The sequence below is a fragment of the Zeugodacus cucurbitae genome, chromosome 2, assembly GCF_028554725.1.
Source record: "Zeugodacus cucurbitae isolate PBARC_wt_2022May chromosome 2, idZeuCucr1.2, whole genome shotgun sequence".
Lineage (NCBI taxonomy): Eukaryota > Metazoa > Arthropoda > Insecta > Diptera > Tephritidae > Zeugodacus > Zeugodacus cucurbitae.
The window spans coordinates 9,830,867-9,902,955 of NC_071667.1; the positions used below are offsets into that span (position 1 = coordinate 9,830,867).

General features: G+C 35.1%; 2 long non-coding RNA genes across 2 annotated transcripts; both read left to right on the forward strand.

Moving 5' to 3' along the window:
• The first annotated feature begins 6,530 nt into the window (after positions 1-6,530).
• On the forward strand, positions 6,531-43,678 carry LOC128919859 (uncharacterized). Its single transcript, XR_008469996.1, has 3 exons — positions 6,531-8,733; positions 42,139-42,416; positions 42,976-43,678. It is a non-coding gene; the product is annotated as an uncharacterized LOC128919859 (long non-coding RNA).
• Positions 43,679-43,708: 30 nt separating this feature from the next.
• Positions 43,709-44,853, forward strand: LOC128919857 (uncharacterized). The gene is made up of 2 exons (XR_008469994.1): positions 43,709-44,460; positions 44,654-44,853. It is a non-coding gene; the product is annotated as an uncharacterized LOC128919857 (long non-coding RNA).
• The last annotated feature ends 27,236 nt before the right edge of the window (positions 44,854-72,089 follow it).

The following is a 72,089-nucleotide window of genomic DNA, read 5'->3' on the forward strand; positions in this document are numbered from 1 at the left end:
TAGTCTCATTAGCATAATGGAGTGCGGGAACTTTTAGCCTTCACATTTACGCTTGTAATTGAATGTTTTTTTGTTGGTTTTACTTTCGCTTGTTTGCGTTTGAATTTCGTTTTCACTTCGAAGGCGACGCCGGAAAACATTGATTTGCATTTGTGCGGTTTAAAACCTTAAGTTGCGAGTTTGTAATTATTGAATTAAGTTTGACAGCAGTTTCTTGTATCATTTTTTTTTTTCAGAAGCCGAAGTCGTCGAGTTTTTTGAATTCATTACAATTTTTTTTTGCTTAATAATTTGCTTAAGAAAAAATTAATTGATACATTTAGTGTTGTCTATGATATGTCGGCGGGTTTCGTTGAGGCACGTGTGTGTACTCGTAAATCATTAATTGACATCTTGAGCGACTTCGGGTGAAGACGCGTCCCCGTAGCAACTATACAATTCTCTGTGTGAAAGGTTATGCTATAGCAACAAATGCATATAGTCTATTGGATCGACATCAATTCATGATTCGCAATGGAAATTTTTTGTTCGGTGCTGTTATTGCAGGGAGAAGGAATTTGACGACTAGGGTTTGTGCTTAAAGCATTGTTGGAAATCTTTTTTGTAACCTTTAACCCTGGACGGTCATCCTTTTTTTTGTACTTTAACGTCCTCCTTCGTCAATATGACGACGACTTATTTCAAATCCATTTTGAGTAGGGTGTGAGTCGAAATAATGAACGCGTTTTATTTTTTTTTATTTATTTATTTCATTATTAATAAATACAAGTCAAAAATAAAAAGGAAAACTTATATTCTTTTAACTTAAAACACGATCAACACGAACAATTAAAAACATATTTACAGTGAAAATAAAATAGTTCGTAGTCATTTTGACGAAGGATGACCGTCTAGGGTTAAAATACATTTTACCGAACTTTAATAATTATTGCTATAACGAGATTTTTGTTAATTAGTTTACGACTATTTAACTCCATATAGTTAAATAATGATGAAGTGTCGTGTAGCATACTAATTCATCTTTTGCTGTACATTCTCTGATTATAAATGCTCATTAACGGCAATAAGAGTCCACTGAATATGTTGTATGCAAATCAGCACAGGTTGTTATACACAATAATAATTACGCATTCTAATGTTGTCAATGTTCGGTCCCCACAACTATCGTGGCTGTTGTTATGGTGCTCTTGTAGTTAATTCATATTGTCATTACCCCAAACGCGTTGTGTTGCTCGAGCAATAATTGTTTGCAAATGCAATAAACATATGCAAGTACGCACTTAATTTATTTGCTGAATGGCAGCGTACATTTCCCGTTCATCCCATGTGTCGACTACAATTGACAGGCATTGTCTGTTTATCCCGAAGTGCCCTGTAGGAAAATGCACTTGCTCTGAATTGGTGGTATTCTGTGTGGTGAATTTGATTTATGCAAAAAGCTATGGTGTATATTTATGGTTGCGCGCTAGTTTTAATTTGAAAAATAATTAATAAAATATTTCATAATTCTAAATAATTGTTTTTACGATTTATTATAAAAATGTATACCAGCAGACGGTACTTATACCACTTTCTGTTATACAAATCTATGAGATTTATACCAATTTTTATAATACCAGCCGATTTGATTTATGCAGAGTTTGCGGAAACGTGCACAGTGATGTCATATATTTGACTTAATCGACAATTACTTTGCTCTACTTAAGATGAAAAGCAGTAATGTAGAATATTTATTTATTATTTAAACTATTTGCAATGCTGATAATTTCATCATTTTCTTTTTACAATAATTAAACCACAAAACAGTTTATGAGACAAAATATATATATATATATATTTGGCGTAGGAACCGCTTTAAGCGATTATAGCCGAATCCACCAGAGCGCGCCACTCATTCCTCCTTTTTGCTTTTTGGCGCCAATTGGAAACACCAAGTGAAGCCAGGTCACTTTGCACTTGGTCTTTCCACCGGAGTGGAGGTCGTCCTCTTCCGCGGCTTCCTCCAGCGGGTACTGCATCGAATACTTTCAGAGCTGGAGTGTTTTCTTCCATCCGTACAACATGACCTAGCCAGCGTAGCCGCTGTCTTTTTATTCGCTGAACTATGTCAATGTCGTCGTATAAATCGTACAGCTCATCGTTCCATCGCCTGCGGTATTCGCCGTTGCCAATGTTTAGAGGACCAAAAATCTTGCGCAAAACCTTTCTCTCGAAAACCCCAAGAGTCGTCTCATCGGATGTTGTCATCGTCCACGCTTCAGCGCCATACATCAGGACGGGAATAATGAGCGACTTATAGAGTTTGATTTTGGTTCGTCGAGAGAGGACTTTACTTTTCAATTGCCTACTCAGTCCAAAGTAGCACCTGTTGGCAAGAGTGATTCTGCGTTGGATTTCAAGGCTGACATTGTTGGTGTTGTTAATGCTGGTTCCCAGATAAACGAAATTATCTACAACTTCAAAGTTATGACTGTCAACAGTGACGTGGGAGCCAAGACGCGAGTGCGCCGACTGTTTGTTTGATGACAGGAGATATTTCGTCTTGTCCTCATTCACCACCAGACCCATACGCTTCGCTTCTTTATCTAGTCTGGAAAACGCAGAACAAACGGCGCGGTTGTTGCTTCCGATGATATCAATATCATCGGCATACGCCAGGAGCTGTACACTCTTGTAGAAGATTGTACCCTCTCTATTTAGTTCTGCAGCTCGTATTATTTTTTCCAGCAATAGATTGAAGAAGTCGCACGATAGTGAGTCACCCTGTCTGAAGCCTCGTTTGGTATCGAACGGCTCGGAGAGGTCCTTCCCGATCCTGACGGAGCTTTTGGTGTTGCTCAACGTCAGCTTACATAGCCGTATTAGTTTTGCAGGGATACCAAATTCAGACATCGCGGCATAAAGGCAGCTCCTTTTCGTGCTATCGAAGGCAGCTTTAAAATCGATAAAAAGATGGTGAGTATCGATTCTTCTCTCTCGGGTCTTTTCCAAGATTTGGCGCATGGTGAATATCTGGTCCATTGTGGATTTTCCAGGTCTAAAGCCACACTGATAAGGTCCAATCAGTTCGTTGACGGTGGGCTTTAGTCTTTCACACAATACGCTCGACAAAACCTTATATGCGATATTGAGGAGACTTATACCACGGTAGTTGGCGCAGATTGTGGGGTCTCCCTTCTTATGGATTGGGCAGAGCACACTAAGATTCCAATCGTCAGGCATGCTTTCTTCCGACCATATTCTACAAAGAAGCTGATGCATGCACCTTATCAGTTCTTCGCCGCCGTATTTGAATAGCTCGGCCGGTAATCCATCGGCCCCCGCCGCTTTGTTGTTCTTCAAGCGGGTAATTGCTATTCGAATTTCTTCATGGTCGGGTAATGGAACATCTATTCCATCGTCATCGATTGGGGAATCGGGTTCGCCATCTCCTGGTGTTGTACTTTCACTGCCATTGAGCAGGTCGGAGAAGTGTTCCCTCCATAATCCCAGTGCGCTCTGGACATCCGCTACCAGATTACCTTCTCGGTCCCTACATGATAATGCTCCGGTCTTGAAACCTTCTGTTAATCGCCTCATCTTTTCATAAAATTTTCGAGCATTACCCATGTCGGCCAGCTTTTCAAGCTTTTCATACTCACGCATTTCGGCCTCTTTCTTTTTACGTCTGCAAATGCGTCTCGCTTCCCTCTTCAGTTCTCGATATCTATCCCACCCCGAACGTGTTGTGGTCGATCGCAACGTTGCGAGGTAGGCAGTCTGTTTTCTCTCCACTGCGGAACGACAATTCTCATCGTACCAACTGGTTTTTTGGCGTTGCCGTAGACCAATTGTTTCGGCTGCAGCGGTATGCAATGAGTTTGAGATGCCGTTCCACAGCTCCCTTATATCGAGATGCTGATGAGTGCTCTCAGAGAGCAGGAGTGCAAGTCGAGTAGAAAATCGTTCGGCTGTCGGTTGTGATTGCAGCTTTTCGACGGCGAACCTTCCTTGTGTTTGTTGACGGGCGTTCTTTGCTGCACAGAGGCGAGTGCGTATCTTTGCTGCTACTAGATAATGGTCCGAGTCAATGTTTGGTCCTCGGAGCGTACGCACGTCTAAAACACTGGAGACATGTCTTCCGTCTATCACAACGTGATCGATTTGGTTGCGCGTGTTTCGATCAGGGGACAGCCACGTTGCTTGATGAATTTTTTTATGCTGGAATCTGGTACTACAGACAACCATATTTCGGGCCCCAGCGAAGTCGATCAGCCTCAGGCCGTTTGGCGATGTTTCGTCATGGAGGCTGAATTTTCCGACTGTTGTGCCAAAGACACCTTCTTTACCCACCCTGGCGTTAAAATCGCCAAGCACGATTTTGACATCGTGGCGGGGGCAGCGCTCATAGGTGCGTTCTAGGCGCTCATAGAAAGCGTCTTTGGTCACATCGTCCTTCTCTTCCGTTGGGGCGTGGGCGCAAATCAGCGATATGTTGAAGAACCTCGCTTTTATGCGGATTGTGGCTAGACGTTCATCCACCGGGGTGAATGCCAGGACTCGGCGACGGAGTCTCTCTCCCACCACAAATCCAACACCAAATTTGCGCTCCTTTATATGGCCGCTGTAGTAGATGTCACAAGGACCCACCTTCTTCCGTCCTTGTCCCGTCCATCGCACTTCTTGGACGGCGGTGATGTCAGCCTTTAGTTGTATGAGGACATCAACCAGCTGGGCAGAGGCACCTTCCCAATTAAGAGTCCGGACATTCCAGGTGCATGCCCTCAAATCATGATCCTTAGTACGTTTGCAGGGGTCGTCATCAAAAGGGGGGTTTCTCATCCGAGGCTCGGTGTTTGTTTTCATTGGGGAGGTTTTTTTTATGTGGTGGGTCCCAAGCCCTACGCACAACCGCACAAGCGGGCTTCGCCTTCTCACTTTAGCTCGCCTCCAAACGGATGTCTGTTAGCTACCCAGGGGATACTTGGTCTAAAACCGGAAGTCGTGAGCTGCTTGAGTCATATGCAAAAGAATCGTTCCTGGCCACTCCCAAGTGAATGGCAATCAGAAACTTTCCTCACTTGCGTGAACTTCTACATATGACCCCATCCCCCAGACAAAATAAAATATTAATTTTACATATATATTTTCACAACTTCATTAGCACTTGTTCTCACATATTCAACGCCAGTGTTAAAGCATCAATCTTTACAGCTATATTAGTTCCCACACCTCATATTGAGTCTTAAAAGTCTGCTGCCAAGCAAATGTATGGTTTCATCTCAATTTTATTGCATTGAATCGTTCTGTGGCTACACAATACACTTAATTAATTTGCGACATTAATTTTATGAGAGAGAGACTGTAATTACACAAGTATGTAATTAAGGTATTCCCACACGCAATAATAATGGTGTGAATATATACATACATACATATACATATATACTTGCAAACATATCTATGTGTGTTATATACATTTATTCATTTTTATGTATATTGTAGTATATCGCATTGTTGGTGCGTTTGAACTGGTATCTTCTCTACAAAGCAAATGTCATATCCATATTTAACACAGACATAATACATAATTTCCATGTTTGTAGACATAATTGAATTCAATTAATGAAGAATTATTTCAAATATATTTCATTCTTCTCTTTTCAGGTATGTGGACCTACTTATATGAAATGTTGATTATGGATTGTTTAATATGTAAGACGCATTTCTTTAACAATTTAAAGAATTTTACTGAGTTATTAGTCAAATGCAATGTAAATATGTTAATACTTTAGAAGCATTTGGATATTATTCAAACCTTTAATCAAATACAGAGTAGGAGTTTCAAACTCCAAAACTCGTCATTCATTATGCTTTTAACTCAATGATGGATGAGAAAAATTATGAAGTTTTCTTTTGCAAAATTAACATATTCTCACAAAGAAAGTACATTGAATTTTTTTAAATTTATTAATGCGCATAACAGTTTATGCAGTTAATAGTTTCTAGTTACCCTTTTATATAGGTTATATACACAAATATAATTTTTTTGTCTAGTATAAACGAATAACCCGTTTTCAAACAAACAATTTATGAGTTGGGATTTGGTTTTCAAGCTCTAGTAACATATTAACTCAATATTGGTGAAAATGGATTTTTGTGATTACAGAGCGTTGGTATTAGGTATTAGCGGTTTTCTTTAGTTTTTTTTGTCAATCTTTCCAACCTTTCATTCTCCTAATTCGTGAGAAATCCGGATGTATTGTTCATAAGCATTGCGTGTCAAATATTTTAACGCCATTCATTTGCATATGAATGTAGTTTATATACATATGTGTATACAATTGTCTGTGGTTATTTTTTTATGCTAAAATATGTACTTAATTTTTTGTTTGTTTATTTCAAAAGCAAAAAGTTGATAGAAAGAAATAAAGAAAGAAATAAAGAAGAAACAAAGAAATAATTCTTGAAATTTGTATATTTCTAAATTTATTTGACATTTGTAAGAGATAAATTCCTTTTGGTTTTACAAAATACCATATATGTATATGTACTTCAATAACCATATAACAATAAATTGCTTTTAATTTTATACATATGTATATATATCTATAAAAGTATGAGTGATGTTTTTAAGCGGAAATTGGATATGTTTTTATTTCTTTAATCGATCTAGCTAATGATACAAAACAAAAGTTTACTAGAAAACAATTTTTTTGGTTAGTAAGGGTTACTTATTGTCTTCAAAATAGATTGAAGAGCGGTTTAGACATTTAAATTGGTGCACGTAGAAATACTTTACCTTGGTGAAAAGACAGCAGGCCGAATTCGCTCAAAATACGCATCTGTGACCGGCAAACTACTATGGAGTAGTAAAATAAATTTATTGTTGTTTTATTCCAGCACTTGCTCAGCACCGCATTTTTGCACGACCACATGAATATGTAGAAGAGTGCGCAAATAAGTGTGTTAACATTGAACCCATCTGTTAAATTTGATGCGAATGTGGCTGCCGGCAATTTCTGGTCGACAACTTACCATACAACCGACCCAAACTGCGTGCATCAGCTGGAAGTTTCTAATGGACTCATTTATATTTGCCTTACTAAGTTGCTCGCTTATTGTTGCTGCAGTTAATTAAATTGTAGTCAAACACTTTTGCACTCTCTTCTGAAAGCTCCAGTCGGCGCATGCTCAAGTATTGGCCACACAAATGAAGTACACTTGGTATTTAAGCAATGAAAATAAAGCTCGTCCATAAACGTAGCAAATTGCTCGGTTAGAGAGTTAATTAAGTTTATTTTAATTTAGTTATTTTGGTTTTTTTATTTCTTTGGTAAAGATAATATCTTCTCTTTTGTTTACTTTACTAGGATATTAAATTGTTATATTGAAAATGTATTTAAAAGAAAATAGTTGAAAAATATTTTTTAAGCTAACTAGTCATCATTGCAAAAAGCGTATTCTCATCCAAATAAAAAAAATAATTAGGGTCTCATCAAACATTATTCAAATGGTTAATAAATTGATTCTTTCTTCCTTCTTCATTCCATATCGATATTTTATTTCTTGAGTCATGTTATGATGAAAAATGTTGAATTGGCTAAAGTGTGGTTTTCATGTGCCAAATTTAATGACAAAGACTCAGCAATTTTCAAAAACGGCAGTAGTGTCATTTTCTATTCTTTTGAAAGTTCTCATTAATTTTACTGACGTATTAGACTGTATTCACTAGGTTGCTTATTTAAAAGTTGCTAATTAACCGTTTTTTTTCTTTGATAATTGCTGTCATTAAATTTGACAAATAAATGTACTAAAATTGTCAGAAATAATATCTCTGATATTAACAATTCAAGTTTTCCAGACAATTTATATTACTTGAGCATAGGTTTTATGCCGAAAATTGCTTAACTCTTCAAAGACTCTTAAATCAAAGATCAGTCAGCCTGAAGGCAGTATTGAATAATAATCGAAAATTTGTCATTTTAAATTCAAAAATATATGTATTTGCTAGAAATTTTTTAAATGCTTTCTTTTATATATCAAGAAGCAAGCAATCTGTGAAATTATTTTAATTAAAAAAATATTCTTTAAAAAGAACGTACAAAGCTGAACTAAAAAGAAAAGGTTTTTCTCAATATTAAAGGATTAAACCGTAACTGCCAAAGAAAAAGCTTACAGAACAAAGCTATAAAAATAACGGAAAATTCCACTTCACATTACCATTTCGACTTCGACAAATTCGAGTTATTTGTACTGTTAATTTGAAAAACACAGATACAAATATAGGCTTAATTGCTGCAAATAAATAAGTTTTTATGTCCAACGGTTTAACTATTGCTTGTTATCGTCTGAATAATGTATATAACAGGCATTAATTGATTTACGAGTGGAGAAGCTGCGTGCAATATAAAGTTTGATGCTGCGGCGCTGAGAATTCGGAATGAAATATCGAGGCAATAACTCCACTAAGCCTCATAAATAGCGTAATAAAAATGTGCAGTATATGTACTTAAATATATATGTGTGTGTGTGTGCGAATTGACAGCTAAAATAATAAACTAATTGATCGCTTAGTTCACTACTCAACGTTTGACACAATGCCCCCGAAGAATTCCCACACGCCAATGTAACTGACAATTGAGCAATAGTAAAGGCGGAAATATTCAAAAACAGCAACAATAAGTACTAATAAAATGTGTAACAAATGTTGAAAATAGCAAAATGATGAATGTTCATTCACAATGCTTGTAGGTAAGTGACAATAAAATGTTCACCTCGCCTTTTATCGCGCCTTTGAGTGTGAACTTTTCGATGCTATGAAAATTAGAACTAATGGTCATGAGGTCATTGAACGATTCGTTGGTTTCGGAAATGAGCAAACATCATGTGTCCTTTTGTTGTTGTTTGTCTCGTGCGTGTAAAGTTTATATGTATTTATTTATATTTACTCTGTCATTCCAATAAGCAGATGCAACTAAACGCATCTAATTAGTTGACACCGTGTCTTGTCTGTATATAAATACTTTCCGTTTGTTTTACTAGTTAGTGTTGTAGCAATCGAATCGCACGCATGCATCCATTCAGCTATGTACTTGTAAGGCGGCTACACAGTTATCGCCCATTGTTTGCTTTGGAGTGCCAACCATCGCGCCATAAATAACATTTTGTTAGATATTAAGTATAATCCATTCGATTTGCACTCAATTATGACATCTCAATATGTGGTAAGCTATGTAGTGCAGTAGCAAAGTGGGACTGAGAAGTATTTTAGTCAAGAAAAAGTTTTCTAGCATTATTGATATTTTCTTGACAAATCTATTATGTACCTGCTCAAATGTACAATATTGAAAAAATATTAATAAATGGATCGATAAATGCCTCAAGAAAGGCTTGACATTAAACAATTTTTTTACATTTTTGTTTAGAGACCGACAAAGATTTTTAATTGCATAATTTAAGTAATGCAATATTTGCTGACAATCTTTCTGGAGCTTCGCAACTACTAATCTACTCATGATTTTGCTCAAATTAGTTTTAGTTTCTTTCCTTTCCATTCCCAATCCATGCCACCACATTTTTTGACTGATTTTCTCCCTCACCTACTAGGACTTACAGGCATTGTTCCACACACAGTGGGAGGTGTGATGAAAACAGCATTCAAGCTTAACAGGTGTCTGTGAGTATACGGGTGCATTTGCCGGTTTCATTGCAGCATTTTCTCCAGCAATACCCAAAGTTGAATTTCGTGTTCCAGTTGTTAAATGTAGCAACGAGAAATGTCAACAGAAAAAAACAGAAATGAAATTTTGTTAACTCTAAACAATGTTGCTGCAAGCGTGAGAGGATATTAGTGTTTCATTGCTGCAATGCTGCCATGATTCGTTCAACCGAAATGCCAGTGGCACTGCAGTCACTTTGGATGTGTGACATAGTCTCATACAAATATTGAAACCTTTCATGCGCATGCAGCTGTATTTAGCTGAGTATGTCTGTGTGTTAGAGACCGTATTTACGCTTTGTCACGGAAATGCAGCAATTATTCTTAGTTGGTGCACAGTTATTGCATACAATATTTGTATTTGTATTTGTTTGAACAATATTTAGCAAAACAGAGCGCGCCGCAACATAATTTGGTCACACATTAAGACGTGAAATTCACTTAATGGCATAATCAAGTTTTTTAAAATACATTATTAAACATTCTAATATGATATTGAAAACGTGATTGCAAGATGCTTAAACGGTGATATCAAAGTTTAATTTTTAGGACAAACACTTTTTAATAGATGTTTTACTACAATGTTACGTATACCACACGTACCACCAGTATAACATACGTATTTGTATTCATTATTATATCCTCATATTACAAATTATTCAGTGAAGTCAAGACTGTTATATAAGTAAGATTCTCAATCTGATTTCCAATTATTAGTTTTTTTATATATTGTATGACATTATTTGCTTTATAGCTTCATTAAAACGCAAAAAGTAAAGACAAAATTTTTTTCTTTGTTCGCTAGTTTCAAGGTTCCATAATTTCTTGTTAAGCCATGTCTTGCCAAAGTATATTCTGCGTTTCTTTAGTAACTAAATACTATTCTGCTTTGTCATGTACATACTCCCACTGGAGATAGTTTTTGCTGTATGTAGGTTAGTGAAATTTGTGACAAGATAAGGCATAGCTTCACTGTAAGTTGGTTGAAGAATGTCTATGAAACGTTGGAATTTAATTTAAATATTTTTATTTTATATATTATATTTAAACGTCATATAATCAGCATGTGATTGAAATTTACTGTCGTCATTTAGAAATGTGTACCACTTTTTTGCTTACATAAATTATAAATTTGTTTTTGATTTCTTTTTTAATAAAAAAGTGCGAAAATATTTCTTTCGTTTCGAGAATTGTCAAAAATTATATATAATTAAAATGCTTTCTTTTAAAGAACTCGATGGCATGGTAGCTGGTAGACGAATACGTGATCGCGCTTGCGATTAGAAGAGAATGACTTGCATGACGATTCTCAGTTTCAGATTAGAATTCTCCATTGCGGAGCCTTTTGTATACCCTCACCTGAGACCTATTGCCAAAAAGTTCTATTAAAAAAATATGGCCTATGGTACTTGGGTTGAATATAGCTTTCCAATGGTAAAAGAATTTTTGAAATCTGCAAAGTAGTTTTCCAGTTTATTCAATACAAACATACATACCAATCTTTCCTCTTTATAATAGTATTATAGATAATTTAATAAATAGAAATTCATAAAAATATGCATAAGAAAATGGTAATGGTAAATGGAAATAGTAATTTCAAATGACAACATGCACACACGTGCAAATATACATATGTACAACTTTAGAGGCTTTCATTTAAGAAATTGCACATTTTTCGTATAAAATGAGACTAGTAAAAGTGGTTTGTCACTCAATCTGTGTCGCTTGCCACACACACACATACACGAGCACTTAAACATGATTTATGCGCTTTTGTAGTTGTATGTGACGCACAAACATTTAGACGCTTGCATTCTAGCAAATCGGTACATTTGCGTCGAGCATAACACCAGACTAATGCTGCGGCCAAACTGCAATAATGGTTGCTTCTCTAATGCTTTCTACCAGCGCACGTCTACTGCCGGACGATGCCACTGGTGTTGGCAGCAAAAAATTGTGGCAATATTTGTGGAAAGCAAACACTTTATGGAAAGTGCTTAGTGCGCTGCAGCTGGTTGGATATGTTGCGGCTATATGTGGTCAATATTAATGCGAATACCCTATACATTAAGCCGAGAAAGTATGAGCAGCAAAATGGTAATAAACAAGCACACATAACATGGTGTTGATACTCTTATGTTAGTTTGCCACAGTTCACATACGGACATGAGCGCACGCAGTCTCACACATATACCTCAGTCAAATAATTATATGTGCATGAACTTTTTGCAAAAAAAAATTAAAGATTACAAAATTGCAAAATATTTCTGAGTATGCCGGTTTGTTATTATTAATGTATACGATATAAAAAACAAAAAATTAACAAATTTCAAAATATTTTTCAAACTATAAAACAGAATTGAAGTTTAGGCTAATAGTAAATATTTATATGTGCATTTTACTATTTTTACCAGTAAAGCCTATACATTTGAGTTTAACTGAAAGAAATGTTTATTTTAATAGACAGTAGAATTGTCTTAATATTTTAAAACTAAATTAAGCCGCTTAATCAGAGAATTAACTACTGACTGTAGAATAGTTATGTAAATATTAGCAAATTCTTGCTTTATGGCTAATTTAAGGCGACGTACTGTCTCAAACTGCTTTCCGTATGGAAAACAGGAGCAGAGAGTTCCCCCCAGAGATCCTCAATTTAGGTTCGAACTCAATGCTGCACATTGTAATACGGGAATTTTCCGGTCCTAAAATATGTTCTTCGTGTGGATTGAAGCGTTGTCGTGCCGATATGTCCAGTTATATGCCATAAATATTGCCTGCAAAATTTTATTAACTCGCTGTTCAAAAGATCTACATTGATATTAGCATTCATTTGAGTGAATATAAAACATGTAGATAGCTTCCCACAGCAGCAAAATGCAGCCCATGAATTCAATGTACCGCTTCCAAAACATCGCTTGTAGTAGGACCGTCGTTCCTGGTGCGAATCTCTCCAATATTTCTTGCAATGACCTGGGTCAACCAAATTTAATTTTTTTTCGTCACTAAAGACTGTATTGTATCACTCATCGGCACGGAATTGGTATTTATTTGCAAACCTCAAATGTGCTTTATTGTGTCTTTCTTTAGCGTTGGTTTAGGTGCCATGGAGGTGTGTTTCAGAAACTGATTTTTATGTATCATTAAGAAAATTATATTTATTGTGATTTTCTGTCTTAACTAGGTCCATATTTGATCGCTGCTTATCAACTCCGCAACTACTAGCCGTCGAATCATCCTTTCGCACCGCTAATTAATGTTGTTTTTCGTCCGCTGCATTGCACTATACCATAATTAGTGGGGTTTTTAAGAAATTTTGAGATACTGTTCCGATGTCGCATTGCTCTAGAGCCATTTAGGAACCAAAAGCAGAAATGCACATATAATTATTTGACTGGGGTATATAAAATATACATATTTACATACATGTACTTAGCATTTTCGTACAGCCTTACAGTTATATTATTGCCACGCCGTGTAGTGTAATTCATTTTGTTAAAAGTTCTTTGCCTATCGCTCCATTTGAGGCGCGTACATTTTAATAAATAATTAAATTATATGTATATGTTTAAAATATAGAGTTAATTACTATTTTATAGGTCAGCACTTACAATGAACATTGTATTGAGCTTGATTACTCATACGCTGTGGTGGTCCTACGCTTCAAAGGTAAAAGTACACTTTTCAACACGAATACCGATGAATTTTGACACATAAAAGACAAATTCCAGCATAAATATTCACATACAAATAAAAAAAGAAATTCAGCATAGCTTTCAATAAATGTTTTGCTTTTGTCAGCTGTTTTGAACTCAGTATTTTCCCCTTTAACAGCAATGTGATTTATTTGTGCTTTTGTGTATTGACATAGCATGACGGTTGTGGTCATTCGAATACAATTACGTTGAGTATTGAACAATTGTATTTGTATTCTGTTGAATGGTAGTTTACATACTTAAGACCATGTAATCGCTGGACATACGAAGAAAATAAAAAAAAAACAAAAAGGTTCGAAATATGATTTTAACAATAGCAACTAAGATGAAACTGAGCCGAGTGAATACTAAGAAATGTGAATTTATGTTGTTTATCTATTATCAATGACAATATTTTCATGACACTTCATTAGTTATACATAATTTTATATATAGAGGATGATGTAGTTTAGAACACTAAAACCATATAAATCAATTCTACATAGAACACTTCAGTCCACGCGAAAAATATATATTCTTATATATTGAATGAGTCCGAAATGATGCATACTTTTGAAAACCAAAAATTTAGCTAATGTTTAAACTTTAATCATATTTAATAGTTCTTAATTCAGTTGCTGTTTTAAAGTTCTCTATTATGAACATCTCATTTCAATACGTTTTTTACTATATTTTTACGTTTTTATTCCTATATTCGATTCTGTTTTTAAGCTCACCAATATCCAGACAATCCACTCGAAGCATAAATTGCTCCATTCAAAAGCATACTTTATCTCAATAATATCTGACACATGCTCTCTTCTAGAGATAGTAAGTCCGTCCGACCTACATAGACATAAGTGTTTTAACCACAATATGAATACCCGTATGCAGTGACAGTAAGTTTTTGCTTTTCTTTTAATTTTATTTTAGGAGCAAAGCTGCATAACCAACCGACAGCCTTGACTACACTGTACAGTTGAACAGTTTAGCGGATGTGTGACATATTGAATTGCTGCAAGCACACTTGCTTGCAACACAAATTATGGCAGACAAGCCGAAAAGTTTATACTCAACTTCCGTGCGTCAGCAAATACAAGTGGAGCCATGTGTGCTTATAAGTATAAGTTGTTTGTGTGAGTGCGTGCGAGTAAGAAATCTGTCTGCGAAAGGTGAATATACAAATGTGTGTGATATATATGTATAAAAATTTAAACGTTTCAAGAAAGTGTGTTATATGTATGTTTGTATATGTGTATGAGTGTGTGTCAGTTCAAATTTGTATTTGTTCTCTGTGTCAGTTCTCCATGTTCACAGCTTTGAAAAGTATGCAATATGTTACAAGTTATTCCTGTCGCTCCCTTGACATACCTCATCCTGTCGAACTTGAGTGAAATAAAATACCGAATGGAAGGTATTCAAAGCATTTGTGCCATTACCTACAAAACACTCGTACATTTGCTCCGAAGACTAGAGTTTGTCTAACAGACAACTGCTGTTACTGCTATGTTTTCGACGCTTCCGCAAGCCACTTCTTCTGAGTTGCCCTTCTTGTAATGTCACAGAGGCCGTCAAGCTAAATGTTACATTTGTCAAAGGTGACTTTGGTCTTTTTCATGTGCTCCACAGTGTCTTGACTTTAGAATGCTTTTGTTAACGTTGTTGTTTTCATATTTCAAACAAAACAATGAAGTAGCAAACGAGCGGAAAATATTTTTATTGTCCACATAGCTTAGTGATATTTATTACAATTGTAACAGTTGTGGACCAGCGACATACGGGCACACGCGTTCTTGTATATACTACCGTACATAGTATTTCCGGAATGTAGAGTATGTGCAGGCGCCGCTTGTTTCTGCTAAAGTGCGCCACTTAGCTTTCTTTTGTTTTTATTTTTGCAAAGTTCGCATAAAGTTTCGTATTTGAAATATTTTATTGTCTTTGAGCTTTTTATAATGGATTTCGAAATTTTCAATACCTTTCAGTTTCAAGAAGACTTTGAAGTTCTTTAAACTTCGTCTCAATAGTAGCCTGCTTTAAAATTTCTTCATCAGCGTAACGTATGTTTTTTTGATAAATTATGTACTGACTCCCTAACCTCCCTAACTCGAGTCATCATAATCCAGGTAAGAACTTTGAGATAGAGAGACTTCGAGTTATGGAAGATAATTTGTATGAAATTTGGGTTGTATTGACAATTCAAGAGTTCGGGTTAAGAGGAACTCCGAGTTATAGAAGTTCAAGTTATGGGAGTTCAACTGTTATTACAATTCTGTTACTCTTTTGAAGATATATCTACCGATACTGAACGTCAGCCTACGGTTTTTCTAATAGATTAGTGGAGCTACTTATTAAATTTTAGATACCTCGAACACTAATTCTAATTGATTCAATTATTTAATTGGTTACGCTAATAGTATAATTTTCAAAAAATTTTTCTGTATATGTATCCTTTTTCCCAAAGCACAAAAAACAAAAATTTGTGTCTACGTTATGAAATTGTATGTCTTCCAAATTTTAGAGAACAGAAGCACCATCAAGCTTTATTTGCTAATAGCGCTTTTACACAGCCAAATTAATTAATCAACTAAAATTTTTATTGAGAAACTCTTTTTGCCCTTCATAAGAAGTTGGTAAGTTTCATCAGCTGATTGATATTTTTAGCAGCAACATCTACCGTCGTGTAGTATTAATGCTATTTAAAAAAAATACAGCCAATCGCAGACAAATAGTGTATATACATTTAATTATAAATACGAAAGTCCATTATTTCTCCAACTATGCTCAGCTATATATGTATGTATTAAACTGTCTGTCTGCGTATTCAAGTTTAATAAATTTTAAATAGAAAATCTCAACAACTGTCAGTTTCTACGTCAAAAGTATGGTGATAATACAGGATGTGTTTTATTTATTCAATTAATTTGGTAATTTTTTTATTCACAATGAATTTAATATTGCATAAATTCCAACAGCTTGGCGGATTTCAGGGGATTTCTGTCAAAATTAGAATACAATTTATGGAAAATATTTTTGATATTTGTGCACGATGCTAACCGCTACTCTAGAGAACACTGTAAGCATCATGATAAATGTTTTAAAATTTTTCAAAAATTTCTCCATGTATCTTGTGACTTACGAAACAGAGCCGTATATTTCAAATAATATGAATAGTTTTTCTCCAAGTTTCACAGCATCAATATTTATATTCTCTCTTGTAATAGACAGTAAGTGCTTTTTAATGTATTACGTATAATCGTTCTTATTTTTAAGACACTTTTTGTAGTTTTTCACAACGTTCGTCGTTAGAAGTAGATATAATGGCGAAAATTATGGTTTTACGCTGCATTTTCTATTATCTTAGTATAATAACGCTGTATTAGTAGTACGTGTATGTGTGTTGTTGCAATTTAAAAGCAATAATTGTTGCAAACATAATACATTTATGCAATTTAACACATTGTATTTATTTACCCACAACCCATGAACACTTCCTGTCTACTTTAATGGTCTGAGCGACTGCAACGAATGACAATCATTGTGCGCACTGAAGTCCCGTTTGGCGCGCGGCCTAAGTTTGTGACAGTGTCGTATAATTTATGCCACACAAGCGTTAAACTTTTACACGCAGCATTAGTCAGGCGCATTTGACAAGCCGTCAATGGCTCAGCGCTTAGTTCCATTTCCAAGTTGAATTTAAATACTTTTGAGAGGCATTCGACTTGACATTTGGCTTCCATTTGTGGGTTGAAGTGCGGTGACATGAAGTGATTTGATGTGATGTGGCGAGGGGCCCGAAGGCGGGTAAACAAAAATAGAATCGGCGGTGTCGCTCAACTAGTCGCTTTCGGTCGCAGCAATTGCTGTTGACATTTGGCGCGCAAGCTTTGACACTTGAAGTTGTGCGCGGTGCAATGCTAAAAGCCAATTATATGTTGACAAACACTTAAATGTGCTTGACATTTGCCGCGACATGAAGTTGCGAATCAACAATAATTTAATGAAAACAATAACAACGGTGGATCGTATACATATACATTTTCGTATGAGTATGTATGGTGAGTAATGAAGAGCTAACCACGAACGGAAGAAGCTAAATAAATCTGATAATATGTTACACATATACATATCACTGTGGATATGCATATATCTCTGACGCTGAGTTGTGTGTGCTCGCAGAATGTACATTTCGTCATGGTTGACCACAAATTAAATTACACCGAAGAGTATAAAGCATAAGTCTAAAAGTCTACAGCAATGACAATGAACACACGAGCACGACAAAGTGAGGACAACGGCGGCAGCATGTGGTGCGAACAAGCTGAAGTTGGCCGCTAAATCGGAAAGTGAGCTGGAGTAGAAAGTAGGCGAGGGATGGTGCTGAGAAAACGCTTCATCCCCAACTGCACATACACACACACATTCAATCGCGCAAATGTGAACTGAGCTATGGATTTGTTCGGAATTTGAGTCGCTCAGCGGATTGAAAGGGATACATTTTTCAGTCGCCAACAGCATGGATAAATTCCAGTTTATGACATCGGGCCATTGCATATATACATACATACATACATTGCTTGCTTCGTTGTGTATCGCTTGGTTGTGTGATCTATCGGCATCTATAGTGCCTTCCTTTGCTTACCATCCTACTCAGGCTGTATATGTGAATGGAATAATTAGCGCGTTTTGCTCAAATGTAGTCATCAATGTAATTCCTTAAATGTTTGCTCTCGTTAAATGTTTACCTCGTTGTTGACGAGTTTTTGCTATTGTTTGGAAAAGTTATTTTAACAATAGTCCCCCTTAGCTTAATTAGGGTCTCTTAAAATAATATTGAGCACTTAGCAAGGGAAATGCGGAAAAGCACAGGAGAAAAGAGATTGCGATTTTAAAGTATTTACAAACAAGTTTAATTATACTACCTATTGCCACACAGACAGGCAGGTCTGTATGTATTTTTACTCTCATATATTCTTTTTATGTGTTTTTGCGCTAATTAATTGACAGCTTGTCGTCCACATTTTTATATTTTATTAACATATCGCTGAGTTAAGTAGTCGTAAGCCTTATAGCTGAGTTGACAATTAATACCTGGATCGCACGGCTGTTCTACCGCTGCGTGTGCTTAACAAACCAACTAAGGTTTTTCACAACTAGAGCTTTTAACTGTGTTTGGCAGGAACGAACGAGATACGAGGGCTGCTATATATATTTCTGGCCTAATAATGAAAATAGGAATATTTATCAACGAAAATGGTTTTATTGTTTTTCAAAATATTCTCCATCAAGATTTATACACATTTGCATGCGCTCAAACCAATTTTCGAAGCACTTTTTTGAGCCTTGTTTTGAGCGATTGTCAAATTGTGCGGGATCCAACGAGAACAAACCTTTTTTACGGCCAGGTGTTCATGCAATATCGAATGTATGCTGGTGGGGGAAATGCATAGGCATGCCTCTATCTGAAGGTATGTTACAAGACGGTCTTGCATTATCAGTTCACGTACGGCATCGATGTTTTCTGGCACAACGGCTGTTTTTGGACGACCCTCACGGAATTCGTCTTTGAGCGAGCGTCGGCCATGATTGAATTCGTTGTACCAGTTTTTCACAGTGCTATAGGATGGTGCTTCATAGCCATACAAAGATTTTAGTTCATCGATGCACTCTTGTCGCGATAATCCATATCGAAAGTTGTGAAAAATGATCGCACGAAAATGTTCACGAGTTAATTCCATTTTTTGGCCGAGATGAATTTTTTAATTCTCTGTAAATAAAACAATTCACGATTAAATGACAAAACGTTCTGAGTGATGTTATGCTAAAAAATGTCAAACTTTCCAATGGAAATGTCAGATTGCACCTGGCAACACTTAGTGTTGCCTAGGCCAGAAATAATATATAGCAACCCTCGTATACTTATAAATAGTCTTTTATTAAATTAAATTTTATTGATACTGCGCCTTAACGTTGGCATAATATCTATTTTTATTCCTTTGTTACTTCATTAAATTTCGTAAGGATTTATTTAAAAAAAAATTTATCGCTTAAAAGGATTTGAAACGGTTTTCAAATGCGTTTCAAAATGATTGAATTTTTACCAGTACAAAGTGAAATAAATTAAAGTTTACTTTTTGAATTAATAACTTTTGCAAAAACTAAAATGCAGAAACGCCAAACGCCACCCGCCGGCACTTAAAAATATTTCCAAAATAAAATAAAAGCATTCGAAGCGAGTCACCGTAATTATGAAGTGGCTGCAGGCAATTTAGTGTGCAGTTGCAAAATAGTGTCAGTTGGAAAAGTAAACAAAGAAAGAATTGCTGAAGTGTGCAGTGCACTGTTATTGTACGGACACGCAGTGTTATTGCTTGCATTTACTACTCGGCGTGACAGACATTTTTCGCTTTCGTAGAAAAGAGGTGCTGACGAGTGCAAAAAAACTCTATGTTGGTCCGCAGTAAATAATAAATACGAGCACGCTCGCCACTGCAAATACATATCTATATAATGTACATACAGATGTGGGTACACAGTCATAAAGTACCAGAGCATCCCACTGATGACTTTGATGAATACTTAAGTGACAGATTGCCAGAGAGTACACATCAAATGGTGTCATATGATGCTTTCTAAAAATATGATCATATGATTTATTCCCGTTAAAGTTTCTATGGAAACGCTATGGAAAATTAAGTAAAATGGTATTTGGTATATGGGCATTTTCGCCATGTCGAACATGACAATCGTACACCTTTCAACTAAAAAAAAAGTTGAACTAAAATGTTTTTTTTTTTAATTTTGACATTAGGATTTTTTAATAGCCCTTCATTAGCTCTACATTTAGTGTTAAGGTTGATTTTGGAACGGTTTCATTTTCAAGATAATTGCAAAAAACCAAGGCATTCGCACGGAACAAAAAATTGAAGTTGTTTTTGGGGACAACGATTGAAACGGCGATTTCAGCGAATAGTGAGGCAATATTCAAATGTTTTTGATTGTAGAACGTTGTGAATGGATGCCTTTAAAATTGTTATGAATTTCACCAAAAAATAATTTATAGTTTTTTATACTCTCGCAACAAAGTTGCTAGAGGGTATTATAGTTTTGTTCACATAACAGTTGTTTGCATAGGGTTATATATATTAAAGTGACAAAAAAGAGTGAAGAATGGAGTTCAAATCCGGATGTCTGTCCGTCCGTGCAAGCTGTAACTTGAGTAAAAATTGAAATATCTTAATGAAACTTGGAACACGTATTCCTTGGCACCATAAGAAGGTTAAGTTCGAAAATGGGCGGAATCGGACCACTGCCACGCCCACAAAATGGCGATAACCAAAAACACATAAAGAGCTATAACTAAGCCATAAATAAAGTTATGAAAATAAAATTTGGAACATAGGATCGCATTACAGAGGGGTACATTTGAATGTAATTTTTTTTGGCAAAGTGGGTGTGACCCCGCCCCCAAATAGGTTTTTTGTATAAATCTTGCAAACCAATTAAGCTATATAAACCAAACTTCTGCAGTCGTTTCTTTTAGCCGTTTCCTTATACAGTCCAAAAATGAAAGAAATCGGATAATAACCACGCCCACCTCCCATACAAAGGTTAGGTTGAAAATTACTAAAAGTGGGTTAACTCACTAACGAAAAACGTCAGAAACACTTAATTTCACATAAGAAATGGCAGATGGAAGCTGCACTGGAAAAAGGGCGGTGCGTCGTCCACTTATGGGTCAAACACCATATCCCAGGAACTACTCGACCGATTTCAATGAAACTTGGTTTGTAATAGTTTCCTTACATCCCAATGAAATGTTGTGAAAATAGGCCAAATTGCTTTACAACCACGCCTACTTCGTATATACCACAACTTTGAAGACGATCTGAATCGTTTACTTTACTATATATAAAGTAAGCACTAGTGAAGATATCGGTGCAGAACTTTGCACAAATACTATGTTTATAGTGTGGCACCCCCATTCTAAAAATCGCCGAAATCGGAAAATAGGTTTTTAAGGCCCATATATCGAACACGAGGACCTTGGTGCTTCTAACCTAATATTATGGTTTCCAACTTTCAATGGACTTTATACAATATATATGACGAATATGTGGGTCAAATTGTGTATTATATAATATTAATAAAGTTAATTAAATAAATTGCGAGAGTATAAAATGTTCGGTTAGCCCTTCCTTACTTGTTAATTAAATATTTACCACATTCGCACGGGACATGTCGCACGGGACATTTTTTTCCATCATAATATTTATGTTGATTTTTGTGTTATAATACGCAATTATTTAACAACAAGTCCAATAAAATGGCTTAAAATGGCTTATAAAATGTATTTAATTTTTTATTTTAACTAATATCCAACGAGAAACACAACAAAAATTCTATAGTATGAAATGAAAATAGTATTATGAATGTGAAATACAGTTTTTTTTCAGAAAATGCTGCCCTCGGGTATAAAAATTTTTGGATTTCGTTATCTGCTAGACTTTCCTTTTGATAACTGCTCCCACTCCATCGACGGCTTCTTGCAAAAAAAAATTATATTCTAATGAAGACTATTTTAATTATTTTATAAAATCAACCAGGCTTGATAAGATAAATTTGATTTCAAACTGAGAGCAGTAACCTTAAAAAAAATAAATATTTTAGAAAGCAACTAAAGGATTTCTTAATTTTAGTTAAGAGATTTATCAAGAAAATAATATGTCATGCGTTAACTTGTTACTTTTAAAAGCAAACGCATATGTTCTTATGCATTTTATTTTGCTCTTTGTACCCTTATAAACGTTTTACACCATGAAAAAAATTAATACATGATATGTTTCTTTAACAATTTTGACGAAAAAACAAATGCTGTAGAAAAATCGAAATGAGAAAAGTAGCTTCTACGCGACTTGGCTTTCGCATATCTCGTAATTTCTTATGAGTTAATTTAAAATTAACTTAATATAAATAAATTTAAATATTTTTCTATGAAAATATGCAAAAACTTTGTAATTCTAATAATGTTTAATATTTTGTCTGTGCTGGACCTTCTGGCGGAAATGCGCATACGCAATTTTTTATTGCTGGTAGCCCTGCACATAGATTTTGTAAACAAAAATGGTATTTATAAACTTAATAAACAACACTACAAATTCGTAGCTGTTGTAATTATATTTTTGAAAATATTGTATTCATACGATTTAATTTTATTTCCTGTTATCCACAAATTCCCCTAGCCCTTGCCATTTCCGGTCTTCTTCTTTCCACTTTGCTGAGTAAGTAATTATCAAAGTTGACGCTTATCCGCATCTTATTTTCGTAAAAAAACGTAAATAGAAAGTGTACCAAATTAAATGCTCGTCCAAACAACAACAAGTGTGTTTTGGTTGACGGATGTGACTCTTACAAAGGTATACGAACGGAAGTTTCTTCCGCAGAAAAATATTTCACTAGCATCGCTTAAACAGGAAGTGTCAAAACTTACTTAACTACAACATCAATGAGAATCACACAAATTTTAACCAAACTGTTGAAAACAACAAACTCATATTTATGTATACCATTGCTTTTTATCACCTGTAAAACAAGTGGTCCGAACGAATTTATTTGAAATTATTTCCTAATTGTATTAAAGTTACCTCGGTGAAGTCAGAAATAAAAGATATTATAATTGTTATTTATATCGTTTTACATAAAAAAAATTAATAAGAATTTATATATAGACATATTTACCTCCTCTACATTTCATAAGTTTCAGTACTTCAAAGAATTATTCACTTCGAATACTTTGTCCACTGAAAATTATGAAAATGCAATAACCAAAACCCACCATAAAAGCTTATTGAAACATTTAATGACAACTCGTCCTTATCTTTAACTGCAAGATCAAACAAAGTTAACCTGGACGTTGTTTTTATTTACTTTGATTTATTAACATAGAAATGTACGTGTAATTGTGTGTGTTTGTCTAGTCGACTTGTGACTATAAATTCCACAAAGGATGGCATTCATTAAACATAAATGTAATTAATTTGTATCGTTAATTAAATGTGACATTTTGTGTCGTAATTAATGCTCACCAAATATTACAAGACCAAATATTAAATAGATAACACTAACGGAGGTGAAAGTGTTGAAAAGCATTTGTGTGTGTTAATTAATATCAAGGGTTGTTTATTGTAAAGGAAGCTAGCTTCAAATCTCTGTATAATATCAAACTTTCCCATACAACCTAAATCTCTGATGTAATTACTACGAAATAGTGATAAGAAATTTATTCAGATTCTTACAAGAAATCCAATCTTAAACTTTCGTAAAAGATTTCCACAAAGATGTACAGCACTAAATTTATTGATATAATTAAGCAAGTAATATTTTTAAAAATTATTTATTCCATGAATAAACAAATTTTTGGGGTTCTTTAGTCACTTGTATAATTATTACCTAATACAAAATTTACTAGAATACAATTTTTATGAATGCCTCTCTAAAGGCTCGAAAAATACCATCATATTATTTAAGTACAAATATGTAAACTGATTGCAGACATTTTAAAAAATATTTTCAATTTTAAGGCTCCTTAAACGATATTTATTTGATATTCTTATTGTAAATATTAATTTATCTTATGTTAAACATTAATTTGTATATGTGAGGAAGTTTTACTTGAAAAAGTTTATATTTACTGAGCATTAAAGCACTTACCTTAAGTGGTACTTCACTTAAGGCGCCTGTAGATATGCTATAATTTTTAGTATTTGTGTATGCATACATGTTGGTAAATAAATTCTTAATAACTTTAGCCTTTTGCTTGCAATTTTATCTTATGTAGACACTATAACAGTAAAACGCCAATTAACTTAAACCTGAACCAGATCTATAAGTGAAAAACTACACTGCCTCTCAATGAACTTATGCTTCACAACTTTAACAAAATTTCTGCTACTCAATAAAACAGCAGCAAAATGCAATATTGAGCTGGTGGCGTAAAAGTTTTCTTGTTATAAAGGTAATTACTTTTTTTTCTTAACCCTGCTTTACTGACAACACTTAACACTGCTTTGAAACATGTTATGCGCTTGTTTAGAAAACATGTAATAGACTTGCGAACAACATTTTGTGATGTAGCGTTTTTTCAAATTTTTTTGTAAATACTGGCAACATATTTTACACTTCAGTTCAAACTTCAAACTTATTGTTGATATTTATACCGAGCTAAAACAATTTACACACAAACATACACACATGCGCTGCAAAACAGTTTCAGATTTACTCTAACTTTCAATATTTTGTTTTGTTGTTCTGCGTTTACTGTGTACTTTCGTTGTTCGTTGCATGATTCGAGTACTAGTGTTTATGTGTATGAGCAAACATTAAAAGTTTGTAATATTATTCATATATTTTGACATCTGAGAGGGATAAATAACTTATTTTATGCGCCCAAATTGATTACATTATGTATTAAAATACAACAACAACGAGTGCTAAAATATTTGATTTCCGTGGTTGATGCGATTTTGGAATATTATCTGTTTGAACGAAATCTTTTTCGTTTTAGTTTGTGTTTACTATGTGATTGTTGTCTGTTTGCTTTCTTATTTTGTGACGTCCTAACAGTATCACGTTAATTTTTTTCAGTGTCACATTTAATTTTTTTGTAATATAACAGGATATGTTAAAAATATTACAACATCCGAAAAAATGTCCACTTCCGTTGCGTGTAATACATATTCAAGCATAATATTTTACATGAATATGAGCTTAATAAATACAAACAACACACACATATATTTATATTTACTTATTATCCGCTTGTTTCTTCATGTACTTACTTGATTGTTTAATGTGTGCTTCGCCCATCCATTCACATATTTGCTGAAACACGTTACTCATACGCCCTGTGTGTCCGACAGTGTTTCATTTGGTTTTCGAGAGTAGTGCACATACAAGGACAGTATTGATATTATATTTATGTATATATGCCGAAAGTAAACCTTTAAGCTGCTATAGCGAACTGAACATACATACGCATATAGATATGTAAGAGTACACAAACGGACTAAAATTGATTGTGTGCTATTGGGTCAGTTATCAAAGGTGAATGGTTCATGCTGGTATGCCTAAAGATTGATGTCAATGTAAATTTATTGATTGAAGTATGCTTATGTAAAACACTGCAGACAATTAATTAAAGGTTAACACTTGCATACACACTTTCGTTTAGAATTTCTAAGAAAATATATAACATTTTAGAGCACTTTTCTACTGGTTCGGTATTCAATATTGAAGCGGTGGTTCCCTCTAAGTTATATATATAAATAACAAGTAAGGAAGGGCTAAGTTCGGGTGTAACCGAACATTTTATACTCTCGCAATTTATTTATTTAATTATATAATAGACAATTTGATCCACATATTCATCATATATATGGTATAAAATCCATTAAAAGTTGGAAACCCTAATATTAGGTTAGAAGCAACGAGATCCTCATGTTCGATATATGGGGACTTGAAAACCTATGGTTCGGTTTCGATTTTTAGAAAGGGGCTGCCACACTATAAATGCAGTATTTATGCAAGGTTCTGTTCCGATATGTTCACTAGTGCTTACTTAACATTTTGCAAAGTAAACTATTCAGGTCGACTTCAAAGTTCCGCTATATAGGAAGTAGGCTTGGTCGTGCACCGATTTCAATCATTTTCCACACGTGTCATCAGGGTATCGAGAAAATATTATATACCGAATTTCATTGAAATCGGTCGAGAAGTTTCGGAGATATGGTTTTTGACCCATAAGTGGGCGGATCCACACCCATTTAAAATTTTGTATACTAATTTGGGTGGAGCCCTTCTGTACCTTCTTTATAGTGAAATTTAAGGTTCCTGGTGTTTTCCCTTACTGCGTTAAAGCATTTTTAGTAGTTTTCAACATAACCTTTCTATGGGAGGAAGGCGTTGTTTTAATCCGATTTCCTCCATTTTTGAAATGTATTAGGAAATGCCTGAAAAAAATATATCATAATTTTTACTCAAGTTACAGCTTGCACGGACGGACGAATGGACGGACGGAGACAGACATCCAGATTTGAACTCCACTCTTCACTCTAATCACTTTGGTATATATAACCCTATATCTAACTCGTTTAGTTTTGGGTGTTACAAACAACCGCTATGTGCTAAGGTATACATTAAATTAGTAAATCTTTCCAAAGACCAAATTTCATAGTTGTCTTTATCTTGGCTTTGGTGACGATATTGATTACCTTCTTCACAGCCAGTCATGTTCTTTTGCAAAGTTCGATGTTGATTTATGTTACGCAGCATGATGACAACTAACACTACTTTTAATTGCAAGTGAATGGGGATAGTCCAGCAATTTAAAATAGTCTGTGAGATAATTGAATACGTCATCCTGGTTTGTAGCTGTGTCAACTCTCCTTTAACGAAATTCTAAAATGTCGCATTAAGATCAAAGAAATCCTTGTTTTTTTTACCACCAATATAGGTCATTTAATCAGCCATTTATGTTTATTACATTATGGTCTCATGTCATGGAAAACACGATGAATAAACTCCTCTTTCGAGGCCATGAAGTGACATAAACCCGTTAAAAATGTTATTAATCCATCGAGGTGTCAACTGTGTCGCTACCATTTTCAACTATTTCTACAATCGCAGTATGATATTGTTGGAAAAACACTCGTATGTTATTTGTTAATTGGCGATTATTTATGTGTCGCCACAAATTAGATCATTTTGGGAATGTGATTAGTTCGTCAGCAACAGTTGATCCAGGAATAGTCTGGCGAAAATCACCTGCCAACAGAATCATGGCTTCAACAAAAATATTTTCGTTGTCGCGTAAATCTTTTAAAGTCCTGTGCAGTACCTATAGCGACTTGAATATCTGGAAAATATTCTTTATAGCTCTTTTTTTGGCGATTTTGCAGACTGGTGTTTCGTTGATTTGCAATTTAGGAGTAATTTCAAGGCCGAATTGCCACTTGTATGCCTATTAACAGGTGCCAAGTTGCCCCTATTCCTATTATAACTGGGCGTAGAAAATGAGTGAATTCGGTTCAGGAATTACATCAAACCTCATGTACTATATATGCTGATTTTCGTTATTCTATTGGACTTTATTTCAAATTGTGTGCAATAAAATTATATCAATAAATTGCGAGAGTATAAAATGTTCCCTATGCCTTCCCTACTTGTTACAAATTGTTTTGAGCTATCGACACAGCCTTATACAATTGAACAATGATAAAAATATTTTAACAAAGCAGCAATGACAACTTTCAAAATATTATTATTTTTTGTTTTGTTTTTTATAATTTTGTGGTCAATTCAAATAAAATCAAATTTTTGTTATCTTCCTCCAAATTTTTCGATATATACTTACTTTCTAATCCTTCCCTGGCCTTCCATAAATATTTCAAAACTAAAATTTGCCAGATCGGTTTGGCCCTTCTCGACTTTTTTCGAGACTAACGACACAAATTGTTTGGGGTGATTAGAAAGTTGTGGATTTAAGACTTTTTTATGCAATTTTTCTAATTTTTCTCTCCTTATATCCATCGAGGTACCTCTAAAAACATTCTAAACATTCAAGTTTTCTAACTTCACAAATCAATAATAATGTTTTCTATGCTATGCGATCTGTATGTATTATCAGCTTCTATCGTTACAGCGTATTTATCGATTATCTTCAGCTCTCATATTTATTAGTGACACCGTTTCGAATTTCAAATTCTAATTTATATCCTCTCATTACATTTGCTCGTTTGTCAAGACCAAAAACAAAACGGCGCAACGGTAATTTCTGTGCGAGAGCAATCAAGGATTAAATTGGCTGTGAAAAACTAAAAAGCAAGCATCTCATCGTGGCCCCGCCAATGCCAATAAAGTACAATACTAACTTAATAATTTGCTCAAATGAGAATTTATATCACCCACATTTGAGAAGAGAAGTCGCGCAGTGGTCGAAAAAATGGCGCAAAAAGGAGATCTGTGCGCAATTGTTTCGCAGGTTAACCGAGGGCAAGTTATTGGCAAGAAATTGGAAGAAATAAGATAAAATTTTATTTCAACATAAATTAGGCGAATTTTAAGTATTCACACATACTTGAACTGTGTCTTGTTTGTGTGTTTGTTTGCCACCTTCCCTTGCTCGTTTGCCGTGGGCTTTAATGTTCTTTTGATTTGGAGTTTTTGTTTGTATTTACAGCTTTGCTCTCTCTCTCACACAGTAATTTGAGTAATTTAGCGCTATGATCCTTTGTGTGGGAGGAGTCGTCGACGCTTGGGAAATTAACTACGCCCCATTATGTTTGTCTACATTTTGCATTAGCACCATGCAGGCACGTTACACTAATTTTTACATATACACAGATACACACAAACACTCATATACAAACATATGAAATGAATAAAAAATGAGGTTGACTTTTTTAATAAAAGCGCGCTGGCGTTGAAGCTCAAACGTAGCGATGAATTATTTCCCGGCTTTTGCCCCATTTTTGACGTTTTATTCATCAGCTTTATTTCTGCTTTTTCCACTTTTTGTCGGCTTTCGCTGTTATGTACATCGAAAGAAAGTTGTATTTGGATGTTTTTTATATGCAAGGAGGATAAATAATTTTTGACCCTAGAATCTTTACTTATGTCAAGCAATGTTTTAATATTTGGGGAATTTTGAATTACATGTTCTAATATTCCCTAGACTTGATATTCATATATAAGCCCAAATTCCATTTTTGTGAAAGGTCGGTTAGACCCCAAAAACCTCCGTTAATCTCTTAACTTTAAAAAGTGTTCGGTTCTTCGATGTCATGAAATAAGATTCAATGCCGGTATAAATCCACACCGATAGGTTGGTGAATAGTTGTTACTCCGCATAAATCAATTATACTTTCAATGAAAACATGCTGACTGAGGACTGAGTATTTTATATTTTAATTGTAAATATGCAAATCAATAACACTTTTCACAGATAATACATAAGTATTTTCACAACAACGGAAATAATTTAGATTATATCGCCTCTGAGGATGCAATACGAGGTTTTGTACGCATTTTAATTTTAGCACAGTAAACGCTAATTTATCAAGTGTAACCCCTTAACATACTACTTACAAAATGACCCTTTTTTCCTTGCTTCGAATGGCAAGTGTAAGAAAGGAAAACAATAACCGAGTGAGAACAACAAAGGACAATTGACCTTCTACAGTGCCAATGTAATAATTTGCGCTGCTGAGAGTGTGTAGTCAGCTCGAAAATATAGAAGAGAGTCGGAGAACCGATACTATTTAGTAAGGAAAAGTAAACCATGCTAATAACCAGAAAAAAGGTAATACATAAATCGAAAAAATTCAATAAACAATCGACTCAAGGATTATTCCAAAGCTTATGGGTACAAACATACATGCATACACTTATAACTGCGAATATACCCTTCAGAAAATGTGAACTTTGAACATTTTTTTGGTTCTAAGTTTGTATTTAAGTTGTTCTGCACTAAATAAAATTGCTATTATTTTCTTTTTTTTATCTTATTTTCTACTTATTTTGTGAACAACCTACTTATCTTGAGTATGTTGATGTGTTGGTAATATGACCCGAAAGTGGAGCTCCACAAATCCTTACATATTCACATATGTATGCACATATATCCTTACAAGCTACAAAACGATTTGTTCATATACACGCACACATGACTATGCGGTTTTTACACAAGCACCTAAGGTCCACCCATGATCCGGTTGTAATTTGTGGTTGTCATGTCAGCTTTGTAACCTAATCTCTTACAATAAAATCGCAACTGGAAAAAAATAAAATAAATGGCTTACTGCGTAGCACGCTACGCTTGTGAGGCATATTTCATCTCTATCTGTAAGCATAAATGTTGATTACATATGTAAATTTGAAATTTTACACATACTAAATATTGATTATGATATGTGTTCCATCCAAGTGATAAACGCATTGTTTAGTGATGTTGTCGTTGATTTTTTATTTATGTTGTTAAATAACTTAAAATAATAAGCCTTCTTAGCGACAACAATGATAAGGGCAAACATTTTATCACTTTATTAAAATTGCTGGGGGAAAATAAAGATAATATTTATGGTTCGCTTATATAAAATAGTTAGTTTGAGTATTATATTTGAAAGAAAAAGTTTGAAATTTGTATATTTTGAAATTAAGCAGATCAGTCTGAAGCAGGGAGTGAGTAGTAAGCTAACAGTTAAGCTAGTTAAAGTGTTAACCTAATACAAAAAATGTTTCAATGCTATTTTAATATAATTCTTAATTCAATCAATTCTTGTTTACCATATTTATTAGTTATTTTTTCTACAGATTTACTCATATTAGATTTAGATCCATATGTTTGTAATTGGTGATAAAAATTGTCCTTTAGCTTAATTTTTTATAGTTTTATTGATTCAAAAATATTTTACGAAATCAGCACTTTATTTTTTGTTGTTTGCAACCCTTTTCATAAATAGTTTACCCTATAAGCTCTTTACTCTAGCCATTTGTAACACAGTAGTTTTCCGAAATTACGAACACATTAATTGCCTGTTCGTTACATCGAATTTTTCGTTAATTCGAGTACTCACTTAGAGGTATGTTTTTCAATAAAAATTAGTTAAATCTCCATAAATTGCAGTTTAATAAATTGTTTTATTAATTATTAGTTACAAAATGATGAAAAACCATTACAAAACAATTCAAATCAGCTATATTCTTCCAAAATGGACCAATTCTGACACTTATACTACTATTTGGTGCTGATCAATAATTTTAAGCTTTTTTATAAAATTCAACATTTTTTCAAATAGCACATTTCTTTTGAATTTTTCATGTTATATTTTTAATTCTGGTCCGATGTTATTTGATTTGATAAACAAACACTGTAACAGAAGTGCCAGTGCTACGAAAGTGGCTCATCAATTGCATTGATTACATATCCATTTAATTTTAAATAGGCCAACAAGTCATGCCAACACAGGGAATGTATACAAACGAATTGTGTGCACTAACTAATTATATCACTTTGTTTTGCTTTGCTCTGATTTTCCTCAATTCTCTGCCCTCGCCTCGTTCGGTCCACTAGCAGTCCAACAACACTGTAGGCAACGGGTATCAGTCATTTTGCTTAATTAAATAATTTTTTTGCTATTGTTGGGAATTAGAACGCCATACACAGGCTATTAAGAAATGTTATATAAAGTTCAAAGCAAAGTGTTGCCACTTGCAAACACAGCTCGAATGCATCTGATGAGACAGAATATGAGTGAAAATGTGCGCTAATAAATATATGATTTTGTGAATTATTTGTAATGTATAACACAATAATCATATGCAGCACCCAAGAGAAACACCCACAAAATTGTGTGAAGCAAAATTTTAGAAAAAAAGAAAAATTTAAAATCACATACTGACCGCCTTTTCGATACCGAAGGTAAATACATACAATATTTGTTCGATAATCCTCAACTTGAGCTGCTTCTAAGTATATCTACATTTATTAGGGTTAGCGTTTACAAGCTGGAACCTATCGATTACGGGATAAACCCAAAAAGTAAATGAAATTCGCCAGGATATTTGTAATAAATACAATGTGGCAATGCCAATAAGGGCGAGGACATGTTTATTTGTTGTTAAATCGGTTAAAGCTTATGCCTTTGAGTGTCACTTGGATTGCTATATGAAAAAGGCCCGCACATACTTCTCTACACTAAACATTATTTATTTTCTTATCACAACGTGATGCGTCGGCCGACCATGTGCATTGCAAAAGCTGTTATGTAAATGAATATATGTACATGCATCCAAACATACTTAGTAACATTCAAGCGGTAATAGAGTATACTTATGTTTCTACATTTATCTGCTGAGGAAGTAAAAATAGAAATTAAGTAAGGAAGGGCCAAGTCCAAGTAAGTTGAAATGAAAAATAGCTCTGTGTATTGAACTACTTGGCAAAAGTTGTCTAAAGAAGATTTCTGTCCAGTTTTCAGTTCCGCTCAAAAAACCGTGGTTGAATATATCTATAATACCCTCTATAAGATGGTGCGCTGATGTATAAACAAGTAAGGGAGGATAAGTTCGGGTGTAACCGAACATTTTATACTCTCGCAATTTATTTATTTAGTTTTAATAATATTATATAATACACAATTTGACCCACATATTCGTCATTTATATTGTATAAAGTCAATTGAAAGTTGGAAACCTTAATATTAGGTTAGAAGTACCGCGGTCCTCATGTTCGATATATGGGGCCTTGACAGCCTATGGTCCGATTTCGGTGATTTTTGGAACGGGGCTGCCACACTATAAACATAGTATTTGTGCAAAGTTCTGCACCGATATCTTCACTAGTGCTTACTTTATATATTGTAAAGTAAACGATTCAGATCGTCTTCAAAGTTCTGGTATATAGGAAGTAGGCGTGGTTGTGAAGCGATTAGGCCTATTTTCACAACATATCATTGGTATGTCAGGAAACTATTACAAACCAAGTTTCATTGAAATCGGTCAAGTAGTTCCTGAGATATGGTGTTTGACCCATAAGTGGGCGACGCCACGCCCATTTCCCATTTTGTAAAAAAATCTGAGTGCAGCTTTCATCTGCCATTGCTTATGTGAAATTTAGTGTTTCTGACTTTTTTCGTTAATGAATCAACCCACTGTTAGTAATTTTCAACCTAACTTTTGTATGGGAGGTGGGCGTGGTTATGATCCGATTTCTTTCATTTTTGGAGTGCATTAGGAAATGGCTAGAAAAAACGACTGCAGAAAGTTTGGTTTATATAGCTCTATTGGTTTGCGAGATATGTACAAAAAACTTAGTAGGAGCGGGGCCACGCCCACTTCCCCAAAAAAATTTCATCCAAATATGCCCCTTTCATAGTGCGATCCTTCATACCAAAGTTTATTTCCATAGTTTTATTTTTGGCTTAGTTAAGGCACTTTCTGTGTTTTTGCTCAACCTTCCTATGGTGCCAAGAAATAAGTGTGCCAAGTTTCATCAATACATCTTAATTTTTACTCGAGTTACAGCTTGCACAGACGGACGGACGGACGGACAGACAGACATTCGGATTTGAACTCCACTCTTCACCCTGATCACTTTGGTATATATAACCCTATATCTAACTCGTTTAGTTTTGGGTGTTACAAACAACCGTTATGTGTACAAAACTATAATACTCTCTTTAGCAACATTTGTTGCGAGAGTATAAAAAATAATAAGGTGTCTGAATAACATTGTTGGTAAGTGATTGGGTATTTTAACATCTTTTCATCTTTGACATCTTTTCAAGTAAAAAACAGCTACATAGGTGGCGCAGAACATGTATTTGTTAATAATACCAAATATTCTCATATTATTTATACATTCTTTTATTAATTTTTGCATAATCCGATCTAAATTCTTCTCCAGGTAGTATACCCACTAAATTCTTATTTGTTTCTTATTTACCGGCATTTATAACTAATTCAGGTGCTCCTCTTCAATAAATAGATTCATTTCATAACCAAACATTTCAGCTGTTTGTTGACAACCACCAAAATTCGTTCGAAACCGCATGCTTCCACAACAAGCGCATACATTTCGATTTCGAACCAAAAGTAATAAAACAACAACTTGTAAGCCACAATGACCTCTTTAAATGCCACAGGCAATCCGTTAACTTCTCATAAGCGTTTCGCAGCGCTCCTGATATCTTAAAATCTTTCCATTGAACTCTTCAGTTACTGTTGTGGCATTTTCTGACATACTTTGGAAATCTTGCGCTTCAACACCCCCGATATGCGCGCACCCAACACCCCAAAAAAACCGCTCTGTGTGCCATCTCAGTCATTTCGCTAGAATGACTTTTTGCTGCTCTTCGGGGTTGGTTGGATTTAACGGTGTGAAAGAACTGGTTGCTTTTAATATATTTGCGCACGAATAGATATGTATGTAATACTGCAGCTTTACACCAGCTTGCTTTTACTAAAATGTGCTTTCAAATCTATATTGCACACAGATTTTTAGAAAATTGTTATTTTTGCTTAGATCCTGAGTGTTTATGTATGTGGTGAATGTACCAAATTGCGGTTTACCATTTTAGCTTATATTTTCAAATTCTCCTTCCGATAATACATACTATTTTAACATATTTCGCCCAATGACCCAGAGTAACCTGCTTCTAAACCGCTAGCCTGGCTTCTTCGCCCACATATTGGTTTTTCGTTCATAATCCATATGTACATACATACACATATTTATAACAAAGTAATATGCTCATGGCCTTTTGCGGTCAACGTTTACCATTTTCTATTTATTTCCCTCTGGCTTCAGCCCAAGTCAGCCACACATTGCATTGCATGCTACATGCAGTATATCCAAATATTTTCAGTTAATTTGCCATGAGAATTTTTCTCACTGTGTGTGTGTTTTTGAAATTTATTGTGCTACCTGCTTTTATTATTTATTTATTCGAAATATTGAAAAATTACAATTTATTTTTGTTTTCTCATGTTTCCTTCGCAATTCTACCATCCATCGAATTTTCCAATACGCTAGTATAATATATTGAAAAAAATATTTAAATTATTTACTTTATTTTGATCGCCGAAATCGTAAATATTGAATTTATTCTACTTTCCATGTTTTTTTCTCATACTTTCCAGCGTTTTATAATGAACGTATATTTACTCAATATTCACTTAAATATAAATTTATTTCATATCTAATCAAATCGTTTCCTACACTTTACACCTCTTATGGGCGATCATTGCTCACAATCAAACCCGTTTGCAACGAGCTGATATTTCCATGAATAACGTCATTTACATTTGAATTGCGCCAGCAATTGATTTAAGCTTAACGCATAAATTCATAAAGTGATTTTATATATTCATAAAACAACTTCATTTACATATAAATGTAATATATTCAGTTAAGCTGCATTTTTTGTGTGCGCTTTATTAATATGATGCTCATAAAAAAGTATAGCACATAAAATGATTTTGTTTCGAGTATGCAATTTTATTGAAAATGTATCAGTGGAAAAAGAGAGGGAGGGAGTGAATTTTTTTCCTACAACCGGTTGATGAGATCTTAGACTGCAAAATTTATAACTATTTTATATCCAAATGTGTTACTTAAGCAACGATTTTTTTTTTGTGGGGGTTCCAAAAGCCACTAAATTATCACTCTACCCTCTAATCAATATATTCATTACTTGTACACATCAGTTCCTTCAGTAAGCTCTGATATGTGCATATAAATCTTGATTATTACTTGAATAATAGGGGGCATAGCCTCTCACTATTTTTGGACGCACTCTGATAATATACATATGTCCGAAAAACAATGAAAGACGTATATTCCGCTGATATATATATATATATATATTTGGCGTAGGAACCGCTTTAAGCGATTATAGCCGAATCCACCAGAGCGCGCCACCCATTCCTCCGTTTTGCTTTTTGGCGCCAACTGGAAACACCAAGTGAAGCCAGGTCACTTTGCACTTGGTCTTTCCACCGGAGTGGAGGTCGTCCTCTTCCGCGACTCCCTCCAGCGGGTACTGCATCGAATACTTTCAGAGCTGGAGTGTTTTCTTCCATCCGTACAACATGACCTAGCCAGCGTAGCCGCTGTCTTTTTATTCGCTGAACTATGTCAATGTCGTCGTATAAATCATACAGCTCATCGTTCCATCGTCTGCGGTATTCGCCGTTGCCAATGTTTAGAGGACCATAAATCTTGCGCAGAACCGTTCTCTCGAAAACCCCAAGAGTCGTCTCATCGGATGTTGTCATCGTCCACGCTTCAGCGCCATACATCAGGACGGGAATAATGAGCGACTTATAGAGTTTGATTTTGGTTCGTCGAGAGAGGACTTTACTTTTCAATTGCCTACTCAGTCCAAAGTAGCACCTTTCGGCAAGAGTGATTCTGCGTTGGATTTCAAGGCTGACATTGTTGGTGTTGTTAATGCTGGTTCCCAGATAAACGAAATTATCTACAACTTCAAAGTTATGACTGTCAACAGTGACGTGGGAGCCAAGACCCGAGTGTGCTGACTGTTTGTTTGATGACAGGAGATATTTCGTCTTGTCCTCATTCACCACCAGACCCATACGCTTCGCTTCTTTATCTAGTCTGGAAAACGCAGAACAAACGGCGCGGTTGTTGCTTCCGGTGATATCAATACCATCGGCATACGCCAGGAGCTGTACACTCTTATAGAAGATTGTACCTTCTCTGTTTAGCTCTGCAGCTCGTATTATTTTCTCCAGCATCAGGTTAAAGAAATCACACGAGAGTGAGTCACCTTGTCTGAAACCTCGTCTGGTATCGAACGGCTCGGAGAGGTCCTTCCCAATCATGACGGAGCTTTTGGTGTTGCTCAACGTCAGCTTATATAGCCGTATTAGTTTTGCAGGGATACCAAATTCGGACATAGCGGCATAAAGGCAGCTCCTTTTCGTGCTATCGAAGGCAGCTTTAAAATCGATAAAAAGATGGTGAGTATCGATTCTTCTCTCTCGGGTCCTTTCCAAGATTTGGCGCATGGTGAATATCTGGTCCATTGTAGATTTGCCAGGTCTAAAGCCACACTGATAAGGTCCAATCAGTTCGTTGACGGTGGGCTTTAGTCTTTCACACAATACGCTCGACAAAACCTTATATGCGATATTGAGGAGACTTATACCACGGTAGTTGGCTCAGATTGTGGGGTCTCCCTTCTTATGGATTGGACAGAGCACACTAAGATTCCAATCGTCAGGCATACTTTCTTCCGACCATATTCGACAAAGAAGCTGATGCATGCACCTTATCAGTTCTTCGCCGCCGTATTTGAATAGCTCGGCCGGTAATCCATGGGCCCCCGCCGCTTTGTTGTTCTTCAAGCGGGTTATTGCTATTCGAATTTCTTCATGGTCGGGTAATGGAACATCTATTCCATCGTCATCGATTGGGGGATCGGGTTCGCCATCTCCTGGTGTTGTACTCTCACTGCCATTCAGCAGGTCGGAGAAGTGTTCCCTCCATAATCCCAGTATGCTCTGGACATCCGTTACCAGATTACCTCCTCGATCCCTACATGATCCCTTCCGCTGATACAATTTATAATATTTGTCTTTATTATATCTTATATGTTTTAGTTATTATACTCTCGCAACCTGTTGCACAGAGTATAATAGTTTTGTTCACATAACGGTTGTTTGTGTCACCAAGAAATATAAGAGTTAGATATGGGGTTATGTATACATAAATGATCAGGATGACGAGTGGATTTGAAATCCGGATGTCTGTCCGTCAGTCTGTCCGTCTGTCCGTGCAAGCGATAACTTGAGTAAAAATAAAGATATCTTAATGAAACTTGGAACATATGTTCCTTGGCACCCTTTAGAGGTTGCTTTCGAAAATGGGTAAAATGGGTCCACTGCCACGCCCACAAAATGGCGGAAACCGACAACCTATAAAGTGTCATAACTAAGCCATAAATAAAGTTATTAAAATGAAATTTGGAACATAGGATCCCATTAGGGAGGGGTACATTTGGATGTAATTTTTTTGGAAAAGTGGGCGTGACCCCACCCCCAAATAGGTTTTTTGTATATAACTCGCAAACCAATAAAGCTATATTAACCAAACTTTCAGCAGTCGTTTATTTTAGCCATTTTCTTATACAGAAATCGGAATAATGAAAGAAATCGGATAATAACCACGCCCACCTCCCATACAAAGGTTAGGTTGAAAATGACTAAAAGTGCGTTAACTCACTAACGAAAAATGTCAGAACCAAATTTTACATAAGAAATGGCAGAAGGAAGCTGCACTGAGATTTTTTTACAAAATGGAAAATGGGCGTGGCGTCGCCCACTTATGGGTCAAAAACCATATCTCAAGAACTATTCGACCGATTTCAATGAAATTCTATACTTCCCATATAACTCAATTTTGAATTCTTTTGATTCGTTCACTTTATAATACATATATACATACATTAGGAACAAATGAAGATAGCGGAATAAAACATTACACAAATACTGTATTTGAGCTGTGACATCACTTGTGGAAAAATTGTCAAAATCGAACCATGACTTTTCAAGGCCCCTGATATCGAACATGAAGAACTCAGTGTCTAAGGGTAATTTTTCACCGAAAATATAGGTAAATCCCTCAGATATTTTTATGTAATTCATTCCCTCTGAATTTTATTCTTATAACAGTTTCTCTTTTGTTCTGTGGTGAGTCTGGTGAATGTTATGTATCAGTGGTGTGGATTTGGATAAATGTTGTGTGCCAGTGTGGTATGTTGATGCTTAGTGAGTGTGATGTATGTTACAGTGGGGGGATGAGTGAGACTCATTTAAAAACTACTTATTTATTTTGCATCATTCAGAATGTTTTGATTTGCATACACACACATGGGAAAGCTCATTTGTGATTTCCTTTCGTTCTTTTATAGATGATGATATTCAATAGTGTCAAAGTCCACAGGACAACGATGCTGCTAATGAGGAAAGGAAAATTTTAAGTCATGTAGAAGAAAACCTCAAGATATGTCGTGTTTTCCTTGAGAAAGCTGTTTTTTGACAAATTTTAGTTAATAAAGAGACTTATTCTATATCGACCATCCGGTTTAGCGAATCCTCATGATTTGTTTACTGACTTATTCAGGGTGCGTTTTTTAACTTTTGCCAGAATTAAATAAACACAACATAGCATAAAAGTCATTGCTCCTAACCTTTCTTTAACAACTACTTGCCGAGTTTAAATAATTCTTACAACACATAAATATTTCGCAACAGTATAATTTAGACAGCAACAATTACTCTGTTTTTTACTTCACTTATCTCCATGCTCAAATTGCTTTGCCCATTAAAATGTGCAGCCGGAGAAACAAACTAATTTCTTATCGTATTACGAGCTATAAATTATGGGATGAGTGTGTTTGTTCCGTAGACGTAAACTGAGAAAGGAAGACAAAGGACAACAAAAACAAGCACAGTTACCGAATTGTTTGAATTGAGGCAGTGATGCGTACCCATAACTCTTGCACTGAAATAATATAACTTTAGCAATTAAATAGAAATATTTATGTGCTTGGCAGTGTTCAGCCACCAAATGTTGCGTTCTCTTTGAATTGTTTCGCTCTTATTTACGATTAAGAGTGCGTTATTGTTTCAACGAATGTTCCAAACTGGCAAATAACGACATAAAGACCAACCAAAAATAAAAATGTTAAATATTTGAACAAGAAAAACTTTAAGTATTAAATTTCCCACTTTCGAATTACAAAAATATGCTACAATTGTATAATTGAAGATATCTTCCTAAATGAAGATGCTGTCGAAGTCATAAGTAAGCTTAATGTTATTTTGATTTACAATTAATTTGACGCTATTGCTTCCAACTGACAAACGAAATGTACTCATGACATAGCTTTCCGATTTGACATTTCACAATTGGTGGCATACGGTGTAAACGTAGATTTTTGTTCCATTTTTATATTTTTTATTTGTAGAGAAATCTTAAACACTTACATAAGTATTGATAATGGAAGTACACTATATTACACAATGCAAGATGTGGGTTAGAGTAATCTTAAGTGATTTACAAAGCAAAGGATCATCTTCTGACACAATACTCAATAACTGTCAGAGTTGACATTCCCTTGTGCTTGAAGTGTCTCTGGTTGCTCCTTAGCACGTGGCATGGATTGCAAAAGTTATACTATGTTGCAATATTGCACATATTGAAATATATACATTAACCCTTAATAATGCTATACATTTTTGATTGCCCACCTGGAATGTGGGTTTAAATCCGATTGGAACGTTTAAGGTAAAAGAGGCTCGCACACAGCTTAAAAGGATGTTTGATTGTCAATCTAAAAATTGGGAGAATTTTTTAGACAACCAAATCGGTGTTTAAATTTTAGCTGAAGATCATTTTTTCAACAATTCCCTACAAATATATTTCCTATAAGAGTGTTTTGTTTTTTTTTTTACGAGGAGGAAGCATCGAAAGCCTGAACCCCATGTCAGTGTGGAACTTTAATCCGAACTAAACCTCCTACCGTCCTGTACCGTTCCTCCCGGTACCACCGTCAAGTATTACGTCGGGAGGATGGTTGAGTTACACTCATGCATGGTATATATCCTGTCATATCCTGTCGTTTGTCTGTTGGACAAGTTTTCGTGGAGTGCTGAAATGTTTATAAATTTTACGTGAGCCAAACATAGTGTAACTTTCATGTGCAATAAGATTTGTCAATGAATTTTCACAGGTTCAGAGTTTTAGTACTTTAGATGATAAATTTCCAATTTTTTTTATAATTTGTTATATGACTATACCGGAGTAAATATTCTATTATTTTTTTAAGCACAAAATTGTAAATATTTATATTAAACAAAACAATATCCTAATTCCAAAATACGACAGCATCCTATAGCCTATGGCGCACCCTGTACATATGTATGTATGTAGTAATCAGCTTAACCCGGTACTGCCCAGAACTTTTTACGTTTCAGAGTTTTCTGATATGAAATACACCTATGTATTTTGACCGCCTGAGCACGAAAATTATGCTATTCATAATATTCAATATACAAATTTTCCGAAAAATGCGAAAAACCAGCGTAGTTTGTATTTTTTAATAGTGAAATTTTCAAGTTATTTATGAAAATATAGAGATAAATTTTGCGTTACCATATGGTAAACGTGGGTTAATTCGGGTTAAAGTCATAAGATATTTGCAGATTATTGTTGGATTATCTTGGTACCAAAATCACTGCTGACAAGTATAATGGATACGATAAGCAACAATAAAACATTCTCAGTTCTATTATAACTTTTTATTTCATTTTATTTTTTTTAACTATCTACTCCGAATACATAATGTGATTTGGATGTAGGCTTTCTTCTTTGTTAAATGCGATAATCTACCAGTTTACGCTTCAACGACCAGCACATCGTGGTTTTGTTTTCCATCTACCTATCTACCTATGTGTATTTTCGTGCATTAAGTGTGAGCGTTGCCAAATTTTCTTATTTCAGAAGGCGTGATAAATTATAACATTTGATGTGGACCAAATCCTTACCTATATGTATGTACATATATAAACCGGACATTCCATTAAGGATGTTAATTAAAAATTCATACATGGCCAATTTGATTCACGCATTTTACTGACATACATGCATACATATGTACGAATATGCATCAGTGTATCGCCGAAATCCTTTTTATGTTTCGTTAACCGGAAAATTAAAGGAGTTAATTATTATTCATTGGCGCTGCATTTGTATGCCAGCTGAAACATTTAACGTGCTTCAAGTGTGTGGGCGGTAGAACGCGCTTTAGAGTCTGATTTCATTTGCATAAATAAGTGTATGAATTCCTATCAATGCACCAATACGCATTTCGATGAGGTTTTCCTGTATGAAAATCCGCAAATCCTTTCATCCAAATACATACACACATGCATATAAGCGCTAGCTTGATCGAGAACGTTAACTGGGTTTTACTTGATTTGCACATTTCGCATGTCACATGCACTTGCTTTAACGTAATTGTAAATTCGCGAATTTTTTATTGCCATAATTGTCATAATTTAAAAATAAAACATGTCACGTATTCCCCATATCGCATATTTATTTCGATATTTATTAATTTCCAACTTATTTTCCTTTTTTCCTTGGCTCCATGTCAACAGACCTGAACGCTCTCCAAGCGCAGCATGATGCTACAACCGGATATACTGGTCTATAATGAGGCGCAAATGCCACTACCAGGTCCTGTGGGCGTGGTCGAGCAATGCTTACGGTGTTCATCACTCGCAGCATCATTCACATCAGTAAAATCTAATTATCGTTAATGCTGGGCTCTTCTATGCTGATATGCTCAACGATGACTTTCGATATGGACGGGCATGAAATGATGGTATTTCTGCATATACAAAAGATCGGAGGTACAACGTTTAGACGGCATTTGGTACGTGACTTGGATCTAAAGGCGAGTGAAATGAACAGACATAGCACATAACAACAAGCACATGCTGATACCAAAATATTCAAATTATTTATTATGGTTCATATATATCTATATAAGGGTAGTTCTTAATTATCGAATGTTTTTTGTGTCAGCTCCTTAATAAGTATTTCAACGACAAATCTTCCCGATTCGAAAAGAGTAAGTCATGTTGCCAAGGGGCTAAAAGTATACCCTGACCTTTTCTTTTCGTAATAAAAACGAATATATATGTACATACGTATATAACAAAATCAGGGCTGAGTAATATCCATTACAGTTATTAAATAATAACAGAACGGGAATGAGATATGAATATTTTCGTTTTAATAATTTGTAATAGGGATCAACTGATCAAAGAATGAAATAATACAAATGTAGAACAGCTGGAATCCTAGTATTCATATATCTACTATACATCCAGACTTATATGTACAACACGTTGTACTCCCTCATTTTAAATCTGTACCATTGATATTTCACAATTATTAAAATCCAAATTGGTTTCTCTATGTACTTTCAGCATATAAGCCATGCCATATGTTCGCAATTCTTTAATATTGGACACAATTCAATAAACGACACATGACGGAGATGTACTCACGGAGGCACAGACAAATCGTTTTGCTATTGTTTTTGATTTTTCTGATGAGAGGAAGACATTGCGCAACAACGTAATAAATTCGACAATATCCGTTCAAGATATTAAAATCGCTTCCCATTCCAAATACACCAAACCGGAAGAACTTATTAATCCAGTGGAGTATCAGCATCGGTTAATGGAGGATATTAAAACGCAACAAAACTTAATGCTAAAACGTTTAGGCGATATTGAGAGTTGACTACGAGACGGTTCAAATGTATTTTTCTATTAATTGCTTCCAGAAGCATAACCATACATTACCGTGAATGAGAATTTATTGACATAATGATGACGTCTACTTTCATCAAAAAGTTGGATCTTATGAAGCAACTATCTAAACTAAATGCTTTGGTAAACACAAAACTAACTATGAAAAATGTCAAAAATTTCAACTAAATTTCGAGTAAAAGCGAATTCAAATTGTAGATTTAGTTCAGTTTATTATATTTAAAAATTATAAAATTGCTTTAATAATCTATATATAGATATACTATACGTTTGTATTACGTTTCCTTTGTCTTTTAACAATTGATTTGAACTTTCTTCTATGTTCAACTAAATAAATAATGTGAAACAAATTGAATATTTTATTGGTGTCTTACATTACTAATAGGTGGAACAAATTATTTTTGTTAGCATTCATTATTCAACCGTTATAATTTTAATTTGTTGATAACTAATTTAAATTTTCCATATTTTTATACCCAGAGTACCTAAAATCATTGAATATTGGAAACGCGGTTGCAAAGAAATCACCGATATCCGATACATCAAACGGATATAAAACCACTTTCAATCTTTCTCAAGTTAAAAAAAAGGACCATTGATTACACAATATAAGGGTATTTTAAAGTTTCTCGATGTCAAAAATTAAACTGTAGGAAATTTAAACTGCACGTTCCGTCCGGACAATGATCGACACAATTTTAAAATGATGTCAATATTCCGACTTTACACAGTATTAAGATGCATTATCTGGTGGTTCAAACGTTACCACTTATTGTCTCGCATTTGAATCGAGACCTCTTTCCTAGAGGTTTCTTTTAAATATTTTTTATAACACCGGAACAGCTCTTTCGTGTTTGATTGTATCTCACACAGATATAACGGAAAATTTTTGAGTTATTCCCATGGCATGAAAATATGACACGGAACACAGTTTTTGTTAATACCCAAACACCAAACGGGCATTTTTATTTTAGTTTGGCTGCGCCCGTACACTGCTTTCTATTGAAATATATATTTAGTAGTATACATCAGCGCATCACCAGTAACATTTCACATTTCAACACTAAAATGTCGATTTTTATAAGAATATTATTTTGTTATTTTGTAATAGGACTATTATTAGTGAACGAAATGCACGTAAGTAGTCACTTAATTTCAAAAGGTATACTATTATGGTGCACATTCGATAGAAAATACTTTATATAAAGATAAAATCATTGAAAATTATATTTTTTTTCATAATAGGAGATTTCATTTTAAAAATAAATAAAACTCTTTAAATTTTTAATAATTTGGAATGACTGTATATTTTATATTTTATGGACATTAGACGATGGAGCGGACTACTACTGAACGTGTCAACTGCAGGCATGCTAAGTATGCCGATCGAAATGATCTATATAAATATTTTGGTTGTAATTGGTTTCCGGCATAATGTAGCTTATGAAGAGGCGCCTATCAGTTGTATACTATATATTTTGTAAATTCTGTACATGTAAATAAATAAATAATAATGTTTAAAACACTGTTTTTGCAAGGAGTGCTAGATTCTTTTTCGTTTTCAAGAAACCAGTGTAATATATTATTCATGTTTAGACACATTAGAAGATAATATGCTGGCATTTTATTGGCTTCTTCATGATTAGGCGCATTAATTACCTTATATCGAGGACTTCCTTATTAAAATTACCCCTTTCTGTAACTGCTTACAAACCAATATCCTTATTAAGTGTGACCTACTTACCTATTTGGTCGAGAGTTGAGTTAATTACATTCTATTTGGAGATTGGAAATCTTTACGGTTCTTGGAAAACCAATCCCGTTATTGTTCGCTTCAGTTTACTCGGAAGGTACAAATCTTCGACACCACATATTCCTGTTTATAGACATTTTTATATTCTCGCAACAAAGTTGCTAAAGAGAGTATTATAGTTTTGTTCACATAACGGTTGTTTGTGTCACCCAGAAATAATAGAGTTAGATATAGGGTTATCATGAACAGGACGACGAGTAGAGTTGAAATCCGGATGTCTGTCCGTCCGCCCGTGCAAGCGATAACTTGAGTAAAAATTTAGATATCTTAATGAAAACAACAAATTCCTTGGCAGCCTGAGAAGGTTGGTATTGAAATTGGGCGAAGTCGGATCACTGCCAAGCCCACAAAATGACGAAAACCGTAAACACATAAAGTGTAATAACTAAGCCATAAATAAACTTATAAAAATTAAATTGGGTACAAAGAATCACACTAGAAAGGGGCATATTTTTTGGAAAATGGGCGTGCCGTAAGCCACCTATGTGTCAAAAACGATATCTCAGAAACTACTCAATCGATATCAATAAAATTCGGTACATAATATTTTCATGCAACCTGATGACACGTGTGGAAAATGGGCGAAATCGGTTCACAACCACGCTTACTTCCCATATAACTAAATTTTATATTCCATCTGATTCCATCACTTTATAATATACTAGCAGACCGCTCCGGCTTCGCACGGGATTGCAATGCGAAGCGAATGACTTGCAAACGATTTTCATTTTCAGATAAAGATTCTCCATTATGGAGACTTTTTGATACCCTCACCTGGGAACTATTTCCAGAAAGTTGAGATTATAGCAATAAATATAGCCTATGTTCCTCGGTGTGAATGTAGCTTTCCAATGGTGAAAGAAGTTTTGAAATCGGCACAATAGTTTTCGAGTTTATTCAATATGAGTACAAACATACATACAAATCTTTACTATTTATAATAGTAGTATAGATATATAGTGTACCTTGGTGGGGAAAATGAGTGAAATTGGTTCAGGAATTACATCAGTCATATACGATATAATGATTATAGTTATTCTATTGGACTTTATGTCGAATATATGGGTAAAATTGTCTGTTATATTAATAACACTATGTCAATAAATTGCGAGAGTATAAAATGTTCGGTTGCACCCGAAATTAGCCTTTCCTTACTTGTTCAATTTGAAATTCTTAAAAAATGGTGCATTAGCCGAGAATTTATGGGGCTGATAAAAGTTACTGTGTCAGTGGGGCTCAGTGGGCACAACATTTTCCGCCACAATGAATGCCAACAATAGCGGTGCAGTCGAGTTGCATACAAACATACCAGCAAAAGGCATCACTATAGTTATTACACATGTACATATCAACATACGTGCCTGGTTTGCATGGTTGACACATAGCTAGGAGCTCAATATGTCGGCAATATACAGACATACATTTTGTGTACAAAGGTGAGTTCGGGTGCGTGACATAATGAATGACACTTTGTAACATTTGCTCTGAGCCGTTATAGCAAACTTGTAACAATAACAACAACGAAAACCAAATACTACTCGCAAATGCGACCCAAACTCTTATATTTTTTAGCATTATTGTGGGTAAAAAAATAAATGGTGTATAAGCAAGGTGGGAGCTGGCGGTTTGCAATGGCTGTACTCATATCTCTTGAGAACGCAGCCGAAAGACACGGGGAAATTGTTCTGCAACCACTTGGTATTACCATCAACGGCATTTGCATACACGCTACGTGGTACAATGTTTGCCACCTAGTTGCTTGCAATTATCGCCGTAAACAGCGATTCGGGTAGCAAGTGAGTGTATGGGTGCCCAAATATGTGCATAAAATTGCATTCGAAAGAGGAAATTTGCGGAAGGCACCTGGAAGAATGCCATATCTGTCACTGCTGCGCTGGCGTGTCGTCGTCGCCATCGCTGTGTGCTCGTCCATCAAGCGATTTGCATGCAACAGCCGTATTTTACACTTTCACCAACTGAGGCATAAATTGTGGTATCTCACATGTGCGGCATGCAAGGCACGGCCATCTCGTATTGCCTCCGATAGGGAAGTGTTTAGTTAACGCGTATGAGTGTGTGTCTGTACTTACTTACATCCCGTTATATACAAGACACCATAAATTCATGACAAATGGTATTTAGCGTTGCATACCTGCAGGCGTGGAGACAGGGTTTTGATATGGTACAGCTTTGAAATTTGAAATTCAACTAATATTTATTATTACATAATCAGGGTTTTCATTATCATTAAATTAAAAAAATAACTAAAAATTCGAAAAGTTTTATACATATTTTACATTTTTATAGTTTTTATGGTATCTATTGCATTGCACTGTAATCTATGACTACTCGTATTTAAGTTGAGGTGTACGTACGGTCGACTGCCTATCCTATGTTGTAGTAATTTGTATTAGGCACACCTCGCTAAGAGCAACTCCAAAATTCAACATAACGCCTCTTTAATAAACTAACTTGTAAAGTAGGACAACGAAAGTGAGTTTATATCTGAGAAAGCCCACCCAAACGAGCACACCAAACATAAATTTGTATTAGATAGCGGTGCATAATAGGCTTATTTTTATTTTCGCGCCATTCAGCATATTATAAACACTCGTACACATCTACTAGTATCATCGAAGTTTGTCTACGAAAGGAAGTTGTTACTAACGAGAATTGACTAATTTCGCGCTACAATGCTTCGCTATAAATTACCGCCAAAAACAGTTAAAAGAGTGACACATTTTGAATTTTACTTTCTCTGTTACCACTCATGGAGTACGGGGAAGTACTTGATTTTTTTTAGAATCTTTGGAATAAAAAAAACGAAAAAGCGCGAACATTTCGGTGGGTCGAGAACGCGTAGTAAATGATGAATTTAAAAGTTATAAATCATGCAGTCAGACAAAGCAGGCACAAGACTACAATTGAGTCTAAGAGTGGCGAACCGAAAAGTTGGTCGAAATTGTGTCAAGAGCGTTGTTAGCTTAAGTATAATACAATATTTGGTTGTTTAATAAAATTATACTATAACTTTGACATAAGAAAGAGAGTATGAATAATGTCCAGGTGTGATATTTTTTATCAATTATTTTAAGATGTTGTAAGTAGTAATTTAAATGGCTTCTTTGAAATGCATCCAAACATTAAGTATTTAAAACCAAGAATTTATATTTTCATGACCAAAACCAAGAGCATCTTGCCCCACCACTGTGACACCAGAGTGTCAACTTTCACACTCCACAACGTTTTATATAATATAGCGAGCTCTTAGCAGCATCAGTGTCATTGCGTGAAACTATATGGGCTCAGCTGCCTTTGTGGTGAGATTCATCACAATGCCAATTGCATTTCGTTCACAAGTGGCCATCGAATTAATCGAATTTCCAGAGGCTAAGTATATGCAATGCGACGCAATGCATATTAAATGAAAGATTATCTGTATGTAACAAGAAATAAAATGAAGGAAACGTTGTGCTATAAGTAAATTTTCACACCTGTAAATTTATTTTTATTTTTATAAAATGTTATACTTCATTTAATTACTACAATAAATAAGTTAATATTTAATTTTTTGAGAAGAAACCATTGTATTCGTTGCAAAAAAGAAATGTGTATATACTAGTCTAATAGCCTTTTCGCACAGAAACTAATTGATCAATTAACCGGCTTTTGCTCGATTAAAGCGTTGATTTAAATCGATTTACCATACAAAAATAGAACCTAATTTTTGTACATTAATTTTTAATCGAATTATAATCGAGTTGAAAATGCAATGCAACCCTGCGTCAAAGAACGTGTTTGCAATTATAGTTGCATTCTTTGTCTGCGAGTTGTTGTTCACATAGCTGGATATAAGTAATAAAATAGCAATCAGCTGATGAAGCTTACCAACTTTTTATGAAAACCAAAAACAAAAATGTATAGCAGCTGATCGATTATCGAGTAACCGGCAGTGCGAAAGGCAAAAACTGGTTCCTCAATTATTAATTGATCAATTGGATATGCGAAAAGGCTATAATACACTTATACCAGTTCATTATGCCAGACATTCAAGATTTGCAGGAAATATGTTTGCAAGTATTTGTATATGTTTATGCTTATTCTTTGAAGAAAAGGTAAAAAACTCTTTATCAAAGTATCTTTTCCAGATTGATATATTGTTTTAAATACTACCTTTTGTTATTTAAGCCTTTAAATTGCAATAGACCGAAATGTCTACACTAATTGATATGCCCTCAAACATGTATATTATTCCAAATTTTGGCATTTCCTTACAAAAGAGCAAGGAGCACGTATTGCGTTCCAAATACACGTCTCAGTTCAAATATATATAATATTTAATAATTTCGTTATTTAAGGATTATACACAAACTCTCAATTAACTATATAGAAATTCCTTCACAGCTTAACAATTCATCAACAGGGACAAACAAATAACCCGAGGAGAGTTAAATCGCACAAGTCAAAAGTGCCGGCAAATTAAATTTCATACATTGTAGATGAGTGGTGGACAAGTGGGGAGTAACATTTCATATACTTTGGAGTCATGCTTGTCGTTTATGCCATTGGGCTATTTACTTTTTTGATGTACTGTGCAACTATGCACGTAGACCAAGAAAATATGTATATACTACATAGCAGTCAGTTACCACCGCTTGGTTATTCCACGTGGCTGTAGTCAAGAATCACGCTGAGAGCACTTAATCAGGCCACTTTGTAAGAGAGAGTAGGTGTGTTAGTGACGCAGCAAACGCGCATAAATGTTCTTATAAACGTCAAAGGAATGATGAAATAACCGCAGACCAAGTGTTGCACATTTTTCCACACTAATTAACCCATATATGTATATCCCACAAAAATTAATTGAAGCCAAAATTAATTCATTTTCATACATAAACAATAACATTATTATCTCATTTGATTAAAGCAATTACAATTACCCATTTGTCGAAGAGTTTTATTCTATTGGGAACCCAATTTAGCTATTTTTACTGAATTTAACAAAAAATATATATTTTTCTTTACATTGCACTTTTGATGCCGTTAGTCAGTGTGAAAACTGGTTAATGACCGGAATAGCCTGCACACATTGCGCCATCTGCTTCGCTTGGAACTGTTGTCTGTCTGCCAGCTACATCGTACAACTCCTCCTGGTTTCATTCACGTATTGTCTGGTTTGCGCAGTTTGCACATTTTGCCTACCATTGCCGGCTGTTTAAACTCTCTGTGCCGGAGTGCCGGAGTGCCGTCGTATTTCAGCTTGTCAGACGCAATTGCACTTTTCAACACTTTTATGAAGCTAAGCACCAGACACACTGCAGATAGATGAATATATAGAGCAGAGACTTATGTTTACACATATTTATATTTCAGCAACGTGCATGCAAACGCGCCAGTACACAAATGTTTCTCACTTTTCTACTGGCGCTACTTGGACACTTTACAAGCACTTTATGTATGTAAAATCGATTCAAATTCAACACCCCAGCTTCATCATACAACACACCAGTGACAATTGCATGTATATATGCAAAAGTATATACATACATATATATATAAATAGGTGCATTCGTTGTCATTTACCCAGCTGCATGCCACGGCTTGATGATTTATTCGTTCGCTTGTTTGTGTGTTTGTTGGTTGGGCAAGTGTCTTTGCAGTGTGCAGTGTTTTTCTACCTCTGCCTCTGCTGCGTGTGTATGTAAGCATAATCATTTCAGTCTGTTGATTATTGCAGCAGTGCATTTATTTTTATAGTTTCAAACTATTTCCGATTAACCGACAACCCATCCGAAAGAGTTGAGGTAAGCAATGGTATTTGATAAATTTGTTCCAAGAATATTGAACAATAAATATGTGGGTCGTATACTAAGGGATTATCTTTATGGTTTGATAATCGCACAAAATAACTTTTCTAGGAAGATCGCCGAAAAAAATTTCAAAATGATTGACATTTAATATTAATAGTTCAAACAATTGTGCTTTATTTATTTGGAGCACGTTGTAGGCGTATTATATTGTAGTATTTGCTTAATGATACCACAGCTTTCGGTGTAGCGTGCGCCGTGCAGTCAAATTTTAATAGTAGACAGCAACAGCTGGGAGTTGTACTCAACGCGTAGAGCTTGCTACATGTTGCTGAAACATTTTCCATAATCCTTATCATCAGCCAACATATTTACGCTGCTAACAAAGAGAGGAACAATATGCATAAACACTTGTGACTGTTGTCATGCAACATTACGAAAAGAGATATGACTGTGTTTGTGGCAATCCATTTCACCTCTGGCTCTCTTTTTGATGATTCAAATTAAAAACAAAATGTTTAAAATAATAAGTCATAATAAGTTCTGTAGCACAACTTGCTGTGTTACAGGTCAAGGTTCAAAATATACTATAAACGAGTGCATGATGTGTTAATTCAAATATAACTTTAGAGCTATTATTTCTTTTGATTGGGTTAAAAACTGGGGACGCTTTAATAAAAATTAAATTTTACTTTGGAAGTATAAACTCATTGACTCCACGACTTCGGTCGATGAACAATGGTCGCACTCCTAAAACTTAACGACTGCTACAGACACAGCAATAATATCTACATCTAAGACAAAAATGTGGTATTAGAACCAGAATGAGCAAAACAAAAACAACAACAACAAAAAAGAAATAAAGCATGAAAATTATTGTGTTAAGTTTTGTCAGCGAAGTCCATTACCAAAGAATTGGCCATATTGCCGTCACTGATTGCTGCATCATTGGCTGATGGTGTTGTTGCGCTGCTTACATGCTTGACCCATTTCCTCATATACACTCACTCTACCACATACACAAAGCCACATGTAACCACAAGAATATATCCCCAAAGCGATTCCTCTCAGTGGCAGCGCCAATTTTACGAGCGTGAAGTGGTTTTCGCGCGTGTAATGGAATTTGTGGTATGAACAGAGTTTGAGGTCATGATGACTTTGGTAAAAAGACATCATAGTAGTAGAAGTAATCATTAAGGCGGAGCGAAAATTACTTCCTTTTTTTACAATTTTGGTTTTATGATAGATAAATAGCTCTGAGGATGGATTATTTGAAACTTTTGCAAATGACACTGTGGTTGAGTTTACTTTGTTAGACTGTTGATGAAACATGAAAAAATTTAATTATATGAAAAAAAAAAAAAAAAAATAAATGAAGAACTGAACAAGTAAGTCTCGAAATTTATTTATTTAATTTTATTAATATAACAAACAATTTCACCCACATATTCGTAACCACGCCCATTTTAAATTTTGTGTGCAGCCATCGGTTATATGAACAAAACTATAAGACTCTCTACTTAGCTATCTTTATATTATTATTATTCTTTTACTACGTTTGGTAAACTCGCTGTTTGTGGTTGATAATGAAAGATATTTGTCTGCGTCAATGTGGTCGCAATAAAAGCCGTTGAAATAAAAGTTTTACATCTGTCAACCGCAAAACCAACTAAACACTTTGTAGCAGAAACTACAACAAATGAAAAGAGGCTAAAACTTTTCCTTCAGTAGTAAAAAAGAAGGCCAAAAGGCAGATCGACAATATTGTGACCACATGAATGGATATTTTTTTAACTTTCCTATTTTTAATTAAGTAGAGTGTTTTATGTTATTATAATTAGAACTGGAACTTAGACTTGACTTATTTGAACTGTGCCTTTTAAATAACAGATTTTCTTATCGAGATCGAAATTTTCTGAATGGCAAATCTGCAGTTGCGAATAATTACTTCACTTACACGGTGACAATCAATGCTCATCAGACATTCTGCTGCGATGGTTACAAAACGTTTGTTGGCAACATATTCAGGAACAAACATACAAAAAAAGCGGGTATCAAATTGACTCAATATGTCACTTGTAAGTGTTGCTATGTGCAGTTGGGTGCAGTGTTTGTTGCTGTTGAATGTATGTAGATGTTACACGCTGAATAATTGAGGTTGTTAGCTTTAGAGCCATCAGCAGTATAGCTCTGATTGATTAATTGGAAAATGCAAATGACATTATTTTGCAGCCACTGCCGATGCCATGACATGCTCCATCATCATCCGTAGCGTGTAAAAGCCGCAATTCCGATGTTTTATATCCAATTATACCTGCGAAAACCTTAGTTCATGTTAGTATAATTGGATTTAGTCAGCTAAGAGGTGCATACGTTTGCCTCATTTTATAAGAAAAAATATCACTAACAACAAGAAATTTTGGAGTACTACTGGTCTGAAAAATACTAGATATAAGCTAACTTGGATCTTAGCGCGGTATATCATTAATGTATCTCTAATTAATATTTTTAAAAATTTTAAATTTAAATTTTATATGATTGAATCACATAGTATTGAGGTATTAAAAAAAAATAGCCATTTTAGAGTTTCTAAAATGTGAATAATGGAATAATGTATTTTCGTTGCGGTAAAATTTATTAATATTGAAATTAATATATTTTAATGTAAATACAAATATACAAATTTATATACAAATATTTACATATTTATGTTAACTCACATAGTATAGTGATATTATTTGTCTTCTTTTTCGTTCATATATAATTTAGTGTTATCCAAAATTTCATTCAACCGTGCATAAATTTGAACCTATGTGCATTTGTAATTTATACAAATTTCGCAAAATTCGTTCTGCTACCATTTACGGGATTTATATTAATATTTGAAGGAGATAATCAGACAACTGTTGCAATACATGTAAGCAGCACTTGGATATAAGTATATCATTACATTGAATATTGTTTGGTGCCAAACAGCTGCGGCAGGTGTTTCCGCTGAGTTGTGTGAAATGTGAACACGCTTTGACAATTCACTTTCGGCAGCGAGCCGTAAAGGTATCGAATTCAGACGCATAAAATGAGTCCGGTGTGCCTCGTTTTCAGATTTTGCCATTCTTAAGAATGAAGTCATACTTCCGTTGTAATGTGTAGATATTTATAATATCATTTTACGTATATTGTTTTTTTTTTATTATGTGGACATTTCCATAGTTATGTACATTTTATATATAAATACGATACGGTAACTATTTTTTCATAATAAGGCGTATACATATTCACGAATTCTTTACTATTTTAAATTCTGAAGTGTATATTTACCATTTATTACATTTATTTAAATAAACATTATGACTGTATTACATAACATTATGTCCGTATCGGTAAATATGAAATGTTACATCTTCAGCCTTTGTCATCCAACAAATTGTGTCGAGAAAAATTTATTTGTAGGAATTTCCTGCTTTTGTTTACATATATTAAGTCCTCGAGAAAAACTGCCTGAATTTCTCAAGTAAATACACACGAACACAAATAAACTCGTATTCACCTTGTGTACATCGTTATCCGTTGAATAGTTTTCCTTGTGGTCGCTGCTCATTCATCTTGCTTCGCAGCGCGGCTACGCTGCATAAAGCACAGTTCGTCGTGGCAGTTTTCTTTTTACGTTGTCAGTCCTTACAAATGTTAAGTGAATTCATGTAAAATTATATCTGATCGTTTGTCTGATTGGATGCGGGCAGACGATTGAACGTCTAGCTTGATGTTGCCTTCAGCATTCACTACATTTCTTAAGGTGTATTGTATTTTTTCAATTCATTGCGGGCAGTCAGCATAACTTCCATAACATCAGCGTGACACTACTTTTTACAGCATTTTAATGCGGTGGCACTTTATGGCTGCAGTTTGGATTCCATTTTGTGAGATATACATATACTTATTTATGGAAAAATGAAACTGAAATTTAATTAAATTTAAAAGTATTAAAAAGTATTTATTGTAAATACAATTGAGTAAAAATTCACTTTTATGTGTAATTCCCTTAGGATCATTGATAAAGCAAAACTCATAGTGAGCGTTTTTCCTTCTTAGTTTCCATTTACCTGCCTAAAGTCAACTATAACTACTTAGCATTGTCAGCAAGACGATTACTATGTTGAACTAAGTGCGGCCGCTTGCGGTCAGACCTTCCTGCAACCTCCCAATATTCTAGAAAGATTTTCAAATTAATAAAACGTCATATGACTTGTTAATTAAAATTAATTATTATAATTAATATAATATAAAGTAATATATAATTCACTCTAGACCTATTTTCCTTAACATTCTTAATTATGAAAAATGTACATCTATTTAGTATCATACAACAAAATCGATAATAGTATTATTCTTGATATTCGATATCAATTAATGTAGTATATACGAGGAAAGATATAATCACATAATCCTTAAAAAGGGAGAAGAGTTGGGGGACTCAATGCAGCATTATAAATAATTTCCCACAAATGGTCACATATCTATGTGCAGGTATTATTTGAATTCAGATATCAACAAGTAAGGAAAGGCTAAGTTCGGGTGCAACCGAACATTTTATACTCTCGTAATTTATTGCTATATTTTTATTAAGAAAACACACAATTTGACCCATATATTCGGCATAAATATATTTCACATATTAACCGATTTATAAGCTATTAAGCTCATCGTATTTTTGAAAATCCTATAATTAGGTATTCTCATATATTCATATATAAGGGAAGTTATGACCCGATTTTAACCTTTTCTGGTACAGAGACACACAATTAGAAGAAAAATATTTCCTCTGAAATAAATTAAGATACCTGAGAGATTTACCGAAATTTTCGGTGAAAAGTTACCATGGGGCACTGAGTTCTTCATTTTCAATATCCGGGGCATTGAAAAATTATAGCCCGATTTCGAAAATTTTTTCACAAGTGATGCCACAGATCATATACAGTATTTGTGTAAAGTTTTATTTCGCTATCTTCATTGGTTCCTTATGTACATATTATAAAGTGAAGGAATAAGATGGAATTCAAAAATGAGTTATATGGGAATTTGTCGTGGTTGTGAACCGATTTCGTCCGTATTATCAGGGTGTCACGAAAATGTTATATACCGAATTTCATGAAAATCTGTCGAATACTTCCTGAGATATGGTTTTTGACCCATAAGTGGGCGATGTCACGCCCATTTTCCATTTTGTAAAAAAATCTCAGTGTAGCTTCCTTCTGATATTATTTCTGTGAAATTTAGTGTTTCTGACGTTTTTCGTGAGTTAACCTACTTTTAGTAATTTTCAACCTAACCTTTGTATGGGAGGTGGGCGTGGTTATTATCTGATTTCAACTATTTTCATGGAGTGTGGTGGGGTACGTAGGAAAACCGACTGCAGAAAGTTTGGTTTATATAGCTTCATTGGTTTGCGAGATATATACAAATAACCGATTTGTGGGCGGGGCCACGCCCACTTCCCCAAAAAAATACATCCAAATATGCCCCTTCCTGGTGGGATCCTTTGTTCCAAACATTACTTTTATAACATTATTTATGGCTTAGTTATGACACTTTATAGGTTTTTGGTTTTCGCCAATTTGTGGGCGTGGCAATGGTCCGATTTTGCCCATTTTCGAAAGCAACCTCCTCAGGGAGGGTAAAGGAATATGTGTTCCAATTTTCGTTAAGTTATCTCAATTTTTACTCAAGTTATCCGCTGCACGGACAGACAGACATCCGGATTTCAACTCGTCTCGTCATCCTGATCATTCTGATATATATAACCCTATATCTAACTCGTTTAGTTTTATGACTTACAAACAACCGTTATGTGAACAAAACTATAATACTCTCTTAGCAACTTTTGTTGCGAGAGTATAAAAATCACATTTAATGAATATATTCACGGTTTTATCGAATTAATTGCTAAACAGAAAATGTGTAGTCGTCGGTCCAGCAGTCATTCGTGCACAATTGAATTAAATCAACTGTGCCACACAGCCACTACTGTGGGTTTGCCCTGTCGCCACATATAAGTACGCATATGTATAAATATATTTGGTTAATAAACGTTGTTGTTTATTTCGTTCTGTGCCCACTGACTTTCTAATGTCATATTACGTTTTAGCGTGTTTTAATTCCATTTCATAGTTTTCAATGCACTGACACAGAATAAGTTCGTTTGCTCTCTGCTTAACTCAGCTCAGCTCAGCTTTTGCATGCATCGCAATTTCCTTTGTATGATTTTCGCTTTTATGTTCATGCTCAGTGACTTTCCAGTGCATTGCTTGGCTGCTTAGTTGCGTTATTTATCTTTGAAGCTGCGTTTTTGCATGCAACTTAAGCTGTGTTTAAGTCATTTTTAGCTTAGTGGAAAAGAGCTGTAATTGAAAAATTACGCAATGTGAATGGTACTTGAATGACCTACTGCATGGAGAGTATTTGAGTTAATGGCAGCTATTTTTCTACTAAGAATTTTTCAAAGAGAAAAAGATCAGATCGGAGATCAGTGGCTTTAGGAACCTTTACAAAGTTACAAACAAAGCTAAATTATCGAATTCTAGTATTTACACAGTCGCAACAGTACTTAAAGAAATCAAGAGAGGGATATCCATGTGCATATAGTTGAGTATTGAAGAGGATATTTTTACACGACTTGCTATGATTCTTCTCTAAAATCCCTTTTTGACACATATACATATGACAAATTTTCACGAAATCCATTGTCTGTGACCTATTTACATTTTAAACATTCTATTTGTTGTTGCGAACAATTTTCTTTCATAAATACGTAGCGGATTTGGTTAAAGTGTCCCCATTATGCTAATGAGGACATCACTTGTTACAGCTTGTCATGTCATATTGTACATTTGTTGTTATTGCTGTGATTGCGATGTAATTCATACCGAACTAGTGGTATAACCGCACAGATATACAACAAATAATTCCGAGCACAATTTACTAAGAGCTTATTTCTATGTACCTATATTTGTGTATATATGTAATTGAATGGGTGTAAAGTGAATTATCATCCTTTAAAGTTGAATGAAAATCTAATTTCGTTTATAGTAATCCGTTTGAGTGATTCTGGAATGTTGAGTTTGGATCATCAGCACATCAACTTTCACTGCACACTTTTTAATCTGAATACCACTGACCATGCTTGAATTGCAAAAGATTATTTGAAAGATATTATGCCCGCCATATCTTCATTGTTACATCATTAAAGAGAAGTTAAAAAATTTTGTTCTCGATAGGGGCCCTTTATTTTATATTCGAGAGACTTTTTAGACTACTTGGAAGAAATTTAGATGAGCGAGCATGATGAGTTATTTACTCGGTTCATAAGCCTAGCACCAGCTTAAACATCCGATCCAAATGTGCCCATCTTTAGCTGTGTTGATACTCATCCCTTTCAATTTTGTATTTTTCCCCTTCTTCTCATTTGCATTTGCCATTTTCTTAGTAGAAAGCTTTAAAAGGAATTATGCTTTATGAGCAGCCCACCAGTTATGAGCAGAAAATTAAAACGAAATCTCATAAAATCAAAAAAAATATATATATTTTGTAAATATTTTTTTATAAATTACTTTTCGTGAACTTTGTACAGAACTCGGCGCTAGAGGACAATCAAATGGCACTTCACCTTTGGCTATATGCATCCTATAAAAGGTGAGCATTCAAGTTATATGCTTAAGGCAATTCCGCAAGGTGCCCGTGCCTTATACTATGCTTCTCAATTTGCATCTTCAACAGTGCGGCGAAAGTTTGGTGTAATATTTCTATATTTCGTGGATTTTTTTACGTTTTCTATGTGTTCTTTCGTAATTTTTTTATTTGGTACGGCATTCTATTTGGCGATTATATTTACTTAGGCTACTACTCATGACCTTTAAGTGGATCTGGGTAGTTTTAAGCATTTTACATTATATAGTTCCATCGCCATCACTCCACTTTCTACCTGACTTTGGGCAATCTTTTACCTTTTTTAGCAAACAATTTGCATACCAACGAACGAATTCTCTTCGGATTAATTTGTCTTTGTTGGTGAATGCGTGGATAACGGCTTTTGTTATTCATATCATTTGTATTTGTATCCACAATTGGATTTCGCAAAGTTTGCCAGCTGCAAGAGAAAATTAATTTAATATTTAAATATTCATTTTTTTGACATTCTATAAATCCATAGCTTAATTGGACTTAATTAGCGCCAGATTTATATTTTTAACACTAAAAGCTGTGAAATACGGAAACTCCTCGCACTCACTCAAAGCTGGCAGCATCTCCACTGTGCAATGAAACTCGAATGCAACAAATTTCCGTTGTGTTCTTTCCATTATTTTACCTATTTTCATACAGCATTTGCCGCTCGTTAGTAAAACGAATTGCATATTTCCGCCAACATTTCCGACATATTGTGGATGCCACTTACAGAGTATTGTGGTACTTCACTGTTTGCTTTATGGCTTTGTAAAAGTTATGCCACCGATTACAAGCAGTTTTAGTGCCGATGTTTAATGCACTCTGTTTAAGGTGAACAATATTTCGAGAAAAATTATATAAAAACCAATATTGAAATTAGTCCCGATTTTTTTTATCAAAAGTATAAAAATAGGACACATTTATTTATTTGAAATACGATTAGTTCTTTTTGGAATAGCGGGTGGTAGATTCATACTTGAAATTTTTTAGAATTTTTTAGAATTTTGTAGCAGGGAATTGTGCCAATGCAATGATGTCCGAGTTCTAATTACAATTTCGACTTATATGAGCATTGTCTATAACAAAGTTTGAATGCCAAATTTTCAGTTAAAAAGTTCTAGACCAATTCCAACATTCAACATCTTAGAAACTGGAGTTCTCAAACCTTTCCTTGTTTACTCAAAACCTGATTTAATTTCTTCCGTTACAAATATAAGGGAGCTTCTAATTAACAGTGAAACCATAGCAGTGTTGCATTTCGAATAAGGAACATATTTTGACAATATAAAAACCAAAAATTACACCGAAATTTATTATTTAATTTACCATTAACTTTTGTTGAGGTTAATTCCGTAACACAGTTGACTAAAACTATTACAGATATGTATTTACGTGTAAATTGCTAAACCGTTTAGTTTCATACAAAACATAATTAAATGCGTCGCTTTACAATTTCATTGCGCTCATTTGTTTCGCGTTTACTTTGACCACTAGAAATCATTAGTGTTGCACATTCTCCCAAATTGTAATTGCTAATGCACTAAAACCAAAATTTCTTGAACCCTCACAACAGCTTAAAATTACCGCCAAAAGCAGCAGTAAAATGAAACATAACCAATATGCGGTACACAGAATCCCTGACACACACAGCTCATATAGAAGCAGCCATGTAATGTAATTTTAGCAATGAATTTTCTGCAGCATATATGTATAAAGCGCATTAATAAATAACTCATGGAATTGATGGAAGTTTATGCACTAGCGTGAACTCCTACAAATGCATAGTATGTATATTCGTCCTGACATCAAATGCGAGGCACTAAACTGGCAAATTGGTAATATTACTTGGGCTTATGTGAGAATAGCTACAAAAAAGGATATTGAACGTGTCATTGTTTGTGATTTGATTTCTTACCTAAATAGCAGAGTTCTGGTTTCATTCTGGACAGATTAAATCATCTTAATTATCTATTTGTTGCTTAATAATTATTAATATTTTTACACATTCCACTTCAAGATGATTTCGAATTTTTATTTCGAAGTCTTCTCACGGGTTTTAGCCGACAAGCTCAAATAGTAGCCTCCCGTTTCAAATTTGATCATTGTAACAATTTGGTTTTTCAGGTTAAGAGACTTTGTGTTTAAGGTTTGTAGGTTCACGATTCTCAAATACGACAATACAGAAAGCAAGAACGATCAAACGTCAAGGAATAATATTTGTTATCAAAATTTTATATATACACTAGCAGACCGCTCCATTACGGTGTCTTTTTGATACCCTCACCTGGGAACTATTTCCAAAAAGTTAAGATTCGAACAATAAATATAGCCTATGTTACTCGGGGTGAACGTAGCCTTCCAATTGTGAAAGAATTTTTGAAATCGGCACAGTAGTTTTCGAGTTTATTCAATACAAACATGCATACAAATCTTTCCTATTTATAGTAGTAGTATAGATATGTAAGTCTTTAGCAACTCACGCATATGTAAGTTTATATCATTGCTCTGGTATTTGAGCCGAAAATAACACTGTTGTGTTGTTGTGGTTTAACATTTGCGCTGAAACTTATGACTCTGTGATAGTAATGACGAGACGGGCAGAAGTTTAAGTTGATGCTGCAGCGCCATTCTAGTTTCTTGATACACTTGCGTTGACTAAAGAATTTGCTATGTATTTACGAGTATTTTTGATGTTTTGACAATTTGCGACAGCGAAATGGCACTAATGCCGCTTTTGAAGGACGTCAGCTGTTGCTCTTCAGACAGTTAAATGTTCTCACTGCCAAGTGTGTAAATTTATTACATGTTATGTGTCATAAAACGTTTTAATGTCACCTCTGAAAGCAGCTAGATTTTTGAGTAGCAAAAGTGATTCTTAAACATTTCCGGTTTTATGGAATTTTTGATTTATTGTGCAAGCGGAATGTGTGTAAGGTTAAAGAGCTTAACTATTTTTCAGTATCTCCCATTCTTTAAGGGTGGTTCGATATACTTATAAAAATTGCTTTTGGAAATGTCTTTAAAGAAATAGTAATTAAAACAAAACCTCTCTAATTTTTTGTTAATTCATTGCCACATCTACCCTTTACATTAGTGAGGAGAATAATTATTTGTAATATTTTTTTGTTGAGAACAATTCCAGGCAGCATTTAATCCCACTCATTGTGGTAACTTCCACCACTTTGGGTGTACGTGTTACGTTAGACTCAACATGAAATTTTCATATCGGCACGTGCAAATAGTTGTAAAGTTAACCTGACGTCTTTCCTGTCTGCATCACGATTGTAACGAATAAGAAGTCGGGTAAATAAAGAGTACAAAGTAAAGAAAAGTTACAAACTTTACAGAAAGTTGATGTGTACCCACAAACTTATAATATGTGGCAAGCTTTAAATTTAATATATAGGGTGTTGTTTTAGAGATATATAATAATATAATAATAATTCGTTAAAAGATTACATGGTTTTCATGGCTTCAAAAAAATATTTCTTAATTATCTTATTGAATACACATATTTTTAAGCAAATTACTACATTAATGAGTTGCTAACTACTCTTTTAAATAATTAAGAATATTTTTTTTTTTTGCAAATTTTAGCATTTAGGAAGTATATTGTGAATCATCATTCATTAATTCAACACTTTTTGAACTAATCCTAACAGTACATTACAAAACGTTGAGTGATACATACCGACATTTATATAATGAAAGAGAGTATACAAATACCAATATCTAATGCCAAATCAAATGTAATTTAACAATTTGCTTTGACAACTCTTGGGGTCCTTTCGATTATCCCCTCCGTCACGTATTTATCAATTTGAAAGCACCAGAAGCAGTGTGACTACAGTGTTTGAAAAAAGTGTAAGAGAGATTTGGCCAAAAGCCAAAACAGTAGTAAAGGATTTAACAGTTGAAATAACAACTTAATCAATGAAAAACACACGCATACCAAAGTTAGTAATATTTTTCAATGTGCTGGCAAGTAGATAAACGAAAATACTGTCTAAAATTGGAAGGTAAAGTATAGTATGCCTACAATAATATAACACATACTCATATGTTTAAATTATAAGAATACAGTAAAATTAAGAAAATAGCAAATCGTAAGGTAAACATTGCAGAGCGAACTTTCTATACAATGAGAAAAGCTAATTTGTGACAATGTGTAAGATGATGAAAGTGCTGAAAGCTTCTTAAATTGCTTGTAACTTTTGAAGGAAGGATTTAAAATACAAAGATTAAAGATTAAAATAGCAAAAATACCAACTATATTTTTTTTGTACATTTTTTGTGAAATATTCGCAGTATTCTATTAAGTCTAAAAATTTATCTAAATTAAATTCTATTACGTTATTCCATTTTATATAACAGTTTGCACAAACATACACACACACTTCTAGAATATTTAACCAAAAGATGCACAAATGACACATTTATCTTCTCTATCGCTAAAGTGGCTTTGTCTTTGTTGACTCGTCTCCTTTTTGTATGACTGTGACCACATAAAAAAAGGTGACATATTTCACTTTCAATTTATTTAGGATTTATAGTTATGCTTGAAAAAAGTTGCTTGTAGTCAATGTTCAATTTTATAAAATGATATTGTTACATGTTTCAGAACTTTGCTTTTGTAAAATTATTCTTATGTTTTTAATAAGCCTAGAAAAACTTTCGTTAAGCTACTTTTTATACACTAGAGATATTATTCCCTTTAATAGATCCCTCTATATAGCAATATGTTCACATGTAGCACCATTCATTTATGTAGCAAATACCATTACACTTAGTACTCCTATTATCTACAAGCACAATTGCATAGTTTCTTCTCGTAACAATGCATGGCAGCCAACTGGCATGACATGAAGTCATCTAAGTGTGTTTTATGTGCGACCTCCATTTTATCGGATTTAACAGGCATCGACTAACAATTGTTATATCATTTTGTTCAACAACTACTCGTACTTCGACTCATTTCTCTCAGTCGGTGTGGAGTAGCGTATGGTTTTAAGTCATCCTTTGGACGCCATAATGTGGAGTGAAACCCTTGCAATATACTCGTATGATTTGTTGTATGTAAGTATGTGAGTGCGAAATGATACATGAGCATCAATGAGTTTTTGCTTCCATTGGAAATTCGATCACATAATCGGCGTTGTGTGAGAATGTTTGCTCAGGAAATAACTGCGCACACATGTTCAGTATCCCCAACGTGCGTTTTTGTATGTGTATGTATGTATTTGCTTCTTTACTCTCAAGTATATGACTATATGTTGGAAGTATATTTTGTCTTGGTGAGTTTTGATGAGATAAGTTGTTTCTATCACCTTATTAAAATAAAAGAATCATGCATACTGCTAATTTGTGCGATAGGAAAAAACTTGAAATACATATAGGAAGATATACAACAAATTATTTTAGTAATAAATATTAGGAAATTGTTGAAGTAACATATTATAATATACTTTTACAATTTCTTTTTATATTTGTGACATTAGTATCTGATCGCGGCTAAAAAAAATCAATGGGAATTTTAATGAAATTTGGATGAAAGTTTAATGTTCACGTTTTTTATCGCATTTTGTTTATCTGCTTGAAGAATGCATTTGAATTCAAGGCCTGATATTTAAGTATACGTAACTATTCATTTGAACTACTAACCAGTAGATGATATACTTAGCGTTGCATATGTATTTCATATTTTCTTAAAAAAATACTTAAAATTAATTTAAACTTTAGATTCACCTCTTCACTTCCGAAGAATTTCATACTATAAATGTATATATTTTTAATTTTATTGAGTTTTCCTTTTAACTCAAAAGATCATCCAAATTTTAATATGAGCACTCTTCTATACATGGGGGATGGGGTCATATGTAGAAGTTCACGCAAGTGAGGAAAGTTTCTGATTGCCATTCACTTGGGAGTGGCCAGGAACGATTCTTTTGCATATGACTCAAGCAGCTCACGACTTCCGGTTTTAGACCAAGTATCCCCTGGGTAGCTAACAGACACCCGTTTGGAGGCGAGCTAAAGTGAGAAGGCGAAGCCCACTTGTGCGGTTGTGCGTAGGGCTTGGGACCCACCACATAAAAAAAAAATCTCCCCAATGAAAACAAACACCGAGCCTCGGATGAGAAACCCCCCTTTTGATGACGACCCCTGCAAACGTACTAAGGATCATGATTTGAGGGCATGCACCTGGAATGTCCGGACTCTTAATTGGGAAGGTGCCTCTGCCCAGCTGGTTGATGTCCTCATACAACTAAAGGCTGACATCACCGCCGTCCAAGAAGTGCGATGGACGGGACAAGGACGGAAGAAGGTGGGTCCTTGTGACATCTACTACAGCGGCCATATAAAGGAGCGCAAATTCGGTGTTGGATTTGTGGTGGGAGAGAGACTACGTCGCCGAGTCCTGGCATTCACCCCGGTGAATGAACGTCTTGCCACAATCCGCATCAAAGCGAGGTTCTTCAACATATCGCTGATTTGCGCCCACGCCCCAACGGAAGAGAAGGACGATGTGACCAAAGATGCTTTCTATGAGCGCCTAGAACGCACCTATGAGCGCTGCCCCCGCCACGATGTCAAAATCGTGCTTGGCGATTTTAACGCCAGGGTGGGTAAAGAAGGTGTCTTTGGCACAACAGTCGGAAAATTCAGCCTCCATGACGAAACATCGCCAAACGGCCTGAGGCTGATCGACTTCGCTGGGGCCCGAAATATGGTTGTCTGTAGTACCAGATTCCAGCATAAAAAAATTCATCAAGCAACGTGGCTGTCCCCTGATCGAAACACGCGCAATCAAATCGATCACGTTGTGATAGACGGAAGACATGTCTCCAGTGTTTTAGACGTGCGTACGCTCCGAGGACCAAACATTGACTCGGACCATTATCTAGTAGCAGCAAAGATACGCACTCGCCTCTGTGCAGCAAAGAACGCCCGTCAACAAACACAAGGAAGGTTCGACGTCGAAAAGCTGCAATCACAACCGACAGCCGAACGATTTTCTACTCGACTTGCACTCCTGCTCTCTGAGAGCACTCATCAGCATCTCGATATAAGGGAGCTGTGGAACGGCATCTCAAACTCATTGCATACCGCTGCAGCCGAAACAATTGGTCTCCGGCAACGCCAAAAAACCAGTTGGTACGATGAGAATTGTCGTTCCGCAGTGGAGAGAAAACAGACTGTCTACCTCGCAACGTTGCGATCGACCACAACACGTTCGGGGTGGGATAGATATCGAGAACTGAAGAGGGAAGCGAGACGCATTTGCAGACGTAAAAAGAAAGAGGCCGAAATGCGTGAGTATGAAAAGCTTGAAAAGCTGGCCGACATGGGTAATGCTCGAAAATTTTATGAAAAGATGAGGCGATTAACAGAAGGTTTCAAGACCGGAGCATTATCATGTAGGGACCGAGAAGGTAATCTGGTAACGGATGTCCAGAGCACACTGGGATTATGGAGGGAACACTTCTCCGACCTGCTCAATGGCAGTTAAAGTACAACACCAGGAGATGGCGAACCCGATTCCCCAATCGATGACGATGGAATAGATGTTCCATTACCCGACCATGAAGAAATTCGAATAGCAATTACCCGCTTGAAGAACAACAAAGCGGCGGGAGCCGATGGGTTACCGGCCGAGCTATTCAAATACGGCGGCGAAGAACTGATAAGGTGCATGCATCAGCTTCTTTGTAGAATATGGTCGGAAGAAAGCATGCCTGACGATTGGAATCTTAGTGTGCTCTGCCCAATCCATAAGAAGGGAGACCCTACAATCTGCGCCAACTACCGTGGTATAAGTCTCCTCAATATCGCATATAAGGTTTTGTCGAGCGTATTGTGTGAAAGACTAAAGCCCACCGTCAACGAACTGATTGGACCTTATCAGTGTGGCTTTAGACCTGGAAAATCCACAATGGACCAGATATTCACCATGCGCCAAATCTTGGAAAAGACCCGAGAGAGAAGAATCGATACTCACCATCTTTTTATCGATTTTAAAGCTGCCTTCGATAGCACGAAAAGGAGCTGCCTTTATGCCGCGATGTCTGAATTTGGTATCCCTGCAAAACTAATACGGCTACGTAAGCTGACGTTGATCAACACCAAAAGCTCCGTCAGGATCGGGAAGGACCTCTCCGAGCCGTTCGATACCAAACGAGGCTTCAGACAGGGGACTCACTATCGTGCGACTTCTTCAATCTATTGCTGGAAAAAATAATACGAGCTGCAGAACTAAATAGAGAGGGTACAATCTTCTACAAGAGTGTACAGCTCCTGGCGTATGCCGATGATATTGATATCATCGGAAGCAACAACCGCGCCGTTTGTTCTGCGTTTTCCAGACTAGATAAAGAAGCGAAGCGTATGGGTCTGGTGGTGAATGAGGACAAGACGAAATATCTCCTGTCATCAAACAAACAGTCAGCGCACTCGCGTCTTGGCTCCCACGTCACTGTTGACAGTCATAACTTTGAAGTTGTAGATAATTTCGTTTATCTGGGAACCAGCATTAACAACACCAACAATGTCAGCCTTGAAATCCAACGCAGAATCACTCTTGTCAACAGGTGCTACTTTGGACTGAGTAGGCAATTGAAAAGTAAAGTCCTCTCTCGACGAACCAAAATCAAACTCTATAAGTCGCTCATTATTCCCGTCCTGATGTATGGCGCTGAAGCGTGGACATGACAACATCCGATGAGACGACTCTTGGGGTTTTCGAGAGAAAGGTTTTGCGCAAGATTTATGGTCCTCTAAACATTGGCAACGGCGAATACCGCAGACGATGGAACGATGAGCTGTACGATTTATACGACGACATTGACATAGTTCAGCGAATAAAAAGACAGCGGCTACGCTGGCTAGGTCATGTTGTACGGATGGAAGAAAACACTCCAGCTCTGAAAGTATTCGATGCAGTACCCGCTGGAGATAGCCGCGGAAGAGGACGACCTCCACTCCGGTGGAAAGACCAAGTGCAAAGTGACCTGGCTTCACTTGGTGTTTCCAGTTGGCGCCAAAAAGCAAAAAGGAGGAATGAGTGGCGCGCTCTGGTGGATTCGGCTATAATCGCTTAAAGCGGTTCCTACGCCAAATATATATATATATACTCTTCTATACATAATTCAGCATATTTAAAAAAAAAATTAAATGAAAATGAATATTGGTTTTACTACCATCCTTTATCTTCAGTGTTGTATACCTCAAAAGTCATTATTGTACAAAGAAGAAAGACGAATCAAGAGCAGCCGCTCGAAGACAAACACAATATCGTAAGTTTAAAGTGGTTAAAGACACACAACTCCTCTATGGATGAAATGCAACAGAAGTTTACTCACAACAATGCACCACTGCAAACAATAAAATAAAATACACTCACATAACCACAGCCATGTACGTATGCACACAGTGATCCAGAGTATTGCACGTGAATCCGAGTTAAGGATAACGAGTTAAAACATTGTGACACACCTACAAGGCAAAATGTAAGACTGGAATATTTTCAACCACAAGTGTATTTGGGGTAAATAAAATGAAAATATATAAATACAGAAAACTTTAACGCGTGTTTATGTGGGTGTTTTTATTGCTGCAGCACGTTTAATTTCGTTAGAGACGTCCCCCATTCGGAATAGACAATGTCACGTTAAAGAGTCATTAAAACTTGCGCGCAGATGTGCGACGACTTCTACACACACCATTCCATGGTATGTTTTTGTGTAGAGCTAACCTCAATATTTGCGCAGTTCACCAGTGGTGTTGCGAGGCTGGGTACTGTGTTTGCTAAAAATAAGATTTTGGCCATATGTACATGTGAATGCATTTAGGTGAATGGAATCGTAAAAAAATATTTGAATGCAGACAGAATCTTGAGCCTTGACGCCAATTTAATGACTTGCATTATTTGCGTATTCACTATTATGTCGTCTGGCACTATATTCATACTCATCTGTATGATGTAATCATATGGTGTGAAATTATATGCAAGCCTCGGAGCAGTGTTGCTTACTCAATTGGAGACACATATCACCTCTTAGCCATCATATATGAATAGCTCGACAATAGTGCATTCTTACTTTGGCCTTAAAATTTATTTTTCTGAACTTAAAAGAAGAAGAGACTCCGAGAGGAATGCGTTTAAAATTAAATGTTAAGCAGCCTCTTCCAAAAAGTCTCGCTTGTTTAATTTGCTTCAATAAATAAGCTTGTATAGTGTATAATCATTTTCAATGAATTTTGCAAGTTTGCATTACTCCATTAAAAATATTTGGCATTTACCGTTCTACTTTATGCATATTGAATTCGCACTGGAATAAATGTGGCTTGGAGTAATCTAATTGTGTTTTATGTGTGTTTTCATTTTTATCGGTTGTTTGCGCAGCAGCAGCAGTCGGTAGCCAAACCACGTTTGTCTCATAAAATTTATTATTCGTTTTCGGATTAGGCTTATTGATCCCATGAATGGTATCTAAATGTCACCATCACACCACATTTTTACTCCACCACACAACACTGACACGGCGCATTCACCACACTCCCCACATCATCACACCACCACTCAATATCCACATCACTATACCACGCCTACACCACACATGAGAACACCACCCCAAAAGGAACAAAAAAGAAGGTGGAGCGATCGCGCTGATTGCCTTTTTGCCTTGCTAGGTCAAGGCAAGATCGCTCACAGACAGTCTGTCGCCGAGTTTCGTCAAAGACACATCCTGCCGTCCGTGGTCGCAATTTATTCGCAATATACCTAGAGTTTTTTATACTTAACCGTTCTATATATACTATATATTTTTTATATACTTTCCTTTTTTATATACTTACCTTTTTTATACCTTATCACCCGTGAAATAAACCGAGTTTGTAAACTTCTTAAACTTGATTCGTTGTTAATCACTTTTGGTTATTAATCACAAGGTGAGTGTATGTGTGCCCAAATATGTGCATAAAATTGCATTCGAAAGAGAAAATTTGCGGAAGGCACTTGGAGGATGCCATTTCTGTCATTGCTGCGCTGGCGTGTCGTCGTCGCCATCGCTGTGTGCTCGTCCATCAAGCGATTTGCATGCAACAGCCGTATTTTACACTTTCACCAACTGAGTCGTAAATTGTGGTGTGCGGCATTGCCTCCGACAGGGAAGTGTACAGTCACCGCGTATGAGTGTGTGTAAGTACTTACTTACATTCCGTTGCATACAAGACACAATAAATTCATGACAAATGGTATTTAGCATTGCATACCTGCAGGCGTGCACACTATTGATAAATATTTTAACCGATATTTAGCAGTGCATAATAATAAGGGTTGCCATAATATGATGTGTGGTTATAAAAAAAAAAAATAAATAATTCCCCTATCACTTTGATTAGTTTATTTTATAAAATCTTGTATTTGTGGATTTTTAAATAAATCAGTTTAATTTAGAGGAAAATCCCGAGTCTTCAATTATTGCTGATTTATTTTCCAACAGTTAGCCGCACAACAACACACTTGATATTTATATTTATTCTGGTATTCCATTAAAACTGCACGCAACACGTAGAGAGCGCCACAAAAGCTTGCTTTGTTGTTCACTGTTCTCTCCACGATGGGGGTGTATCCTGGGTTGGTACTTGATGTGGCGAGAAAATTAAGTGGCTATTCATTGGTTAAAGGAGCAGAGATGGAGAATTTAAAATATTTGTCAATTAAACTTATATACATTTGTTGTTGCTGAAATGCTGGGACAGACAAGTGGCAGTTTTGGTCAAAGTCAATATTTAAGTACTTTTATAAGCGTTTGTTAACGAGAAAATATTTAATAAACTTTAATGGTTTATAATGCTGGTTGGTAATGGTCACAGCCCGATTGTTAATCCCGTTTCCATTATATTCGATAAAGAAGGAAGATCCAAAAGTACAAAATGAAATCTCTTTTGTTATCGAATGAGCAATCAGTGGCTTGTGTCACTGTCTTTTGAATTTTTGAAATTGTTGCCATGCCATCATCATGTCAATGTCAGCTTCGAAATTCAATGTTTAAATCACTCTTGTCAACAAGTATTGCTTTGGTTTGAGTAGACAATTAAGAAATAAAATCATCATCTCATGAACAAAACTAATAATGAAATGCTTGTCTTAATGTTTGGTAAAACGACGTGAAAGTGAAAGTTACTACCGTGATTATGTTTAAGGGATAATAAGAAAGATGTAAATCGTATGAACTGTACGACGATGTCAAATTAGCTCTGAAAGGAAAAATATAGAGTTTGCAGAGAATGAGAGACACCTTCTGGTAGGCACTACAAATTTTCCCAAGGAAAGCGAAATGAAAATACCCTCCGGGCCACTAGCTAAAGCAATGTAATTATAACGTTATGGATAATAAACTTTGGGTAATTTTTTACACAGCTTAAGGCTACATTTTTAATAATTTAATCTACGCCTTTTAAAATGAAAAGGGAGTCGAATATCAATCCTATGCTGTAAAAATTGCAAGGTGTGGTTCGCTCAACAATAGCCTCAAAATTCTACATAACGCCTCTGAATTAAATTCACGTGTAAAATAGCACAAAGAAAATGAGCTTATACCCGCGAAAGTCCTCGCAAACGAACTATACACATACATTTCTGTGCATTACGGGCTTATTAAATATCCGCTTATAATATGGTAAGTGTTACTCACCGACACGCAACCTTCGGCCAGCCATAATTTCCGCGCCACTCAGGATATTATATTAATTCGTACACATAGACTAGTGTCATCGAATTTTGTCGACGAAAGGAAGTTGTTAGTAAATCAAATTGATTAATTTCGCGCTACAATGCTTCGATATAATTTGCCGCCAAAAAGAGTCAAGAGAGTGAAACATTTTAAATTCTAGTTTCTCTCTTACCACTCAAGAAGTTTACATATACGCGGACTTAAAAATTGTTGAACGCAAAATAAATTTAAATATTTTCCACAGAATGAAAAAGTGCAAACATTTCGGTAAGTGGCGAACGAATAGGTTGCGAAGATTTCAAAAGTCATAAATCATGCAGTCAGACACAGTCATCACAATCTGCTGAGTCTACGCTAGAGTATGGAAGCAGCGAACTGAAAAATTGGTCAAAAATATGTCAACAGCATTGTGTTGGAGAGCGTTTGCTTCAGAATATTCAATATTTGGACTTTTAATCAAATTACATAACTTTTATATAATAAATGAAAGTATGAACAAGGTCAAGATTTCAGATTCAAGATTGCATATATGTGATTGGTGATTTTGAACGGCCTTTTGTAAAAGCATTCAAATATTAAGCGGTTATCCAAGTGTAACCTATGAAAAATTAGGCGATTTTCGTGAATTTTTTAAATAGAAAGTATTCGATCGATTCTTTCGAAGTTTCTTGAACATAATAAGGTATATTTTCAGCT